This window comes from Electrophorus electricus, chromosome 17, assembly GCF_013358815.1.
Source record: "Electrophorus electricus isolate fEleEle1 chromosome 17, fEleEle1.pri, whole genome shotgun sequence".
In the NCBI taxonomy this organism is placed as follows: Eukaryota; Metazoa; Chordata; class Actinopteri; order Gymnotiformes; family Gymnotidae; genus Electrophorus; species Electrophorus electricus.
The window spans coordinates 13,869,797-13,926,265 of NC_049551.1; the positions used below are offsets into that span (position 1 = coordinate 13,869,797).

General features: G+C 37.0%; 7 protein-coding genes and 1 pseudogene across 7 annotated transcripts; all 8 read right to left on the minus strand.

Annotated features, from left to right (window-relative positions):
* Positions 1–1,812: 1,812 nt before the first annotated feature.
* On the minus strand, positions 1,813–5,224 carry LOC118242867 (trace amine-associated receptor 6-like). The gene is made up of 4 exons (XM_035535801.1): positions 5,168–5,224; positions 2,140–2,606; positions 1,925–2,108; positions 1,813–1,824 (listed from the first exon to the last, which is right to left on the minus strand). The coding sequence occupies exons 1-4, from the start codon at positions 5,222–5,224 to the stop codon at positions 1,813–1,815; spliced, it is 720 nt and encodes a 239-aa protein (XP_035391694.1).
* A 3,713-nt stretch (positions 5,225–8,937) lies between these two features.
* On the minus strand, positions 8,938–9,942 carry LOC113568772 (trace amine-associated receptor 6-like). The gene has a single exon (XM_026996935.2). The coding sequence runs from the start codon at positions 9,940–9,942 to the stop codon at positions 8,938–8,940; it is 1,005 nt and encodes a 334-aa protein (XP_026852736.2).
* A 6,542-nt stretch (positions 9,943–16,484) lies between these two features.
* LOC118242876 (trace amine-associated receptor 6-like) lies at positions 16,485–17,468 on the minus strand. Its single transcript, XM_035535874.1, has one exon. The coding sequence runs from the start codon at positions 17,466–17,468 to the stop codon at positions 16,485–16,487; it is 984 nt and encodes a 327-aa protein (XP_035391767.1).
* An 8,430-nt stretch (positions 17,469–25,898) lies between these two features.
* On the minus strand, positions 25,899–26,918 carry LOC118242874 (trace amine-associated receptor 6-like). Its single transcript, XM_035535872.1, has one exon. The coding sequence runs from the start codon at positions 26,916–26,918 to the stop codon at positions 25,899–25,901; it is 1,020 nt and encodes a 339-aa protein (XP_035391765.1).
* Positions 26,919–29,285: 2,367 nt separating this feature from the next.
* LOC118242868 (trace amine-associated receptor 6-like) lies at positions 29,286–30,290 on the minus strand. Its single transcript, XM_035535802.1, has one exon. It carries the CDS (start codon positions 30,288–30,290, stop codon positions 29,286–29,288), a length of 1,005 nt encoding a protein of 334 aa, XP_035391695.1.
* A 3,586-nt stretch (positions 30,291–33,876) lies between these two features.
* On the minus strand, positions 33,877–34,881 carry LOC113568684 (trace amine-associated receptor 13c-like). The gene has a single exon (XM_026996863.2). The coding sequence runs from the start codon at positions 34,879–34,881 to the stop codon at positions 33,877–33,879; it is 1,005 nt and encodes a 334-aa protein (XP_026852664.2).
* A 7,542-nt stretch (positions 34,882–42,423) lies between these two features.
* LOC118242869 lies at positions 42,424–43,446 on the minus strand (annotated as a pseudogene).
* A 4,970-nt stretch (positions 43,447–48,416) lies between these two features.
* Positions 48,417–49,400, minus strand: LOC113568682 (trace amine-associated receptor 13c-like). The gene has a single exon (XM_026996860.2). The coding sequence runs from the start codon at positions 49,398–49,400 to the stop codon at positions 48,417–48,419; it is 984 nt and encodes a 327-aa protein (XP_026852661.2).
* Positions 49,401–56,469: the final 7,069 nt, after the last annotated feature.

The window sequence follows — 56,469 nt, forward strand, 5'->3', positions numbered from 1 at the left end:
CATCTATAAGATGGGAGATTGAGGAAATCGATCAAGCAACAAAAGAAACAGTAATACCTGCTGAATATCCTGTGGGGAAACTACATACCAGTATCATGCCGAGATCGACAATTAACCTGGACTTATTCTTATCTCACTACAGGTCATACTAGTGAAACCTGTACTCGACAACTCCTTGTTAGTTGTTATTGGTGAGAAATGCTCACGAGCAATGTGCACACGTATGTCACCTCCTGCTCAATGTGCAGTCAAAGTAATACCCTCAAGACGCTAACTGCAGGTAAACTTATGCTGCTACCCATACCCGAAAGGCCTTGGTCACACCTAGCTGGGGATTTTATTACTGACCTACCCTGCTCTAATGGAAAAATTAAAATTCTGACTGTAGCAGATTGCTTTTCACATGGGGTGAGTTTCATTGCCTTCCCTGGACCTACCACCTTTCAAACCGCAGAGGCACTTATCAATCAGGTGTTCTACTTTTTTGGCATCCCTGAAGACATCCTGTCTGATCGAGGACCTTAGTTCGCTTCACGAGTCTGGTCAACCTTTTTTAAACACATTGGGGTAGCAATAAGTTTGATGTCAGGATATCATCCTCCATCCAAGGACAGATTGACACAGAGGAGAGACATCAGTATACCAGCCTGGGGATCATGTATGGCTCTCTTGATGGGATTTCCGTTCTGTTTTTGTTTGCCTTCTGGTTTATGTCCTGGACTGTTTATCTCCATGACTGTGATTATCCCTGGCTTCATCTTTCTGGCTCTGACTATTGCATGTTCACCGACTACTGATCTGGATTCTAATAAAACCCAAACCTCTTATCTGCCTCTAGCATCTGACTTTTTCTGCCTCGTCACAATAAGAGATTTTGTAGAGGAAGGATAGAGGTATCATGGAGTGGTCTCAGCTTTTCAGGTGTCAGGTTAAGTCTGAAATTAAAACTGTGCTGGAAACAAATTCAATTTTAAAGATAAGGACTCCTAAATTCTACAGTAACAATATACTTTGATAAAACATTTATAAAATAAAGCATGTTAAGGGATTTTGAGAGGAATTAATGTATATTATCTATCTAAATGACAGCCATACCAATTACTTAGTGTTCAAGTTCTGATCTGACAGAAAAAAAATGTGATCCAGCAAGTAAAAGACCTTTTACAAACTTGGCTTGAATGCATACATATAACAGTGTGTATACAGTCTTATAGCAGGACTTGTTTTTTAGGTTATATGTGAATAGGTTAGACAAAAATTATAAATATCTAGCTCCTTCTATCTGCTGATATTTGCTTTAGATACATTAATTCATGTACATAATTTTGATATACTAAGATAAAAAGAGATAATACACACTTACTGAAACCTGTCAATTCATCCTACTCATCTCTTCAGGTTTTTTTTTTTTAAACTTTGAAAACATAAATATCAAAAGTTTAATTGTATAAAATTGGTTTTGCAAGTTTGGAAAAACAATTAATTAATTTTATTTATACACAAGTTCACAGTTTTTTGCTATTTCTTTTTTTCTGGTTTACTTTGCCAGCTGAATCCTACTTGAGTTTAGAAATGTTCTCAGGCACATAGTTAATGTGATGCAGTCTCAGTCTTTTGAGGAGAATAAAGTTTGAAATTAAATATGCTCTAGAAACAAAATGACTGTTGATGAAAAATTAAACAGTCTACAGGTGACAAAGTATTGAGCTGAGGCTCTAAACCATGGATAAAATATAGCATATATTATGGGATTGACAGAAGAATTGATTAATATAAGCCAGGTAAGAACAGTCCACAAGAGTGAGAAAGATGTTATGTTTTCAACTGTCAGAGAACATAAATAAAAAGGTATCCAGAGAGCAAGATAAACACAAACAACAATGCCCAGTGTTTTTGCTGCTTTAGAATTAGAAGACTTAGAAACTTTGGCTCTGTGTCTGTTTGAGGTAGCATTCAACATAGATCTCACAGCTTTAGCTTGACGTCGTGCCAAAGTAAAAATGATTGAATACAAGATAAGTATAACAGAACATGGGCATATAAATGAAATCACAAGATCAGTGGTCACTAAGGAAGATTTTATAAATAAAATGCACTCTCCGTGGCATCTGTGATGGAAGCAGATGGTCATTAAAGTACAAATAGATGAGGATATACAAGAGAGAACAAGACCAGCCTAGAATTATGAATAAAGACATTTTACGAACTGTGACTTTAGTGGAATATAGCAGAGGATCACTGACTGCAATGTACCGATCAACTGCAATGAAAACCATATTGCACAGAGATGCTGACATTGAGATAAAATTGATTATTAGAACATTTGTACATGCCATTTTACCAAGATACCAACAGCTGTCTCTTAGTTGCATTGTATTCACAGGCATGAAAACAAGTCCCACGAGAAGATCGGCCACAGCCAGAGAGAGGATGAGTAGGTTGGTAGGGGTATGGAGCTGCTTGAAGTGAGAGATAGATAAGATCACAAGCAAGTTCAAAAACACAGTGCAAACAGATATACAAGACAGAAAACTAAACAAAAATATATTTCCAGGGCCTGTTCGGACCTCCTTTCTGCATGATGAGTTGTTGTCAGGAAAGCAGTACTCAACTGTCAAGTTTTGCTGATACTCTGTGATATTCATCTTGAGAATTTATAGATATGCCAGTTGGAGATGTTCATAATATGCTGTTCAACAGTGCTGATCTGCTGAATTTGACTTTGCAGATTGTGTATTTATATTGAAGTATGAATCCTCCTACTAACATATGAATGGCCACTTTTTACACAGCATCATTCACTTAATATTCAACAATGTCATTACAGGGGTGACCAGTAGCGGAGTGGAAATGTTTATAGTTAGAGTTCAAACATTTCACATCCATCACATTTTGTACACAAGGTTTTTTTTAGGTATTCCTTTGCCTTTAGCATACTACTAAATATTAAATAAATGCATACATATAATGCTCTTATTGTAACGAACCTGGTCATTTGTTCTACCACTGCTGGATTTTGAAAAAAAAATTTAATTTGATGAAGCTGAAAGTGGGAGCACTAATCTAGACTTTTATTTTGGGGAATAATAATAATAATAATACATTGTAATAATACATATTATTATTTACATCTTACATATACATATTATTTACATATTGCTTTTCACACAAAGGACATGAAGATGCTTACAATATTATCATTATTATTAGTTGCATTCATTTCGTACCTCTCTCAAACTCAAGGTCGCTTTACAAATATTGCTTTTTTTTCCTCTTTACACACACACACACCTGATGAGAAGCAGCAGCCACTTTGCACACAGTGTACTCTCTATCAGAAACTACAGCCCCCTGGAGGACTGCACTGGGTGCAGGGAAAGGGAAGGAGGTTAAGACCAGTACAGAGCACCAACCATCACTGGACAATAGTCTGTACAAAAAATGGAGGTTGTAGTCAGTCATGTTTCAACAGTTCAATTTCCCAATTAGAGTGAGTGGCATCCTTCACTCTCTGTGCTTGTGTGGTATCTTTTGCATAGTCAAGATAATTCCAACATGTAATCATCCTCTGAATCATTTTGTTGTCTATCATCTGCTTCTGATCACACTAATGACAAGTCCCCAAGTGAAGCAAGTGAATAATGATCACAATATATCTGTGCATGTAGACAATAGAAAAGCTCAATTTATAGCAAGTCAGCTACCTGGCTGGGAAACCTAACCAAACTAGATGTTATTAGAACAAAACCAATCTATACCAGCAATCTATTAAACTACCACAGTCATTTCTCAACCTCAGAATTCTTTTTATCTGTCACAAACCCCATGAATATACACTAGGTTAACAAGTTCCACCTAATACAAAATTATCACTCCACTTGCACTTGATAACAGAGTTATTGTAATGATTGCACACACAAACAAGGAAGAGGATCCGATCGCAAGAGGTTTTATTATTTAGATCAAACAGATCAGTGGGGTCAGGCAGGTAGTTAGCTTGTTTCAAGGTCGATAACATAGGACAGAGTCCAGGGGGTGTCCAGGGGTCAGAAAGAAAACAAGCTCTGAAACACAGGCAGGAGTCGAAAACCAGGAAGACAAAACCGTAACTGAACCGCTTGTTACGCAACATAAGGTTGGCAATACTTCACGACGTGAGTGTGAAGGAGGGGAGCTTAAGTAAGGGAGGAGTGATGAGGAGAAACAATGATCAGGTGTGTGCTAGCATTCAGGTGAACCAGATTAGAGGCATGTGTGGGAAGAGGTAGGCATGGCAGTGTGGGGTTGAGCATGATTCCTGGCGTTCATAACAGTTATTATGTACTGTATACACTTTGGTACTAAAGAAAAAAAAGTCACATTAAAATTCTCCCATTATTATGTATATACACTTCAATACTAAATAAAATAAGAATGTCATTAAAATATTCTTGTAATGGTAGAAAAGTGCAATTCTGAAGAGAAACACTAGAAGCATACTTGTTGTTTGCCATTATGCGAATGTGAAAAAGAAAGATAGACAAGGGAAAGATTATGAAGTGTTAATTGTTAGTAATAAAATGTTTAGAGAGCAAATGAAATTGAATTAGCAAAGGTGTAACATGGTCAGCCGATTTAGACCATGTAATGTCCATGGATTCGTGCTGCAGAAATGCCTACTAGGAATATTTTGACTAAGACTTCAGTAAAGTGTTGTGTTAAAACAGGTTGTAGTCTGGAAATATTTCATAAATAAAAAAAACACAATCAAGGAGACACAATTTATGACTAGAAAAACAAAGCGTACTGTCCAAAATAACACCAAGGCTGTAAACCTTTACGAAGACAGTTATAATAGCTCCAGCCATAGGGAATGTACAAATATAATTTTTTTTAAGTGTACATTTAGATCCCATAGGAAACAGCTCAGTTTTACTCCTATCGAATTTGAAATAATTGCTTGTTATCCATATATGTGTATCATGGAAATAAGATGTGTGAGTATTGAAAGAGAGAGTAGAAGTTGGCATATTGGACACACACAACTGCATATCATCAGCTTAGCAATGAAACCGATCGTCATAGATGCTGAAAAATATTGCCAAGAGGAAGAAGGTAAATGATGAATAATAGTGAGCCTAACACTGAACCCTGTGTAACACCACAATGAACCGTAGAGATTTCTGACCAATAATTCTGAATGTGTACAAACTGTGTCCTGTCTGCAAGATAGGAAGGAAACCATTGATGTACAGTGCCACAGACTCCAATACTAGCCAACTGCTCCATAAGAAGCTGATATGATATTGTATCAAAGGCTACACTGAGCACACGTAAAGATTAAAATAGAAAGCACACCTGAATCAGCTGAAAGCTCGTCTGTATTTCAAAGCCCTTGTTTGTTAGCCTGTTTTGTGATTCTAGCCATTTGTTTTTCCTTACCTCCCTGTGTTTTTCCCTAGCTTCTTTGTTATAGACTGCTTCCTGTGTTTGCCTCCGTGTATTTTTTTTTTGTTCATGATGTATCCCTTTATGCTACGTATTGACTCAATGACCCTGGACTGCTCTGATGACTCTGAATCTGGATTTGCCCCTAATCCCCTAATAAAGTTCGCTCTTCTTTGCACATGTGTCTGCCTCCTTACTGCTCACCATTGCATCAAGAGCCAACTGCACAGGAATTGTGTTAATTTTGGAGTTGAGAAACTTCAAAAAAGCAGAATATTGTTCATTATAGAGGTTTGTATTGATATTTATTTCAGATGGTTTGAGTAAACTTTTCACTGTATAGAAAAGTGTCTTAGTATTCCATTCACCATTAATGCTAATAATGTGTGCATAATAAGATGTTTTTGCACAGAAAGAATATTTTGTAGTAAAGGATATGTTCAAAATACATTTGTTTATGAATAGAAAATCTGGGCTTGGTGTATACCCTCTAATGCCTCGATGTAATTCAGGTACCAAGGAGCACCATGGACAAATAAAAGAACCTGGAGGTTTTTTTGGGTTTTTTTTGCAGGGGCTAGGATATCATGCACAGAAGATAAACTATTATTGTAATAGTCTACTAAACCTGAAAGTGAAGCAATAGGGATAGGAACAGAGTTTGGAATAATTAAACTGTTGAGATCCTCAGGATTAACATATCAAATATTGTGTGATAACATCGTACTGTGCACCTTTGATTTAGCATACAATCATTTGGCAATAATAGTTTTATGGTAGATCAAAACATTGTTTTAAAATCTTTAGTAATCATTGTCAGTTTTACCAAAATGAACATTAAAATATCGCATTAAAATAACATTGGAAGACATTGTATCATATAAATACAAAGAGTTTAACAGCCAGAAGTTTGAAGACAGACTGGCTAAGTAAAGAGAGTGGCATTAATTTTATACTCTCACAATAAATCAACACAAGGCCACCTCCCCTACCTCAAGCACAAGGCTTGAAAATGTAAACAATTCCAGGTGGAACTGCTGTATTTAACTCTAGACAGTCATTCTGTGCGTGCCAGGTTTCCATAGGACACGACTAATCCAGACTACATTAATCAGATAAGCTTTGTTAGTGTTGGAACGGTTGTTGTAAAGGGCAAACTTATGATAATCTGGGTGCATACTCATAGCTGATTTAGCTAATGGAGTCGAGAGCACATCCCTCATACATTTTAAAACCAAAGCAAATGTACAATTCCAACTAGTGCTCAATGCACACTGCTGGCACTGCTGGTTTAGAGGTACCAACCTGACATCCAACATAAATGTGGATCCAAGAATGTGCTGGCTGATATGCTTTCTCAAGTTTAGTTTAGTAAAGAAATTCATTCTCACCTTTTCTTTATGGGGGGAGGGTATTTCGTCCAATGCCTATTTGTGCCTTGTTTTCCCTTTACTCTTCACCACACTGCCATTTTTCTCAATAAAACTTTTGACATTTATTCCAGTATTCCAACCTGGCTGCCTCTGCCCCACTGAACGTGGACCCAGCAGCCCTTTTTTTGGGGGGGCTTTGCTTCCTTTTATCTGATTCCCTGCTTCTGGCACCAATTAGACCTGCACCTAAGAGGATGTGGCCACATGTTGCTCCCAGAATGGTGTCGGCATGCCCTGTTCCAAAGATGGTGAAGCTATACCTCTGGATCCACTGTCCACTCGACTTTGGTATGTGTAATTGCTGTCAATCATGAATTTTTGTCCAAAATAAATGTCGATCATCACTACGCTTGCATCGTTCTTCACCTCATTCAGTGTCACATAGATAAGCTGACAGCATAAGTTCATTGTATTGGTTAAACAACCATGTGATATTTAGTTATTTATCTATATATTTTCATAGGTTTATTTCATTTTTCATCAAAATAAGTGTCGCATGTTGATTTAGTGCCATGTTGTCAACTGGAAATGTGTCATAATTTCCAAAATGAACCACTTAAGTTCCAGAAAATCAATAAAATTAGAAAAAGGCGACATATGTAAAAAGAGACAATATGATGAATATTATTTAAAATATGGGTTCACTTACATCAAATTATTTGGGGAAGTAGATTCTCCAGTTCAACAGACAACCAGTGGCTGAGTTCTGGTTGAATATTCAGCAAGATTATCCAGCCTTTACAAAACATGCAATCAGAAGCCTTTGCCATGTGGTTCATTATATGTATACAAAGTTGGATCCTCTGCACTGGTTGTTCTGAATCCACAAAACACATCAAAACTAGAGGTGGAGAACAACTTAAGACTGGCTGTTTGAAATATTAAACCTGATATCAGCAGATTGTGTTTAAAAAGCAGCCACATCCTTCACACCAAAATGAAAAACATTGTGTGTGTATGTGTGTGTGTGTGCGCGCACGTTTTGATTGATGTGTGTGTGTGTGTGCATTTTCTCTGTTGTGTGTGTGTGTGTGTGTGTGCGCGCACACGTTTTGATTGATGTGTGTGTGTGTGTGTGTGTGTGTGTGTGTGTGTGTGTGTGTGTGTGTGTGTGTGTGTACTGAGGAAAAATGGGTTGATTTGACTTGATTTTCTTTATACATATGCTGCAGTATTTTGTGTATTGAAAGGTTTTAGTCAAGGGGCACCAACTTCTCAAAACACTGACAAGGAGACTTCAGGAAGAACAAGTTTGAATACTCTACACTTTGCCCTTCAAATCTGATTATAACTTTAATGCAAAGTGTGAACAGTATTATAATTAAAAACAACATGGAATCAACATCTAACACTGGCTTCAAAAGAGCCAAAATGTCACAAGAATCTTTTGTTTAGAAGGTAAATCACAAGTTTCAAAACAGACTACCAATTTCTAAACAAAAAGACCATAAATAGAATTTTCCAATGACATTGGGATTGTATTGTGATACAGGCAAATTCGTGTTCTTTCCAAGACACACAAACAACCCGCTAAATGAATAACAAAACAAGCAAAATAAATAATAAAACAAAAAATAATAAAAAATAATTCTACAAGTAGCAATATACTTATCTGATAATCTAGAACATTAATATAAAAAATGTTAAAGGATTCATAGAAGAATTAATGTATACAACCATCCAAATGCAGTCTACACCAATGTCTTAGAGGTCAAGTTGTTATCTGACAGATTAATAAAAATATGGGATCCAGCAATTAAAAGACCTTTTTCAAACTTAGCATACATATAACATCTATACTGTCTTATAGTGGGACCAGTTTTATATATTTGCGTAAGATAACTTTGACAAAAGGTATAAATATACTAGCTCCTGATATCTCCTTTATATATATATATATAATTCATGTGCATGACTATAATAGAATAAGATTTTAAAAATATACAAATTTAATACACAATTACAGAAGCCCATGCAATCATCATACTCATCTCTTCATCTTTTGTAATTTATATCATATGAAGCAGATTCAGTCTTTTGAGGAGAATAAAGTTTGAAATTAAATATGCTTTGAAAATTAATGGAATGTTGAAGGTGATAATTTAAACAGTCTGCAAGTCACAATGTACTTAGCTGATGATCTAAACCATGGATAAAATATAGCATATATTAGAGGATTGACAGAGGAATTGATGGATATAAGCCAGGTAAGAACAGTCCACACCACTGACAAAGATGTCATGTTTTCAACAAACAGAGAACATAGACTAAAAGGTATCCAGAGAGCAAGATAAACACAAACAACAATGCCCAGTGTTTTTGCTGCTTTAGAATTAGAAGACTTAGAAACTTTGGCTCTGTGTCTGTTTGAGGTAGCATTCAACACGGATCTCACAGCTTTAGCTTGATGCCTTGCTAAAGTAAAAATGATTGAATACAAGATGAGTATAACTGAACATGGACATATAAACGAAATCACAAGATCAATGATCACCAAGGAAGATTTTACGATTAAAATGCACTCTCCGTGACATCTGCTCAAGATCTGAGATGGAAGGAGATGGTCATTAAAGTACAAATAGACAAGGACATACAAAAGAGAAAAAGACCAGCCTAGAATTATGCATAAAGACATTTTAGAAACTGTGACTTTAGTGGAATATAGCAGAGGGTCACTGACTGCAATGTACCTATCAACTGCAATTAAAACCATATTACATACAGATGCTGAAGCTGAGATAGAATTGATTACTAGAAAAATGATACATGCCATTTTACCAAGATACCAACAGCTGTCTCTTAGTTGCATTGTATTTACAGGCATGAAAACAAGTCCCATGAGAAGATCAGCCACAGCCAGAGAGAGGATGAGTAGGTTAGTTGGAGTATGAAGCTGCTTGAAGTGAGAGATGGACAAGATCACAAGCAAGTTCAAAAATACATTGCATATAATGATACAAGACAGAAAAATAAACAAAATTATATTTCCAGGGCCTGTTCGGACCTCCTTTCTGCATGATGAGTTGTTGTCAGGAAAGCAGTACTCAACTGTCATGTTTTGTTGATCCTCTGTGATATTCATCTTAAGTATTTACAGATATGCAAGTTGGAGCTGTTTATAATATGCTGTTCAGCAGTACTGGACTGATGAATTTGTCTTTGCAGATTGTGTATTTATATTGAAGTATGAATCCTCCTACTAACATATGAATGGCCACTTTTTACACAGCATCATTCACTTAATATTCAACAATGTCATTACAGGGGTGACCAGTAGAGGAGTGAACGTGTTTCCAGTTAGTGTTAACAGCTGAATCTCTCACATTTTGCACACAATGTGTTTTTGAGGTATTCCTTTGCTTTTAACACATACTACTTATTAAATAAATAAGCTCCAGTTTTCTCAGCTTTGTGAACTTTTATTTGGATCGTAAAAGTAACTTTAGTAGTATAGCAGCTCCTCTTACTGCCCTCCTCAAAGGAGCTGTGACAAAGATACGCTGGAACCAAGAGGCAGATCAAGCATTCAATCAATTCAAATGATTAAAAGGGGCTTTCACCACTGCTCGTCTTCTTAAACAACCTGATCTTTCCATCCCATTTGTGGTAGAAGTAGAAACCTCCAACATAGGAGTAGGAGCCATTTTGTCACAAAGGAAGGACAAGTCCAACAGACCATTTTTAGCGTACTTTTTCCGTAAACTGGCCCCGGCCATGCAGAACTATGAGATAGGAAAATGTGAGCTATTAGCCATAAAATTGGCTTTGGCAGAATGGAGGCACTGGTTGGAAGGGGACAACTAGCCCTTCACATTTATTACCTACCATTATATTTGGAGTATATGCATTCTGCTAAACAATAAACCCTCGACAAGCCTGTTATTCATTATTCTTCTCACAATTTCAATTCAAGATCCTGTATTGCCCAGGTTCCCACAATACAAAAGCAGATGCCCTGTCCCACTTTCACCTAGGGTACACTGAGGAGGATCACAACACTCAGGAAACCATCCCTCCTACATGGGTGTATATAGCATCTATAAGATGGGAGATTGATGAGGAAATCGAGCAACCAACAAAAGAAACTTGATACTTGAAACTTGATAACAGAGTTATTGTAATGATTGCACACACAAACAAGGAAGAGGATCCAATCGCAGGAGGTTTTATTATTTAGATCAAACAGATCAGTGGGGTCAGGCAGGTAGTTAGGTTGTTTCAAGGTCGATAACATAGGACAGAGTCCAGGGGTCAGAAAGAAGACAAGCTCTGAAACACAGGCAGGAGTCGAAAACCAGGAAGACAAAACCGTAACTGAACCGCTTGTTACGCAACATAAGGTTGGCAATACTTCACGACGTGAGTGTGAAGGAGGGGAGCTTAAGTAAGGGAGGAGTGATGAGGAGAAACAATGATCAGGTGTGTGCTAGCATTCAGGTGAACCAGATTAGAGGAATGTGTGGGAAGAGGTAGGCATGGCAGTGTGGGGTTGAACATGATTCCTGGTGTTCATAACAGTTATTATGTACTGTGTATACTTTGGTACTAAAGAAAAAAAAGTCACATTAAAATTCTCCAATTATTATGTATATACTCTTCGATACTAAATAAAATAAGAATGTCATTAACATATTCTTGCAATGGTAGGAAAGTGCAATTCTGAAGAGAAACACTACAAGCATACTTGTTGTTTGCCATTATGCGAATGTGAGAAAGAAAGATAGACAAGGGAAATATTATGAAGTTTTAATTGTTAGTAATAAAATGTTTACATTAAGCCATTGTGATTACAGAGAGCCAATGAAATTGAATTAGCAAAGGTGTAACATGGTCAGCCGATTTAGACCATGTAATGTCCATGGATTCGTGCTGCAGAAATGCCTACTAGGATTATTTTGACTAACACTTCAGTAACGTGTTGTGTTAAAACAGGTCGTAGTCTGGAAATATTTCATAAATAAAAAAAACACAATCAAGAAGACACAATTTATGCCTAGAAAAACAGAGCGTACTGTCCAAAATAACACCAAGGCTGTAAACCTTTACGAAGACAGTTATAATAGCTCCAGCCATAGGGAATGTACAAATATAATTTTTTTTAAGTGTAGATTTAAATCCCATAGGAAACAGCTCAGTTTTACTCCTATCAAATTTGAAATAATTGCTTTTTATCCATATATGTGTATCATGGAAATAAGATGTGTGAGTATTGAAAGAGAGAGTAGAAGTTGGCATATTGGACACACCCAGCTGTATATCATCAGCATAACAATGAAACCGATCATCATAGATGCTGAAAAATATTGCCAAGAGGCAGAAGGTAAATGATGAATAATAGTGAGCCTAACACTGAACCCTGTGTAACAGCACAATGAACCATAGAGATTTCTGACCAATAATTCTGAATCTGTACCAACTGTGTCCTGTCTGCAAGATAGGAAGCAAACCACTGATGTTCAGTGCCACAGAGTCCAATACTAGCCAACTGCTCCATAAGAAGCTGATATGATATTGTATCAAAGGCTACACTGAGCACAAGTAAAAATTAAAATAGAAAGCACACCTGAATCAGCTGCACAGAGAAGATCAGTGGTGAGCTTAACCATAGCCATTTCTGTACTATGTTTGGGATTTAAAATTCTAATTTCAGAATTGGTCTGATTATAGCAACTTTAAGTGAAAAGTACTAATGATCTATACTAATGATCTTTATGAGAACTTTAATTACTGATTATTATCAAATAAATAATTGAAGGCAAACATGTTTTAACTACCGTTGTAGTAATACAATCTATATGACATACAAAGATATTGGATTTAGTTATAAATTAAAAATTTCTATTTTCAGTTAGAAGACAGAAGTCACATTAATCAGTGGCTGGGGAAAATTTGATAGTGCTTACTGGTGATAAATCTGTCTGTGAAATATTATCAAGTGTCACAGTTAGTCCCTCCCATCTTACATGTTCCATGGTTTCCTTGTCTTGTGTGTTTTTGTTTCCATTCCTTAGTTTTGTTTTCTCTGCCCCTCATTTGGTTTTCCGCACCCATCATTACATTCATCTGTTCCTCGTTCCTAGTCTTGTTAAGTTAATGTATTAAACCCTGTCTTGTTCCCGTTTTCTTGGCTGTTCATGGTTTGGCTGTTTGAATGTTTGGTTGTTTGTTTGAAAGTTTTTGAAAGCTCGTCTGTATTTCAAAGCCCGTGTTTGTTAGCCTGTTTTGTGATTCTAGCCATTTGTTTTTCCTTACCTCCCTGTGTTTTTCCCTAGCTTCTTTGTTATAGACTGCTTCCTGTGTTTGCCTCCGTGTATTTTTTTTTTGTTCATGATGTATCCCTTTATGCTACGTATTGACTCAATGACCCTGGACTGCTCTGATGACTCTGAATCTGGATTTGCCCCTAATCCCCTAATAAAGTTCGCTCTTCTTTGCACATGTGTCTGCCTCCTTACTGCTCACCCTTGCATCAAGAGCCAAATGCACAGGAATTGTGCTAATTTTGGAGTTGAGAAACTTCAAAAAAGCAGAATATTGTTCATTAGAGAGGTTAGTATTGATATTTATTTCAGATGGTTTGAGTAAACTTTTCACTGTATAGAAAAGTGTCTTAGTATTCCATTCACCATTAATGCTAATAATGTGTGCATAATAAGATGTTTTTGCACAGAAAGAATATTTTGTAGCAAAGGATATGATCAAAATACTTTTGTTTATGAATAGAAAATCTGGGCTTGGTGTATACCCTCTAATGCCTCGATGTAATTCAGGTACCAAGGAGCACCATGGACAAATAAAACAACCTGTTGTTTTGTTTTTTTTTGCAGGGGCTAGGATATCATGCACAGAAGATAAACTATTATTGTAATAGTCTACTAAACCTGAAAGTGAAGCAATAGGGATAGGAACAGAGTTTGGAATAATTCAACTGTTGAGATCCTCAGGATTAACATATCAAATATTGTGCGATAACATCGTACTGTGCACCGTTGATTTAGCATACAATCATTTGGCAATAATAGTTTTATGGTAGATCAAAACATTGTTTTAAAATCTTTAGTAATCATTGTCAGTTTTACCAAAATGAACATTAAAATATCACATTAAAATAACATTGGAAGACATTGTATCATATAAAGACAAAGAGTTTAACAGCCAGAAGTTTGAAGGCAGACTGGCTAAGTAAAGAAAGTGGCATTAATTTTATACTCTCACAATAAATCAACACAAGGCCACCTACCCTACCTCAAGCACAAGGCTTGAAAATGTAAACAATTCCACATGGAACTGCTGTATTTAACTCTAGACAGAGTTCCAGTATTCCTACCTGGCTGCCTCTGCCCCACTGAACGTGGACCCAGCAGCCCTTTTTTGTGGGGCCTTTGCTTCCTTTTATCTGATTCCCTGCTTCTGGCACCAATTAGACCTGCACCTAAGAGGATGTTGCCACACGTTGCTCCCAGGAGGGTGTCGGCGTGCCCTGTTCCAAAGATGGTGACGCTATACCTCTGGATCCACTGTCGATTCGACTTTGGTATGTGTAATTGCTGTCAATCATGAATTTTTGTCCAAAATAAATGTCGATCATCAATACGGTTGCATCGTTCTTCACCTCACTCAGTGTCACATAGATAAGCTGACAGCATAAGTTCATTGTATTGGTTAACCAACCATGTGATATTTAGTTCTTTATCTATATATTTTCATAGGTTTATTTCATTTTTCGTCAAAATAAGTGTCGCATGTTGATTTAGTGTCATGTTGTCAACTGGCAATGTGTCAAAATTTCCAAAATGAACCACTTAAGTTCCAGAAAATCAATAAAATTAGAAAAAGACAACACATATGAAAAAGAGACAATATGATGAATATTATTTAAAATATGGGTTCACTTACATCTAATTATTTGGGGAAGTAAAGCCGCAGTCTATAATCTGTGCTAATGACAGCTTGAAAGCAGCAAAACTAAAGCAACATTTAGACAATAAACAAGAAAAAGATTCATCAGTTCAACAGGCAACCAGTGGCTGAGTTCTGGTTGAACATTCAGCAAGATTATCCAGCCTTTACAAAACATGCAATCAGAGGCCTTTTGCCATGTGGTTCATTATATGTATACAAAGTTGGATCCTCTGCACTGGTTGTTCTGAAGCCAAAGAACACATCAAAACTAGATGTGGAGAACAACTTAAGACTGGCTGTTTGAAAGATTAAACCTGCTATCAGAAGATTGTGGTTAAAAAGCAGCCACATCCTTCACACCAAAATGAAAAACATTGTGTGTGTATGTGTGTGTGTGTGCACGCACGTTTTGATTGATGTGTGTGTGTGTGTGTGTGTGTGTGTGTGTGTGTGTATGTGTGCGCGCGCACGTTTTGATTGATGTGTGTGTGGGTGTGTGTGTGTGTGTGTGTGTGTGTGTGTGTGTGTGTGCGCGCACACGTTTTGATTGATGTGTGTGTGTGTGTGTGTGTGTGTGTGTGTGTGTGTGTGTGTGTGTTTTTGTGAGTGTGTGGGTGTACTGAGGAAAAATGGTATGATTTGACCTGATTTTCTTTATACATATGCTGCAGTATTTTGTGTATTGAAAGGTTTTAGTCAAGGGGGGCCAACTTCTCAAAACACTGACACGGAGACCTCAGGAAGAACAAGTTTGAATACTCTACACTTTGCCCTTCACATCTGATTATAACTTTACTGCAAAGTGTGAACAGTATTATAATTAAAAACAACATGGAATCAATATCTAACACTGGCTTCAAAAGAGCCAAAATGTCACAAGAATCTTTTATTTAGAAGGTAAATCACAAGATTCAAAACAGACTAACAATTTCTAAAAAAAAAAGACCATAAATAGAATTTTCCAATGATATTGGGATTGTATTGTGATGCAGGCAAATTCGTGTTCTTTACAAGACACACCAACAACCCGCTAAATGAATAACAAAACAAGCAAAATAAATAATAAAACAAAAAAATAATAAAAAGTGAAATTTTTTTTTTGAGCAAGGACAGAGATAACATGGAGTTGTCTTAGTGTTCCACCTCTGGCAGGATAAGTCTGAAATTAAAATGCCCTGGAAACAAATTTCATTTTACAGATAAAGACTACAAAATTCTACAAGTAGCAATATACTTAGCTGATAATCTAGAACATTAATTAAAAAAAAAATGACAAAGGATTCATAGAAGAATTAATGTATACAACCATCCAACTGCAGTTTACACCAATGTCTTAGAGTTCAAGTTGTTATCTGACAGATTAATAAAAATATGGGATCCAGCAATTAAAAGACCTTTTTCAAACAGCATACATGCACACATATAACATGTATACTCTCTTATAGTGGGACCAGTTTTATATATGTTCATAAGATAACTTTGACAAAAGGTATAAATATCCTAGCTCCTGATATCTGCTTTATATATATAATTCATGTGCATGACTATAATAGAATAAGATTTGAAAAATACAAATTTAAAACACAATTACAGAAGCCCATCCAGTCATCATACTCATCTCTTCAGTTTTTGTAATTTATATCATATGAAGCAGATTCAGTCATTTGAGGAGAATAAAGTTTTTTAAATATGCTTTGAAAATTAATGGAATGTTGAAGGTGATCATTTAAACAGTCTACAAGTCACAATGTACTTAGCTGTTGCTCTAAACCATGGATAAAATATAGCATATATTAGAGGATTGACAGAGGAATTGATGGATATAAGCCAGGTAAGAACAGTTGACACCAGTGAAAAAGATGTCATGTTTTCAGCAAACAGAGAACATAGACTAAAAGGTATCCAGAGAGCAAGATAAACACAAACAACGATGCCAAGTGTTTTTGCTGCTTTAGAATTAGAAGACTTAGAAACATTTGCTCTGTGTCTGTTTGAGGTAGCATTCAACATAGATCTCACAGCTTTAGCTTGACGTCTTGCCAAAGTAAAAATGATTGAATACAAGATGAGTATAACTGAACATGGGCATATAAATGAAATCACAAGATCAGTGGTCACTAAGGAAGATTTTATAAATAAAATGCACTCTCCGTGGCATCTGCTCAAGATCTGTGATGGAAGGAGATGGTCATTAAAGTACAAAAAGATGAGGATATACAAGAGACTAAAAGACCAGCCTAGAATTATGAATAAAGACATTTTATGAACTGTGACTTTAGTGGAATATAGCAGAGGATCACTGACTGCAATGTACCGATCAACTGCAATGAAAACCATATTGCACAGAGATGCTGACATTGAGATATAATTGATTATTAGAACAATTGTACATGCCATTTTACCAAGATACCAGCAGCTGTCTCTTAGTTGCATTGTATTCACAGGCATGAAAACAAGTCCCACGAGAAGATCGGCCACAGCCAGAGAGAGGATGAGTAGGTTGGTAGGGGTATGGAGCTGCTTGAAGTGAGAGATAGATAAGATCACAAGCAAGTTCAAAAACACAGTGCAAACAGATATACAAGACAGAAAACTAAACAAAAATATATTTCCAGGGCCTGTTCGGACCTCCTTTCTGCATGATGAGTTGTTGTCAGGAAAGCAGTACTCAACTGTCATGTTTTGCTGATACTCTGTGATATTCATCTTAAGTATTTACAGATAGGCCAGTTGGAGCTGATCATAATATGCTGTTCAGCAGTACTGAACTGATGAATTTGTCTTTGCAGATTGTGCATTTATATTGAAGTATGAATCCTCCTACTAACATATGAACGGCCACTTTTTACCCAGCATCATTCACTTAATATTCATCAATGTCATTACATGGGTGACCAGTAGAGGAGTGAAAGTGTTTACAGTTAGAGTTAACAGTTAGAGTTAACAGTCAGTGTTCAAGCACAATTTACATATATCAGGTTTTCTACAGAAGGTGTTTTTTGTAGTATACTTTGCCTTTAACACATACTAAATATTAAATAAATGCATAGATAATGTTTTAATGTAATGTAATGTTTTATTATTGTAACAAACCTGGTCATCTGTCCTGCGACTGCTGGATCTTTAAGAAAAAACTAAATTTGACAAATCTGAAAGAGGCAGAGCTAATCCATTCTGTTCCCCTGCCACATGTGCTTTATGATAGCGTTTCTATAAAGGGCTTCAGGGAAAATTATTCATTTTCAAGGTTTTTTGTCAATATCAGAGATGATGGAACAGAAACTATGACAATTCAGCATCATACACTACAATTTTCCCACTTAGACTGACTTCAAGTGAAGCAAGTGAATACTGCTCACATTATGTCTGTGCATCTAGGCATTATAAAGACATACTCACATAATTTACAGCATGACAGCTCACTGGGAAACCAGGTTTAATGTTAATCCAGATGTTATTATAACAAAACCAATATATATATCAGCAAGACAATAAAGTACAACAGCCATATTTCAACCTCAGTATTGTCTTTATCTGTCACATAAACCACATGAACATATGTTAACAAGTTCCTCCTTATACAAATCCTCCTTGCCACTTGAACTTGATAAAAGAGTTATTATGTACTGTATACACTTTGTACTAAAAAAAATAATAATGTCACATTAGTCACATTAAAATTCTCTTGTAAGGGTATGAAAGTGTAAGTGCAATTCTCCAGTAAACCACTAGAGTCATACTTGTAAGGAGCTGATAGTGCAGTCTCATACATAAAATATGTAGTTATTGATGATTCAGAAAACCTAATTTAAAAATGATGTTAACAAACATTTTCCTCCAGGGTGAGTGGCACCCTAGTGCCCTCTATTGGCCAGCTGTCACTACCTTTTGGTGTTGAGTGTCGGAAAAGCCGCAATTGCTGCCATATTGTCAGATTGGCGATATACCTGTCTGTGACCCAAGTGGAAGCCCAGATTCCATTACTCCTCCCACTCAATGGCGTGTTGGAGCAATTTCACAAAACACTTAAGTCAATGATTCATAAGTACTGTTTTGAGTCAGGTCATGATTGGACCAAAGCAATTCCAATGGTATTTTTTGCTGTTAGAGAGACATTTCAGGTGTCACTAGGTTTTAGTCCAGTACAACTTGTTTTCAGACACTCTGTAAGATGTCCTTTAAAATGATTGAAAAATAGATGGCTGTCATCACATTTTGCACACAATGTGTTTTTGAGTTTTATTCTGTTACACCCTCTTGTTAGTATCTTGACGGTTATTGCCTTCACCTGTATCTTGTTAGTACCCGTTAGTCTTTGTAAACCCTGTGTTTGTACATAGTCTTTAGGAAGTCTCGTCATCTTGTGGTACATTTCTGAATAGAAATGTTATCATGTTGTTTTTATCGTGTCTGTTTCTCTGGTTATTTAGATTTCTGCATATTCTTTTGGATTACGCTCTTTGCCTGTCTGTTCTGGTTTGCCTTACGACTGTGGATTACCCTTGTTCACACACATTCCTTTCCCCATAGGGCTACACCTGCTCCTGCTGCCCCATTGTTTCCTCCTTCTCCTTTGCCTGGTTTTGTTTTTGCCCCCGTTGTATTGACTGTCCCTGTGCCAGTTTCTGTGCCCATTCCAGTTCCTCTTTCTCCCTTGGTTTCTGTCCCTGTGCCCATCCGTGTGACCCTTCCGGGGCCCGTGTCTGTTCTTATTCCCGTCCCTTTGTACCTGGACTGGTCTATGTTGCATTTTTGTTTTCCTCTTCCTTTTGTGCCTATGGTCATCACTTATCGCTTGTCGTCTTTTGTTGTGTCTCCTCGTCCTCCCTCCTGGACTTTTGTCATCCTCAGTCTGTTTCTGTTGTGGGTTCTGTTCCAGCTTCCATGTCCATTCCTGGGTCTTGTTCTGTTGCATCTGCTCCTGTTCCCCTGGTTTCTGTGTCTGTTACCGCGTCAATCCCTGTTTTTTTTTCTGCTGTGTCTGCTCTTGTTGCCCCAGTTCCTGTGTCTGTTCCCACATCTGTTGCCCCAGTTCCTGTGTCTGTTCCCACATCTGTTGCCCCAGTTCCTGTGTCTGTTCCCACATCTGTTGCCCCAGTTCCTGTGTCTGTTCCCACATCTGTTGCCTCAGTTCCTGTGTCTGTTCCCACATCTGTTGCCTCAGTTCCTGTGTCTGATCCCACATCTGTTGCCCCAGTTCCTGTATCTGTTCCCACATCTGTTGCCCCAGTTCCTGTGTCTGTTCCCACATCTGTTGCCCCAGTTCCTGTGTCTGTTCTCACATCTGTTGCCCCAGTTCCTGTGTCTGTTCCCACATCTGTTGCCTCAGTTCCTGTGTCTGATCCCACATCTGTTGCCCCAGTTCCTGCGTCTGTTCCTTGTTTTTGTGGTGTTCCGTCTGTTCCTATTGTGTCTCTGCTTTCTGTGTCTTCTGTCTCTTCTGCTCCTGTGTCCAGTTCCTGTGTCTGCCTGTGTCCTTCCTGCTCCTGTTTTTGCCCCCCCCAAGTCTACTCCTGTTTCTGCTTCTTGTCTTGCCTGTTCTGTTCATGTCAGTGTCTTGTCCTATTCCTTTTTTTGTTTGTGGTTGTTCTTGTTTTTGTGTGCCACGGTGCTGTGCGCTTTGGAGGCGGGGTATTGTCACGATTGGTCACCCTCTAGTATCCATGTTTCCATGGTTTCCCTGTCTTGTGTCTTTGTTTGCATTACTTTCTTCCTTTGACCCTGGACTGTTACAACGATACTGACTCTGGACTTGCCCATAATAAATTTCGCTCTTCTCAGCACGTGTCTGTCTCCTTAGCGCTCACCATTTAGAAAGAACAATTACTGTTCATGAAGCAAGTTCAGAAAGATAGTGATCTACACAATCAATGAATCTGTGCAGTGAATATTGTCTATGCTGAATAAGCAACAAAGAAAAAAGATTCTAATTCTTTAAATTAATGCTCTTACTGGATCTTTTTGGAACAACATTAATTATTTCCTGTACTCACTGCAATATAATGTATTTAGTATACCCACATTATACAGAGGCAAGGTAAGTCCACACTATCCTAAATATTGCATATAATCATTAAAGAGCTCAGTATAGTGAGATAGTATTAATATATATAGGCCTATTAGTCAAATAATGATATTGGATTTTAAAACTAATTTGTATTTCCTGAAGGAAATACGTAGGTCTTGAAAGAGGTGAACGTGTGTGTGTGTGTGTGTGTGTGTGTGTGTGTGTGTGTGTGTGTGTGTGTGTGTGTGTGTGTGTGTGTGTGTGTTTTGAGCATGTGTGTGGTTGCTATGTTGTTGCACACACTTTTTTTTAAGGAAATCCAACCTGAGGTTATTGAACCCTTACTAAATTTAATAAACTCATCCACGAACATTGGCTACATAACTAATTCATTCAAATTAGCAGTAACCATGTCTCAAAAAAATCTAAACTCTACCCATGTCAGCTGTCAAACTACAAGCTGATCTAAAACCTTCCATTTATTTTCAAGATCCTAGAAAAAAAGCTGTAGCACAGCAGCTAAGCTCATACCTGAATTAGAACCAGATACCTGAAGTCTTTCAGTCAGGGTTAGACCTGACTGAATTGTATGTTATGACCCTGTCTAGGCGGTGAGGTTGCAACAGCAGTGTGAAAATACTGGTAGCAGGATGGTATGTGGAATGATTAAATCACTGGACTGAACTGGCAGACAAGGTGAAATGTTGTATATTTTAAAGGGTGAACACACACACACACACACACACACACACACAAATACACACGCAAACACTGAATAATGTCAGGGGTGGCTAATTGCCGACATAACAAACCAAACCCACACTACCAAAAGAAACACCACAACTAACTACATTTTGCAGGAAAAAAATGAAATACAATTCTACACTAACTCCCTGACAATAAACAGACAATAACCCAAACGCAAAAACAAACAGGCACCACTCCCTACAATCAGTAACTATACATATAAACATACAGAAAAACACTTCATCTTTCACAGGGATCACAATCATAAACAAAACAGGGAATGCTCACATTCACAAGCACAAGCACAAGCAAACTAGGGATGTGACAAGATAAGGTAAGGTAAGCACAGCAAAGATTACAAACTCACAAATCACTGCCAATACAAGAATGAGCTTTTGGCAAGCCACTGTCTTCTTCCTCCAGGGTCCTTATATAAGCCACAGCAATCACTCCAGGAAGGGCGAGGCAACGAGGTGCACAGACAGTCCCAAATCCCAAACTGGACCAGGAGCACACTGCAGTCCAGGAGTGTAATATGTACTACAGATACACCTCAGATTTACATAGTTAATGACCTGTTGTTGGCTTCTGGGTTATGTTTCTTTGCTTATATTGCTTAGTCTGAATGCAGCATTTGACACTATAGATCACAACATTTTACTAGATAGACTTAGAAATGTTGCAGGGATTAGGAGAATAGCCCTTTCCTGGTTTAAATCTCATCTAGCCGTTCGCTACCAGTTTGTTTACATACATTATTCAGCATACAACAAGGTTAGCTATAGTGGCCCACAAGGATCTGTCCTTGGGCCTCTGCTTTTTTCTATATATATGCTACCTCTAGGTTAAATTATACATAAACATTTTGCTAGTTTACACTGCTCCGCTGATGATATTCAGCTGTATGTCTCAGCCAAACCATAGGACATATATCAGTTTAGTATTACTGAGGAATGCATAAAGAATGTCAGACAATGTATATTAAGAAACTTTCTCTCACAACCTGTCCATGCAGTAACGCCCCCTAGCGGGCCCACCAGTGGGCCCAAGCTGGCATACTCAAATGAATCACATGATCGCATCAAATATTCTTAAAGTAGAGTAGATTTATCAACATAAACATTTCTTAGGCCTAATACAAATACCTGTTTACTGATTTTCAGCCATCTACATGCATCCGTTCAACAGAAATCCCACACTGAATACATCGTGTTTTTCTGGTAAATCTCCACAACAATCATGCCTGGCCTTTTAAAACATGCTTCTGATATAAGATAACTTCAGATTTTGTCATAGAAAATTCAAATACAATCAAAGCAACTGTGTGACATGCTTAAATGGTATACAGAGTGTTAGTAAAGTTCTTTAATTACGTGCTCACTTCTTTGCTCGGAAACGCGTTCGGTTCCTTTGTAAGATAACACAAAATACGCAAGCCTTTAGTTACCTCAAAATGCACGTTACTCACATAAAACTGATCCTGAATAGAGCATTAGAGCCCCCTTTTCTATTTTCTATTGATTTCTATTGGCCATTGCAGCACCATTGTCTTGGAGTGAGAGCAAAAAGAGGGGGATCTAGCAAGTAAAAGACCTTTTTCAAACTTGGCTTACATGCATACATATCATACATATAAGATAGTGTGTACACTGTCTTATAGCTGGACTTGTTTATATATGTGAATAAGCAAAGTTTGACAAAGTATAAAATATCTAGCTCCTGATATCTGGTGATATTTGCTTTAGATACCTTAATTCATGTACATAATTATGATACAATAGAATAAAAAAGATTACGACACAATTACAGAAACCTGTCCATTCATCCAACTCGTCTTTTCAGTTTTTTAAACCATTTGTTCTTTTCAGGTTCACTTTGCCAATTTTTACTTGAGTTTAAAAAAATTCTCAGAAACATAACTTATGTGATGCAGTATCAGTCATTTGAGGATAATGAAGTTTGGAATTTAATATAATCGATTGAAAATTATCAGTTAAATAGTTTTTAAACCATGGATAAAATATAGCATACATTAGGGGATTGACAGAAGAATTAATGAATATAAGCCAAGTAAGAACAGTCCACACCACTGACAAAGATGCAGTGTTTTCAGATGATGGAGAACATAGATAGAAAGGTATCCAGAGAGCAAGATAAACACAAACAACAATGCAAAGTGTTTTTGCTGCTTTAGAATTAGAAGACTTAGAAACATTTGCTCTGTGTCTGTTTGAGGTAGCATTCAACAAATGATTAAAAGGGGCTTTCACCACTGCTCCTCTTCTTAAACAACCTGATCTTTCCATCCCATTGGTGGTAGAGGTAGACACCTCCAACATAGGAATAGGAGCCGTTTTGTCACAAAGGAATGACAATTCCAACAGACCATTTTTAGCGTACTTTTTCCGTAAACTGGCCCCGGCCATGCAGAACTATGAGATAGGAAAATGTGAGCTAATTAGCCATAAAATTGGCTTTGGCAGAATGGAGGCACTGGTTGGAAGGGGACAACTAGCCCTTCACAGTTATTACCGACCATTGTAATTTGGAGTATATGCATTCTGCTAAACAATTAAACCCTCGACAAGCCTGTTGGTCATTATTCTTCTCACAATTTCAATTCAAGATCCTGTATTGCCCAGGTTCCCACAATACAAAAGCAGATGCCCTGTCCCACTTTCACCTAGGGTACACTGAGGAGGATCACAATACTCAGGAAACCATCCCTCCTACATGGGTGTATATAGCATCTATAAGATGGGAGATTGAGGAAATCGATCAAGCAACAAAAGAAACAGTAATACCTGCTGAATATCCTGTGGGGAAACTACATACCAGTATCATGCCGAGATCGACAATTAACCTGGACTTATTCTTATCTCACTACAGGTCATACTAGTGAAACCTGTACTCGACAACTCCTTGTTAGTTGTTATTGGTGAGAAATGCTCACGAGCAATGTGCACACGTATGTCACCTCCTGCTCAATGTGCAGTCAAAGTAATACCCTCAAGACGCTAACTGCAGGTAAACTTATGCTGCTACCCATACCTGAAAGGCCTTGGTCACACCTAGCTGGGGATTTTATTACTGACCTACCCTGCTCTAATGGAAATATTAAAATTCTGACTGTAGCAGATTGCTTTTCACATGGGGTGAGTTTCATTGCCTTCCCTGGACCTACCACCTTTCAAACCGCAGAGGCACTTATCAATCAGGTGTTCTACTTTTTTGGCATCCCTGAAGACATCCTGTCTGATCGAGGACCTCAGTTCACTTCACGAGTCTGGTCAACCTTTTTTAAACACATTGGGGTAGCAATAAGTTTGATGTCAGGATATCATCCTCCATCCAAGGACAGATTGACACAGAGGAGAGACATCAGTATACCAGCCTGGGGATCATGTATGGCTCTCTTGATGGGATTTCCGTTCTGTTTTTGTTTGCCTTCTGGTTTATGTCCTGGACTGTTTATCTCCATGACTGTGATTATCCCTGGCTTCATCTTTCTGGCTCTGACTATTGCATGTTCACCGACTACTGATCTGGATTCTAATAAAACCCAAACCTCTTATCTGCCTCTAGCATCTGACTTTTTCTGCCTCGTCACAGTAAGAGATTTTGTAGAGGAAGGATAGAGGTATCATGGAGTGGTCTCAGCTTTTCAGGTGTCAGGTTAAGTCTGAAATTAAAACTGTGCTGGAAACAAATTCAATTTTAAAGATAAGGACTCCTAAATTCTACAGTAACAATATACTTTGATAAAACATTTATAAAATAAAGCATGTTAAGGGATTTTGAGAGGAATTAATGTATATTATCTATCTAAATGACAGCCATACCAAATAATTAGTGTTCAAGTTCTGATCTGACAGAAAAAAAATGTGATCCAGCAAGTAAAAGACCTTTTACAAACTTGGCTTGAATGCATACATATAACAGTGTGTATACAGTCTTATAGCAGGACTTGTTTTATAGGTTATACGTGAATAGGTTAGACAAAAATTATAAATATCTAGCTCCTTCTATCTGCTGATATTTGCTTTAAATGCATTAATTCATATACATAATTTTGATATACTAAGATAAAAAGAGATAATACACACTTACTGAAACCTGTCAATTCATCCTGCTCATCTCTTCAGGTTTTTTTTTTTAAACTTTGAAAACATAAATATCAATAGTTTAATTGTATAAAATTGGTTTTGCAAGTTTGGAAAAACAATTAATTAATTTTATTTATACACAAGTTCACAGTTTTTTGCTATTTCTTTTTTTCTGGTTTACTTTGCCAGCTGAATCCTACTTGAGTTTAGAAATGTTCTCAGGCACATAGTTAATGTGATGCAGTCTCAGTCTTTTGAGGAGAATAAAGTTTGAAATTAAATATGCTCTAGAAACAAAATGACTGTTGATGAAAAATTAAACAGTCTACAGGTGACAAAGTATTGAGCTGAGGCTCTAAACCATGGATAAAATATAGCATATATTAGGGGATTGACAGAAGAATTGATGGATATAAGCCAGGTAAGAACAGTCCACAAGAGTGAGAAAGATGTTATGTTTTCAACTGTCAGAGAACATAAATAAAAAGGTATCCAGAGAGCAAGATAAACACAAACAACAATGCCCAGTGTTTTTGCTGCTTTAGAATTAGAAGACTTAGAAACTTTGGCTCTGTGTCTGTTTGAGGTAGCATTCAACATAGATCTCACAGCTTTAGCTTGACGTCGTGCCAAAGTAAAAATGATTGAATACAAGATAAGTATAACAGAACATGGGCATATAAATGAAATCACAAGATCAGTGGTCACTAAGGAAGATTTTATAAATAAAATGCACTCTCCGTGGCATCTGCTCAAGATCTGTGATGGAAGCAGATGGTCATTAAAGTACAAATAGATGAGGATATACAAGAGACTAAAAGACCAGCCTAGAATTATGAATAAAGACATTTTATGAACTGTGACTTTAGTGGAATATAGCAGAGGATCACTGACTGCAATGTACCGATCAACTGCAATGAAAACCATATTGCACAGAGATGCTGACATTGAGATAAAATTGATTATTAGAACAATTGTACATGCCATTTTACCAAGATACCAACAGCTGTCTCTTAGTTGCATTGTATTCACAGGCATGAAAACAAGTCCCACGAGGAGATCGGCCACAGCCAGAGAGAGGATGAGTAGGTTGGTAGGGGTATGGAGCTGCTTGAAGTGAGAGATAGATAAGATCACAAGCAAGTTCAAAAACACAGTGCAAACAGATATACAAGACAGAAAACTAAACAAAAATATATTTCCAGGGCCTGTTCGGACCTCCTTTCTGCATGATGAGTTGTTGTCAGGAAAGCAGTACTCAACTGTCATGTTTTGCTGATACTCTGTGATATTCATCTTGAGAATTTATAGATATGCCAGTTGGAGATGTTCATAATATGCTGTTCAACAGTGCTGATCTGCTGAATTTGACTTTGCAGATTGTGTATTTATATTGAAGTATGAATCCTCCTACTAACATATGAATGGCCACTTTTTACACAGCATCATTCACTTAATATTCAACAATGTCATTACAGGGGTGACCAGTAGGGGAGTGGAAATGTTTATAGTTAAGAGTTCAAACATTTCACATCCATCACATTTTGTACACAAGGTTTTTTTTTAGGTATTCCTTTGCCTTTAGCATACTACTAAATATTAAATAAATGCATACATATAATGCTCTTATTGTAACGAACCTGGTCATTTGTTCTATGACTGCTGGATTTTGAAAAAAAAAATTTATTTGATGAAGCTGAAAGTGGGAGCACTAATCTAGACTTTTATTTTGTGGAATAATAATAATAATAATACATTGTAATAATACATATTATTATTTACATCTTACATATACATATTATTTACATATTGCTTTTCACACAAAGGACATGAAGATGCTTGCAATATTATCATTATTATTAGTTGCATTCATTTCGTACCTCTCTCAAACTCAAGGTCGCTTTACAAATATTGCTTTTTTTTCCTCTTTACACACACACACCTGATGAGAAGCAGCAGCCACTTTGCACACAGTGTACTCTCTATCAGAAACTACAGCCCCCTGGAGGACTGCACTGGGTGCAGGGAAAGGGAAGGAGGTTAAGACCAGTACAGAGCACCAACCATCACTGGACAATAGTCTGTACAAAAAATGTTGTCAACTGGAAATGTGTCATAATTTCCAAAATGAACCACTTAAGTTCCAGAAAATCAATAAAATTAGAAAAAGGCGACATATGTAAAAAGAGACAATATGATGAATATTATTTAAAATATGGGTTCACTTACATCAAATTATTTGGGGAAGTAGATTCTCCAGTTCAACAGACAACCAGTGGCTGAGTTCTGGTTGAACATTCAGCAAGATTATCCAGCCTTTACAAAACATGCAATCAGAAGCCTTTGCCATGTGGTTCATTATATGTATACAAAGTTGGATCCTCTGCACTGGTTGTTCTGAAGCCACAGAACACATCAAAACTAGAGGAGGAGAACAACTTAAGACTGGCTGTTTGAAAGATTAAACCTGATATCAGCAGATTGTGTTTAAAAAGCAACCACATCCTTCACACCAAAATGAAAAACATTGTGTGTGTATGTGTGTGTGTGTGTGTGTGCGTGCACGTTTTGATTGATGTGTGTGTGTGTGTGTGTGTGCATTTTCACTGATGTGTGTGTGTGTGTGTGTGTGTGTGTGTGCGCGCACACGTTTTGATTAATGTGTGTGTGAGTGTGTGTGTGTGTGAGTGTGTGTGAGTGTGTGTGTGTACTGAGGAAAAATGGGATGATTTGACTTGATTTTCTTTATACATATGCTGCAGTATTTTGTGTATTGAAAGGTTTTAGTCAAGGGGCGCCAACTTCTCAAAACACTGACAAGGAGACCTCAGGAAGAACAAGTTTGAATACTCTACACTTTGCCCTTCAAATCTGATTATAACTTTAATGCAAAGTGTGAACAGTATTATAATTAAAAACAACATGGAATCAACATCTAACACTGGCTTCAAAAGAGCCAAAATGTCACAAGAATCTTTTGTTTAGAAGGTAAATCACAAGATTCAAAACAGACTACCAATTTCTAAAAAAAAAAGACCATAAATAGAATTTTCCAATGACATTGGGATTGTATTGTGATACAGGCAAATTCGTGTTCTTTCCAAGACACACAAACAACCCGCTAAATGAATAACAAAACAAGCAAAATAAATAATAAAACAAAAAATTAAAAAAAATAATTCTACAAGTAGCAATATACTTAGCTGATAATCTAGAACATTAATATAAAAAATGATAAAGGATTCATGGAAGAATTAATGTATACAACCATCCAAATGCAGTCTACACCAATGTCTTAGAGGTCAAGTTGTTATCTGACAGATTAATAAAAATATGGGAACCAGCAATTAAAAGACCTTTTTCAAACTTAGCATACATATAACATCTATACTGTCTTATAGTGGGACCAGTTTTATATATTTGCGTAAGATAACTTTGACAAAAGGTATAAATATACTAGCTCCTTATATCTGCTTTGTATATATATAATTCATGTGCATGACTATAATAGAATAAGATTTAAAAATATACAAATTTAATACACAATTACAGAAGCCCATGCAATCATCATACTCATCTCTTCATCTTTTGTAATTTATATCATATGAAGCAGATTCAGTCTTTTGAGGAGAATAAAGTTTGAAATTAAATATGCTTTGAAAATTAATGGAATGTTGAAGGTGATAACTTAAACAGTCTGCAAGTCACAATGTACTTAGCTGATGATCTAAACCATGGATAAAATATAGCATATATTAGAGGATTGACAGAGGAATTGATGGATATAAGCCAGGTAAGAACAGTCCACACCACTGACAAAGATGTCATGTTTTCAACAAACAGAGAACATAAATAAAAAGGTATCCAGAGAGCAAGATAAACACAAACAACAATGCCCAGTGTTTTTGCTGCTTTAGAATTAGAAGACTTAGAAACTTTGGCTCTGTGTCTGTTTGAGGTAGCATTCAACACGGATCTCACAGCTTTAGCTTGACGCCTTGCTAAAGTAAAAATGATTGAATACAAGATGAGTATAACTGAACATGGACATATAAATGAAATCACAAGATCAATGATCACCAAGGAAGATTTTACGATTAAAATGCACTCTCCGTGACATCTGCTCAAGATCTGAGATGGAAGGAGATGGTCATTAAAGTACAAATAGACAAGGACATACAAAAGAGAAAAAGACCAGCCTAGAATTATGCATGAAGACATTTTACAAACTGTGACTTTAGTGGAATATAGCAGAGGGTCACTGACTGCAATGTACCTATCAACTGCAATTAAAACCATATTACACACAGATGCTGAAGCTGAGATACAATTGATTACTAGAAAAATGATACATGCCATTTTACCAAGATACCAACAGCTGTCTCTTAGTTGCATTGTATTTACAGGCATGAAAACAAGTCCCATGAGAAGATCAGCCACAGCCAGAGAGAGGATGAGTAGGTTAGTTGGAGTTTGGAGCTGCTTGAAGTGAGAGATGGACAAGATCACAAGCAAGTTCAAAAATACATTGCATATAATGATACAAGACAGAAAAATAAACAAAATTATATTTCCAGGGCCTGTTCGGACCTCCTTTCTGCATGATGAGTTGTTGTCAGGAAAGCAGTACTCAACTGTCATGTTTTGTTGATCCTCTGTGATATTCATCTTAAGTATTTACAGATATGCAAGTTGGAGCTGTTTATAATATGCTGTTCAGCAGTACTGGACTGATGAATTTGTCTTTGCAGATTGTGTATTTATATTGAAGTATGAATCCTCCTACTAACATATGAATGGCCACTTTTTACACAGCATCATTCACTTAAAATTCAACAATGTCATTACAGGGGTGACCAGTAGAGGAGTGGAAATGTTTATAGTTAGAGTTCAAACATTTCACATCCATCACATTTTGTACACAAGTTAGCATACATATAATGCATACATATAATGTTCTCATTGTAACGAACCTGGTCATCTGTTCTACGACTGCTGGATTTTAAAGAAAAATAATTAATTTGATGAAGCTGAAAGTGGGAGCACTAATCTAGTCTGTTTCACCGCCAAATGTGTTATATGATATTTGTTCTAAAATGTGCTTCAGAGAAAATCATTCATTTATAACGTGTCAACATCAGAGATGATGGAACACAAATTGCGATAATTCAGCATCATACCGGCACAGCTCAGGTGTTTGTATTTAGAAGTATGCTTCATTTTCCAACAGACATTTGCTCTGACACTGATAGAGCAGTATGAGCTATAGGTATGGAGTATGTTAATATCTCTTTGCACTCAGGTTATTTATTGTCTGACGATTTCTGTGAAACTTGAGGTAGGATTATATTCACAATTTCCAGTCAAAAGCATAACTTTTATTTTGGGGAATAATAATAATAAATAATAATACATTGTAATAATACATGTACATATTGCTTTTCGCACAAAGGACATAAAGATGCTTACAATATTATCATTATTATTAGTTGCATTCATTTAGCACCTCTCTCAAACTCAAGGTCGCTTTACAAATATTGCTTTTTTTTTCCTCTTTTCACACTCAGGCCTGATGAGAAGCAGCGGCCACTTTGCACACAGTGTACTCTCTATCAGAAACTACAGCCCCCTGGAGGACTGCACTGGGTGCAGGGAAAGGGAAGGAGGTTAAGACCAGTGCAGAGCACCAACCATCACTGGACAATAGTCTGTACAAAAAATGGCTTAACAGGTAGAAAAGTTTTTCCTATCCCTGAGGTTGTAGTCAGTCATGTTTCAACAGTTCAATTTCCCAATTAGAGTGAGTGGCATCCTTCACTCTCTGTGCTTGTGTGGTATCTTTTGCACAGTCAAGATAATTCCAACATGTAATCATCCTCTGAATCATTTTGTTGTCTATCATCTGCTTCTGATCACACTAATGACAAGTCCCCAAGTGAAGCAAGTGAATACTGATCACAATATATCTGTGCATGTAGACAATAGAAAAGCTCAATTTATAGCAAGTCAGCTACCTGGCTGGGAAACCTAACCAAACTAGATGTTATTAGAACAAAACCAATCTATACCAGCAATCTATTAAACTACCACAGTCATTTCGCAACCTCAGAATTATTTTTATCTGTCACAAACCCCATGAATATACACTAATTTAACGAGTTCAACTCCACTTGCACTTGCACTTGCACTCCACTTGCACTTGATAACAGAGTTATTGTAATGATTGCACACACAAACAAGGAAGAGGATCCAATCGCAAGAGGTTTTGTTATTTAGATCAAACAGATCAGTGGGGTCAGGCAGGTAATTAGGTTGTTTCAAGGTCGATAACATGGGGCAAAGTCCGTGGGATGTCCAGGGGTCAGAAGGAAAACAAGCTCTGAAACACAGGCAGGAGTTGAAAACCAGGAAGACAAAACCGTAACTGAACCGCTTGTTACGCAACATAAGGTTGGCAATACTTCACGACGTGAGTTTGAAGGAGGGGATCTTAATTAAGGGAGGAGTGATGAGGGGAAACAATGATCAGGTGTGTACTAGCATTCCGGTGAACCAGATTAGAGGAATGTGTGGGAAGAGGTAGGCATGGCAGTGTGGGGTTGAGCATGATTCCTGGCGTTCATAACAGTTATTATGTACTGTATACACTTTGGTACTAAAGAAAAAAAAGTCACATTAAAATTCTCCCATTATTATGTATATACACTTCGATACTAAATAAAATAAGAATGTCATTAAAATATTCTTGTAATGGTAGGAAAGTGCAATTCTGAAGAGAAACACTAGAGGCATACTTGTTGTTTGCCATTATGCGAATGTGAGAAAGAAAGATAGACAAGGGAAAGATTATGAAGTTTTAATTGTTAGTAATAAAATGTTTACATTAATCCATTGTGATTACATAGAGCCAATGAAATTGAATTAGCAAAGGTGTAACATGGTCAGCCGATTTAGACCATGTAATGTCCATGGATTCGTGCTGCAGAAATGCCTACTAGGATTATTTTGACTAAGATTTCAGTAAAGTGTTGTGTTAAAACAGGTCGTAGTCTGGAAATATTTCATAAATAAAAAAAACACAATCAAGGAGACACAATTTATGACTAGAAAAACAGAGCATACTATCCAAAATAACACCAAGGCTGTAAAACTTTACGAAGACAGTTATAATAGCTCCAGCCATAGGGAATGTACAAATATATATATATATTTAAGTGTACATTTAGATCCCATAGGAAACAGCTCAGTTTTACTCCTATCGAATTTGAAATAATTGCTTGTTATCCATATATGTGTATAATGGAAATAAGATGTGTGAGTATTGAAAGAGAGAGTAGAAGTTGGCATATTGGACACACACAGCTGCATATCATCAGCATAACAATGAAACCGATCATCATAGATGCTGAAAAATATTGCCAAGAGGCAGAAGGTAAATGATGAATAATAGTGAGCCTAACACTGAACCCTGTGTAACAGCACAATGAACCGTAGAGATTTCTGACCAATAATTCTGAATCTGTACAAACTGTGTCCTGTCTGCAAGATAGGAAGCAAACCACTGATGTACAGTGCCACAGAGTCCAATACTAGCCAACTGCTCCATAAGAAGCTGATATGATATTGTAACAAAGGCTACACTGAGCACACGTAAAAATTAAAATAGAAAGCAAACCTGGAGTTGTCTTAGTGTTGCACCTCTGGCAGGATAAGTCTGAAATTAAAATGCCCTGGAAACAAATTTAATTTTCAGATAAAGACTACAAAATTCTAAAAGTAGCAATATACTTAGCTGATAATCTAGAACATTAATTAAAAAAATGACAAAGGATTCATAGAAGAATTAATGTATACAACCATCCAAATGCAGTCTACACCAATGTCTTAGAGGTCAAGTTGTTATCTGACAGAATAATAAAAATATGGGATCCAGCAATTAAAAGACCTTTTTCAAATTTAGTATACATTCATACATATAACGTGTATACTGTCTTATAGTGGGACCAGTTTTATATATGTGCATAAGATAACTTTGACAAAAGGTATAAATATCCTAGCTCCTGATATCTGCTTTATATATATAATTCATGTGCATGACTATAATAGAATAAGATTTGAAAAATACAAATTTAAAACACAATTACAGAAGCCCATCCAGTCATCATACTCATCTCTTCAGTTTTTGTAATTTATATCATATGAAGCAGATTCAGTCTTTAGAGGAGAATAAAGTTTTTTAAATATGCTTTGAAAATTAATGGAATGTTGAAGGTGATAATTTAAACAGTCTACAAGTCACAATGTACTTAGCTGTTGCTCTAAACCATGGATAAAATATAGCATATATTAGAGGATTGACAGAGGAATTGATGGATATAAGCCAGATAAGAACAGTTGACACCAGTGACAAAGATGTCATGTTTTCCGCAGACAGAGAACATAAATAGAAAGGTATCCAGAGAGCAAGATAAACACAAACAACAATGCCCAGTGTTTTTGCTGCTTTAGAATTAGAAGACTTAGAAACTTTGTCTCTGTGTCTGTTTGAGGTAGCATTCAACACAGATCTCACAGCTTTAGCTTGACGTCTTGCCAAAGTAAAAATGATTGAATACAAGATAAGTATAACTGAACATGGGCATATAAATGAAATCACAAGATCAGTGGTCATTAAGGAAGATTTTATAATTAAAATGCACTCTCCGTGGCATCTGCTCAAGATCTGAGATGGAAGGAGATGGTCATTAAAGTACAAATAGATGAGGATATACAAGAGACTAAAAGACCAGCCTAAAATTATGAATAAAGACATTTTACGAACTGTGACTTTAGTGGAATATAGCAGAGGATCACTGACTGCAATGTACCGATCAACCGCAATGAAAACCATATTACACACAGATGCTGACATTGAGATATAATTGATTATTAGAACAATTGTACATGCCATTTTACCAAGATACCAACAGCTGTCTCTTAGTTGCATCGTATTCACAGGCATGAAAACAAGTCCCACGAGAAGATCGGCCACAGCCAGAGAGAGGATGAGTAGGTTGGTAGGGGTATGGAGCTGCTTGAAGTGAGAGATAGATAAGATCACAAGCAAGTTCAAAAACACAGTGCAAACAGATATACAAGACAGAAAACTAAACAAAAATATATTTCCAGGGCCTGTTCGGACCTCCTTTCTGCATGATGAGTTGTTGTCAGGAAAGCAGTACTCAACTGTCATGTTTTGCTGATACTCTGTGATATTCATCTTAAGAATTTATAGATTTGCCAGTTGGAGGTGTTCAAAATATGCTGTTCTACACTGCTGATCTGCTGAATTTGTCTTTGCAGATTGTGTATTTATATTGAAGTATGAATCCTCCTACTAACATATGAATGGCCACTTTTAACACAGCATCATTCACTTAATATTCAACAATGTCATTACAGGGGTGACCAGTAGAGGAGTGGAAATGTTTATAGTTAGAGTTCAAAAATTTCACATTCATCACATTTTGTACACAAGGTTTTTTTTTAGGTATTCCTTTGCCTTTATCATACTACTAAATAAATAAATGCATACGTATAATGTTCTCATTGTAACGAATCTGGTCATCTGTTCTAAGACTGCTGGATTATAAAGAAAAAAAATTAATTTCATGAAGCTGAAAGTGGGAGCACTAATCTAGTCTGTTTCACCGCCAAATGTGTTTTATGATATTGGTTTTAAAATGGGCTTCAGAGAAAATCATTCATTTATAACGTGTCAACATCAGAGATGATGGAACACAAACTGTGATAATTCAGCATCATACCGGCACAGCCCAGGTGTTTGTATTTAGAAGTATGCTTCATTTTCCAACAGACTTTTGCTCTGACACTGATAGAGCAGTATGAGCTATAGGTATGGAGTATGTTAATATCTCTTTGCACTCAGGTTATTTATTGTCTGATGATTTCTGTGAAACTTGAGGTAGGATTATATTCACAATTTCCAGTCAAAAGCATAACTTTTATTTTGGGGAATAATAATAATAAATAATAATACATTGTAATAATACATGTACATATTGCTTTTCGCACAAAGGACATAAAGATGCTTACAATATTATCATTATTATTAGTTGCATTCATTTAGCACCTCTCTCAAACTCAAGGTCGCTTTACAAATATTGCTTTTTTTTTCCACTTTTCACACTCAGGCCTGACGAGAAGCAGCGGCCACTTTGCACACAGTGTACTGTCTATCAGACACTACAGCCCCCTGGAGGACTGCACTGGGTGCAGGGAAAGGGAAGGAGGTTAAGACCAGTACAGAGCACCAACCATCACTGGACAATAGTCTGTACAAAAAATGGCTTAACAGGTAGAAAAGTTTTTCCTATCCCTGAGGTTGTAGTCAGTCATGTTTCAACAGTACAATTTCCCAATTAGAGTGAGTGGCAACCTTCACTCTCTGTGCTTGTGTGGTATCTTTTGCACAGTCAAGATAATTCCAACATGTAATCATCCTCTGAATCATTTTGTTGTCTATCATCCGCTTCTGATCACACTAATGACAAGTCCCCAAGTGAAGCAAGTGAATACTGATCACAATATATGTGTGCATGTAGACAATAGAAAAGCTCAATTTATAGCAAGTCAGCTCCCTGGGAAACCTAACCAAACTAGATGTTATTAGAACAAAACCAATCTATACCAGCAATGTATTAAACTACCACAGCCATTTCTCAACCTCAGCATTCTATTTATCTATCACAAACCCCATGAATATACACTAGGTTAACGAGTTCAACCTAATACAAAATTATCACTCCACTTGCACTTGATAACAGAGTTATTGTAATGATTGCACACACAAACAAGGAAGAGGATCCAATCGCAAGAGGTTTTGTTATTTAGATCAAACAGATCAGTGGGGTCAGGCAGGTAATTAGGTTGTTTCAGGGTCGATAACATGGGGCAAAGTCCGTGGGATGTCCAGGGGTCAGGCAGAAGACAAGCTGTGAAACACAGGCAGAAGTCGAAAACCAGGAAGACAAAACCGTAACTGAACCGCTTGTTACGCAACATAAGGTTGGCAATACTTCACGACGTGAATTTGAAGGAGGGGATCTTAATTAAGGGAGGAGTGATGAGGGGAAACAATGATCAGGTGTGTACTAGCATTCTGGTGAACCAGATTAGAGGAATGTGTGGGAAGAGGAAGGCATGGCAGTGCGGGGTTGAGCATGATTCCTGGCGTTCATAACAGTTATTATGTACTGTATACACTTTGGTACTAAAGAAAAAAAAGTCACATTAAAATTCTCCCATTATTATGTATATACACTTCGATACTAAATAAAATAAGAATGTCATTAAAATATTCTTGTAATGGTAGGAAAGTGCAATTCTGAAGAGAAACACTAGAGGCATACTTGTTGTTTGCCATTATGCGAATGTGAGAAAGAAAGATAGACAAGGGAAAGATTATGAAGTTTTAATTGTTAGTAATAAAATGTTTACATTAATCCATTGTGATTACATAGAGCCAATGAAATTGAATTAGCAAAGGTGTAACATGGTCAGCCGATTTAGACCATGTAATATCCATGGATTCGTGCTGCAGAAATGCCTACTAGGATTATTTTGACTAAGATTTCAGTAAAGTGTTGTGTTAAAACAAGTCGTAGTCTGGAAATATTTCATAAATAAAAAAAACACAATCAAGGAGACACAATTTATGACTAGAAAAACAGAGCATACTGTCCAAAATAACACCAAGGCTGTAAAACTTTACGAAGACAGTTATAATAGCTCCAGCCATAGGGAATGTACAAATATATATATATATTTTTAAGTGTACATTTAGATCCCATAGGAAACAGCTCAGTTTTACTCCTATCGAATTTGAAATAATTGCTTGTTATCCATATATGTGTATAATGGAAATAAGATGTGTGAGTATTGAAAGAGAGAGTAGAAGTTGGCATATTGGACACACACAGCTGCATATCATCAGCATAACAATGAAACCGATCATCATAGATGCTGAAAAATATTGCCAAGAGGCAGAAGGTAAATGATGAATAATAGTGAGCCTAACACTGAACCCTGTGTAACAGCACAATGAACCGTAGAGATTTCTGACCAATAATTCTGAATCTGTACAAACTGTGTCCTGTCTGCAAGATAGGAAGCAAACCACTGATGTACAGTGCCACAGAGTCCAATACTAGCCAACTGCTCCATAAGAAGCTGATATGATATTGTATCAAAGGCTACACTGAGCACACGTAAAGATTAAAATAGGAAGCACACCTGAATCAGCTGCACAGAGAAGATCATTGGTGATCTTAACCATAGCCGTTTCTGTACTATGTTTGGGATTTAAAAATTCTAATTTCAGAATTGGTCTGATTATAGCAACTTTCAGTGAAAAGTACTAATGATCTATACTAATGATCTTTATGAGAACTTTAATTACTGATTATTATCAAATAAATAATTGAAGGCAAATGGTAGTTAACCGTTGTAGTAATACAATCTATATGACATACAAAGATATTGGATTTAGTAATAAATTAAAAATTTCTATTTTCAGTTAGAAGACAGAAGTCACATTAGTCAATGGCTGGGGACAATTTGATAGTGCTTACTGGTGATAAATCTGTCTGTGAAATATCAAGTGTCACAGTTAGTCCCTCCCAGCTTACATGTTCCATGGTTTCCTTGTCTTGTGTGTTTTTGTTTCCATTCCTTAGTTTTGTTGTTATCTCTACCCCTCATTTGGTTTTCCGCACCCATCATTACATCCATCTGTTCCTCGTTTCTAGTCCTGTTAAGTTAATGTATTAAACCCTGTCTTGTTCCCGTTGTTTTGGCTGTTCATGGTTTGGCTGTTTGAATGTTTGGTTGTTTGTTTGAAAGTTTTTGAAAGCTCATCGGTATTTAAAAGCCCTTGTTTGTTAGCCTGTTTTGTGATTCTAGCCATTTGTTTTTCCTTACCTCCCTGTGTTTTTCCCTAGCTTCTTTGTTATAGCCTGCTTCCTGTGTTTGCCTCCATGTGGTTTTTTTTTGTTCATGATGTATCCATTTATGCTACGTATTGACTCAATGACCCTGGACTGCTCTGATGACTCTGAATCTGGATTTGCCCCTAATCCCCTAATAAAGTTCGCTCTTCTTTGCACATGTGTCTGCCTCCTTACTGCTCACCATTGCATCAAGAGCCAAATGCACAGGAATTGTGTTAATTTTGGAGTTGAGAAACTTCAAAAAAGCAGAATATTGTTCATTAGAGAGGTTAGTATTGATATTTATTTCAGATGGTTTGAGTAAACTTTTCACTGTATAGAAAAGTGTCTTAGTATTCCATTCACCATTAATGCTAATAATGTGTGCATAATAAGATGTTTTTGCACAGAAAGAATATTTTGTAGTAAAGGATATGTTCAAAATACATGTGTTTATGAATAGAAAATCTGGGCTTGGTGTATACCCTCTAATGCCTCGATGTAATTCAGGTACCAAGGAGCACCATGGACAAATAAAAGAACCTGGAGGTTTTTTTGGTTTTTTTTTGCAGGGGCTAGGATATCATGCGCAGAAGATAAACTATTATTGTAATAGTCTACTAAACCTGAAAGTGAAGCAATAGGGATAGGAACAGAGTTTGGAATAATTAAACTGTTGAGATCCTCAGGATTAACATATCAAATATTGTGCGATAACATCGTACTGTGCACCTTTGATTTAGCATACAACCATTTGGCAATAATAGTTTTATGGTAGATCAAAACATTGTTTTAAAATCTTTAGTAATCATTGTCAGTTTTACCAAAATGAACATTAAAATATCGCATTAAAATAACATTGGAAGACATTGTATCATATAAAGACAAAGAGTTTAACAGCCAGAAGTTTGAAGGCAGACTGGCTAAGTAAAGAGAGTGGCATTAATTTTATACTCTCACAATAAATCAACACAAGGCCACCTCCCCTACCTCAAGCACAAGGCTTGAAAATGTAAACAATTACAGATGGTACTGCTGTATTTAACTCTCGACAGTCATTCTGTGCATGCCAGGTTTCCATAGGACACGACTAATCCAGACTACATTAATCAGATAAGCTTTGTTAGTGTTAGAACAGTTGTTGTAAAGAGCAAACTTATGATAACCTGGGTGCATACTCATAGCTGATTTAGCTAATGGAGTCGAGAGCACATCCCTCATACATTTTAAAGCCAAAGCAAATGTACAATTCCAACTAGTGCTCAATGCACACTGCTGGCACTGCTGGTTTAGAGGTACCAACCTGACATCCAACATAAATGTGGATCCAAGAATGTGCTGGCTGATATGCTTTCTCAAGTTTAGTTTAGTAAAGAAATTCATTCTCACCTTTTCTTTATGGGGGGAGGGTATTTCGTCCAATGCCTATTTGTGCCTTGTTTTCCCTTTACTCTTCACCACACTGCCATTTTTCTCAATGAAACTTTTGACATTTATTCCAGTATTCCAACCTGGCTGCCTCTGCCCCACTGAACGTGGACCCAGCAGCCCTTTTTTGGGGGGGGCTTTGCTTCCTTTTATCTGATTCCCTGCTTCTGGCACCAATTAGACCTGCACCTAAGAGGATGTGGCCACACGTTGCTCCCAGGAGGGTGTCAGCGTGCCCTGTTCCAAAGATGGTGACGCTATACCTCTGGATCCACTGTCGACTCGACTTTGGTTTGTGCAATTGCTGTCAATAATGAATTTTTGTCCAAAATAAATGTCGATCATCACTACGCTTGCATCGTTCTTCACCTCACTCAGTGTCACATAGATAAGCTGACAGCATAAGTTAATTGTATTGGTTAACCAACCATGTGATATTTAGTTCTTTATCTATATATTTTCATAGGTTTATTTCATTTTTCGTCAAAATAAGTGTCGCATGTTGATTTAGTGTCATGTTGTCAACTGGCAATGTGTCAAAATTTCCAAAATGAACCACTTAAGTTCCAGAAAATCAATAAAATTTGAAAAAGATGACACATATGTAAAAAGAGACAATATGATGAATATTATTTAAAATATGGGTTCACTTACATCAAATTATTTGGGGAAGTAAAGCTGCAGTCTATAATCTGTGCAGGAACTCTTACTAATGATATCTTGAAAGCAGCAAAACTAAAGCAACATTTAGACAATAAACAAGAAAAAGATTCACCAGTTCAACAGGCAACCAGTGGCTGAGTTCTGGTTGAACATTCAGCAAGATTATCCAGCCTTTACAAAACATGCAATCAGAGGCCTTTTGCCATGTGGTTCATTATATGTATACAAAGTTGGATCCTCTGCACTGGTTGTTCTGATGCCACAGAACACATCAAAACTAGAGGTGGAGAACAACTTGAGACTGGCTGTTTCAAAGATTAAACCTGATATCAGCAGATTGTGTTTAAAAAGCAGCCACATCCTTCACACCAAAATGAAAAACATTGTGTGTGTATGTGTGTGTGTGTGCGCGCACGTTTTGATTGATGTATGTGTGTGTGTGTGTGTGTGTGTGTGTGTGTGTGTGTGTGTGTGCATGCGTTTTGAATGATGTGTGTGTGTGTTTGTGTGTGTGTGTGTGTGTGTGTGTGTGTGTGTGTGTGTGTGTGTGTGTGTGTGTGTGTGTGTGTGTGAGTGTGTGTGAGTGTGTGTGTGTGTACTGAGGAAAAATGGGATGATTTGACATTATTTTCTTTATACATATGCTGCAGTATTTTCTGTATTGAAACGTATTAGTCAAGGGGGGCAACTTCTCAAAACACTGACAAGGAGACCTCAGGAAGAACAAGTTTGAATACTCTACACTTTGTCCTTCAAATCTGATTATAACTTTACTGCAAAGTGTGAACAGTATTATAATTAAAAACAACATGGAATCAACATCTAACACTGGCTTCAAAAGAGCCAAAATGTCACAAGAATCTTTTGTTTAGAAGGTAAATAACAAAATTCAAAACAGACTACCAATTTCTAAAAAAAAAGACCATAAATAAAATTTTCCAATGACATCAGGATTGTATTGTGATATAGGCAAATTCTTGTTCTTTACAAGACACACCAACAACCCGCTAAATGAATAACAAAACAAGCAAAATAAATAATAAAACAAAAAATAATAAAAAGTGAGAGATTTTTTTTGAGCAAGGACAGAGACAACATGGAGTTGTCTTAGTGTTGCACCTCTGGCAGGATAAGTCTGAAATTAAAATGCCCTGGAAACAAATGTAATTTTCATATAAAGACTACAAAATTCTAAAAGTAGCAATATACTTAGCTGATAATCTAGAACATTAATAAAAAAAATGATAAAGGATTCATAGAAGAATTAATGTATACAACCATCCAATTGCAGTTTACACCAATGTCTTAGAGGTCAAGTTGTTATCTGACAGAATAATAAAAATATGGGATCCAGCAATTAAAAGACCTTTTTCAAATTTAGTATACATTCATACATATAACGTGTATACTGTCTTATAGTGGGACCAGTTTTATATATGTGCATAAGATAACTGTGACAAAAGGTATAAATATCCTAGCTCCTGATATTTGCTTTATATATATATATATATATATATATATATATATATATATATATATATATATATATATATATATATATATATAATTCATGTGCATGACTATAATAGAATAAGATTTGAAAAAAATACAAATTTAAAACACAATTACAGAAGCCCATCCAGTCATCATACTCATCTCTTCAGTTTTTGTAATTTATATCATATGAAGCAGATTCAGTCTTTTGAGGAGAACAAAGTTTTTTATATATGCTTTGAAAATTAATGGAATGTTGAAGGTGATAATTTAAACAGTCTACAAGTCACAATGTACTTAGCTGTTGCTCTAAACCATGGATAAAATATAGCATATATTAGAGGATTGACAGAGGAATTGATAGATATAAGCCAGATAAGAACAGTTGACACCAGAGACAAAGATGTCATGTTTTCAGCAGACAGAGAACATAGACTAAAAGGTATCCAGAGAGCAAGATAAACACAAACAACAATGCCCAGTGTTTTTGCTGCTTTAGAATTAGAAGACTTAGAAACTTTGGCTCTGTGTCTGTTTGAGGTAGCATTCAACATAGATCTCACAGCTTTAGCTTGACGTCGTGCCAAAGTAAAAATGATTGAATACAAGATAAGTATAACTGAACATGGGCATATAAATGAAATCACAAGATCAGTGGTCACTAAGGAAGATTTTATAAATAAAATGCATTCTCCGTGGCATCTGCTCAAGATTTGAGATGGAAGGAGATGGTCATTAAAGTACAAATAGATGAGGATATACAAGAGAGAACAAGACCAGCCTAGAATTATGAATAAAGACATTTTACGAACTGTGACTTTAGTGGAATATAGCAGAGGATCACTGACTGCAATGTACCGATCAACTGCAATGAAAACCATATTGCACAGAGATGCTGACATTGAGATAAAATTGATTATTAGAACAATTGTACATGCCATTTTACCAAGATACCAACAGCTGTCTCTTAGTTGCATTGTATTCACAGGCATGAAAACAAGTCCCACGAGAAGATCGGCCACAGCCAGAGAGAGGATGAGTAGGTTGGTAGGGGTATGGAGCTGCTTGAAGTGAGAGATAGATAAGATCACAAGCAAGTTCAAAAACACAGTGCAAACAGATATACAAGACAGAAAACTAAACAAAAATATATTTCCAGGGCCTGTTCGGACCTCCTTTCTGCATGATGAGTTGTTGTCAGGAAAGCAGTACTCAGCTGTCAAGTTTTGCTGATACTCTGTGATATTCATCTTAAGTATTTACAGATAGGCCAGTTGGAGCTGTTCATAATATGCTCTTCAACAGTGCTGATCTGCTGAATTTGTCTTTGCAGATTGTGTATTTATATTGAAGTATGAATCCTCCTACTAACATATGAATGGCCACTTTTTACACAGCATCATTCACTTAATATTCAACAATGTCATTACAGGGGTGACCAGTAGAGGAGTGGAAATGTTTATAGTTAGAGTTCAAACATTTCACATCCATCACAAGTTTGCATACATATAATGCATACATATAATGTTCTCATTGTAACGAACCTGGTCATCTGTTCTACGACTGCTGGATTTTAAAGAAAAAAATTAATTTGATGAAGCTGAAAGTGGGAGCACTAATCTAGTCTGTTTCACCGCCAAATGCGTTTTATGATATTGGTTCTAAAATGTGCTTCAGAGAAAATCATTCATTTATAACGTGTCAACATCAGAGATTATGGAACACAAATTGCGATAATTCAGCATCATACCGGCACAGCTCAGGTGTTTGTATTTAGAAGTATGCTTCATTTTCCAACAGACTTTTGCTCTGACACTGATAGTGCAGTATGAGGTATAGGTATGGTGTATGTTAATATCCCTTTGCACTCAGGTTATTTATTGTCTGACGATTTCTGTGAAACTTGAGGTAGGATTATATTCACAATTTCCAGTCAAAAGCATAACTTTTATTTTGGGAAATAATAATAATAAATAATAATACATTGTAATAATACATCTACATATTGCTTTTCGCACAAAGGACATAAAGATGCTTACAATATTATCATTATTATTAGTTGCATTCATTTAGTACCTCTCTCAAACTCAAGGTTGCTTTACAAATATTGCTTTTTTTTCCTCTTTTCACACTCAGGCCTGATGAGAAGCACCGGCCACTTTGCACACAGTGTACTCTCTATCAGAAACTACAGCCCCCTGGAGGACTGCTCTGGATGCAGGGAAACGGAAGGAGGTGAAGACCAGTACAGAGCATCAACCATCACTAGACAATAGTCTGTTTTGAATTTCCCAATTAGAGTGAGTGGCATCCTTCACTCTCTGTGCTTGTGTAGTATCTTTTGCACAGTCAAGATAATTCCAAGATGTAATCATCCAATGAATCATTTTGTTGTCTATCATCTGCTTCTGATCACACTAATGACAAGTCCCCAAGTGAAGCAAGTGAATATTGATCACAATATATCTGTGCATGTAGACAATAGAAAAGCTCAATTTATAGCAAGTCAGCTCCCTGGGAAACCTAACCAAACTAGATTTTATTAGAACAAAACCAATCTATACCAGCAATCTATTAAACTACCACAGTCATTTCTCAACCTCAGAATTTTTTTTATCTGTCACAAACCCCATGAATATACACTAGGTTAACGAGTTCCACCTAATACAAAATTATCACTCCACTTGCACTTGATAACAGAGTTATTGTAATGATTGCACACACAAATAAGGAAGAGGATCCAATCGCAAGAGGTTTTATTATTTAGATCAAACAGATCAGTGGGGCCAGGCAGGTAGTTAGGTTGTTTCAAGGTCGATAACATGGGGCAAAGTCCGTGGGTGTCCAGGGGTCAGGCAGAAGACAAGCTCTGAAACACAGGCAGAAGTCAAAAACCAGGAAGACAAAACCGTAACTGAACCGCTTGTTACGCAACATAAGGTTAGCAATACTTCACGATGTGAGTGTGAAGGAGGGGATCTTAATTAAGGGAGGAGTGATGAGGGGAAACAATGATCAGGTGTGTACTAGCATTCCAGTGAACCAGATTCGAGGCATGTGTGGGAAAAGGTAGGCATGGCAGTGTGGGGTTGAGCATGATTCCTGGTGTTCATAACAGGTATTATGTACTGTATACACTTTGGCACTAAAGAAAAAAAGTCATATTAAAATTCTTCCATTATTATGTATATACACTTCGAAGCTAAATAAAATAAGAATGTCATTAAAATATTCTTGTAATGGTAGGAAAGTGCAATTCTGAAGAGAAACACTAGAAGCATACTTGTAAGGAGGAGCTAGTGCAGCTCTGAAAAGGGTCTGAAAAGTGCATTACTCCAGCTCTGCAGATCAACCCTTCTCATTGACGGTGGTGCTGCTCTGTTTATATGTCTAACACCCCAGAAGAGCGAGGGAATGAAGGATAAAGTTGTGTGCCTGACTCAACACCTCCCTTTGGTGGCCGGAGGGGGCCTCCACCTGGCACTGACCTTTACAACATGGATCAAACTTTTCTGGACCTTATCAAATAGACACAAGAATAATTGACCTTGATTACATCAATAAAAAATGATAAAAAATGAAAGCCTAGATTTTGTCAGGTCAAAATGAGACTATGTCACAAGAAATTATTTGATTTTGCCGAGGATATCACAAAATTTACACTGTGACCCATTCAGTTTATTTTCTACCGTATCACATAGATGACTCTATTGACAATGTTGGCTCTGTTTGCTATGTGATCTCAATGACATAGTTTTCCACAGCACTGTCAGAACATTCAGATATTTTAGTTTCTATACATTTCACAATGGCTTCTCTTTTCAAACTCACACTTATATTTCCCTTTACTCAAAATTACTCAATTCATCTTGTCAAGTTCTTTGGGCCACAGAAAGTCTGCCATATTTCAAGCACACTTTTACATTGCAAGCAAGAGGATAACATGGGGACTGACCATCAAGCTTGCTATTTATCCAGAAAATTTCCAAAATACTAAATGAACTTTTCAAGCACAGAGAAAGAAACCTTAGCTTTGCTGTTGGCCTTACAGTATTTTAAAGAACATGTTAGTTCCAGACTCAAAACTATAACCCTCTTACATTTTTAAACTGTATGCATGACTCAAACCAGTGGTCAATGTGATGGGCACTGCCATTTCAGAGATACCAACCTGGAATCTGAAATAAATACAGATTCGAGGATTCACTGGCTGATATGCTTTCCTCCTTTTGTTAGCTTAGTAAAGTTGTTCATTCTCTACTTGTTTTCTTTCTTTGGGGGATGTTACATCTGAGATATATGTGCACCTTGTTTACGATTTAGTCTTCACCACATTGCCATTTTTATCAACACTTTCTTTTACATTTATTCCACTCAGTGGTTGAGTCTTCCTTTATGTTATGTCCTCTAATGTTTAAACCAGTAGCCATGACATAGCTGGGGTTGGAAAACTGGCTTCCTCTTATGCTTGATAAGTAACATCAAAGAAAAAAGATTCAAACTAATGCTCTTACTGGATCTTTTTGGAACGATATTAATTCTTTCCTGTACTAACTGTGACATTATGTGTTTAGTATACCCATGTTATACAGTGGCAAGGTTAGTCCTTATTGTATATAATCGTTAAAGAGTTCAGTAAAGTGAGATAGTATGAATATATATAGGCCTATTAATCAAATAAGTCATATTTGATCTTAAAACGAATTTGTATTTCCTGACATTGTATTACTAGATGGATTCTAGGGCAGTCGTAGCTCAGTGGTTAAGGTACTTGACTTGTAATTGGAAGGTTGCTGCCTTCTTGCCACTGCCAAGATGCCACTGCTGGGCCCCTGAGCAAGGGGCCTTAACCCTCAATTGCTCAAGTTGTACTCAGTCATAATTGTAAGTCACTTTGGATAAAAGTGTCAGCTATATGCCATAAATGTAAATGTTAGGGTGTTCCCATGTAGTTGCTATGGTCTTGCTATGTGGTTGCTATGAAATCCCCAGAGTGTGTGCATCTGTGTCTGTTGTGTCTGTGAGATTGAGTGGCAGTTAGACATTGAAGTTCTGAACTTCCACCATTAATTTCCATGGGAGGTTTTTAATTTTTACACATACATTTATTAGAAAACTACAAAACGAATCGACTCCAAGAGTTCATAGCACACCTCTCATTACCGAGACCTTCAAAACCCAGTCTGAACAGAGTCTGTATGTTAAGTGGTTCTGGCTGTAGTTGCAGAAAATTGGAGCATAAAAAGAAGATGCATGAAGAATAACAATATGGTGCTTTTCAAGCACTATAAATTTCATTGAAACAAATGGAAACAAAAAATGTATTGTGATACAGGCAAATTCTAGTTCTTTACAAGACACATCCAGTATAAGAATAAACTAAATGAAACAAAAAAGAATAAAAGATTTTGTAGATTGAGGATAGAGATGTCATGGGGTGGTATCAGCTTTTCAGCTTTGTCAGGTGAAGTCTGAAATAAAAAATGGCCTGGAAACAAATTCAGTTTTATAGATTTAGACTTTTTTAAGGTCTTCAAAAATCTACAGTAACAATATACGTATCTGATGTTATTGAACAATAAAGCATGTTAAGGGATTCACAGAGGAATTAATGCACATTTTCTTTCCAAATGCGGCCATATGACTCAGAGTTCAACTTGTTTTCTGACAGAAAAATAAGGAGATCCAGCAAGTAAAAGACCATTTTCAAACTTAGCTTACATGCATACATCCAGACAGTGTGGACAGTGCGAGGGAGCAACTTCCAAGTGGTTGCTATAGAAAAAGAGGGGGATCTAGCAAGTAAAAGACCTTTTTCAAACTTGGCTTACATGCATACATATCATACATATAAGATAGTGTGTACACTGTCTTATAGCTGGACTTGTTTATATATGTGAATAAGATAGGTTTGACAAAAAGTAAACATATCCAGTTTCTGATATCTGATGATATTTGTGTTACATAAATTACATACATTAATTCATGTACATAATTATGATACAATAAGATTTTTTTTATAAGATTAAAACACATTTACAGATACCCATCCATTCAAGCGACTCCTCTCTTCAGTTTTTGAAACTAATTTTTCTGGTTCACTGCTAATTTTTACTTGTTTAAAATTTTTCTCAGGCACATAGATGCAGTCTCAGTCTTTTGAGGAGAATAAAGTTTGAAATTAAATATGCTATGGAAATAAAAGGATTGTTGAAAATGATCAATTAAATAGTCTACAAGTTACAATGTACTTAGCTGATGCTCTAAACCATGGATAAAATATAGCATATATTAGGGGATTGAGAGAAGAATTGATGAATATAAGCCAGGCAAGAACAGTCCAAACAAGTGATAAATATGGAATGTTTTCAACTGACAGAGAACATAAATAGAAAGGTATCCAGAGAGCAAGATAAACACAAACAACGATGCCCAGTGTTTTTCCTGCTTTAGAATTAGGAGACTTAGACACTTTGGCTCCGTGTCTATTTGAGGTAGCATTCAACACAGATCTCACAGCTTTAGCTTGACGCCTTGCCAAAGTAAAAATGACTGAATACAAGGTGATTATGACTGAACATGGACATAGAAATGAAATCACTAGATCAATGGTGACCCAGGAAGATTTTATGATTAAAATGCACTCTCCATGGCATCTGCTCAAGATCTGAGATGGAAGGAGATGGTCATTAAAGTACAAATAGATGAGTACATACAACAGAGAACAAGACCAGCCTAGAATTATGAATAAAGACATTTTGCAAACTGTGACTTTAATGGAATATAGCAGAGGATCACTGATTGCAATGTACCGATCAACTGCAATGAAAACCATATTGCACAGAGATGCTGACATTGAGATACAATTGATTACTAGAAAAGCTGTACATGCCATTTTACCAAGATACCAACAGCTGTGTCTTAATTGCATCGTATTCACAGGCATAACAACAAGTCCCATGAGAAGGTCAGCCACAGCCAGAGAGAGGATGAGCAAATTGGTAGGAGTGTGGAGCTGCTTGAAGTGAGAGATAGATAAGATAACAAGCAAGTTCAAAAATACAGTGCATATAATGATACAACATAGAAAACTAAACAAAAATATATTTCCAGGGCCTGTTCGGACCTCCTTTCTGCATGATGAGTTGTTGTCAGGAAAGCAGTACTCAACTGTCATGTTTTGCTGATACTCTGTGATATTCATCTTATGTATTTACAGATAGGCCAGTTGGAGCTGATCATAATATGCTGTTCAGCAGTACTGAACTGATGAATTTGTCTTTGCAGATTGCGCATTTATATTGAAGTATGAATCCTCCTACTAACATATGAACGGCCACTTTTTACCCAGCATCATTCACTTAATATTCATCAATGTCATTACAGGGGTGACCAGTAGAGGAGTGAAAGTGTTTACAGTTAGAGTTAACAGTTAGAGTTAACAGGCAGTGTTCAAGCACAATTTACATCTATCAGGTTTTCTACAGAAGGTGTTTTTTGAAGTATACTTTGCCTTTAACACATACTAAATATTAAATAAATGCATAGATAATGTTTTAATGTAATGTAATGTTTTTTTATTGTAACAAACCTGGTCATCTGTCCTGCGACTGCTGGATCTTTAAGAAAAAAACTAAATTTGACAAATCTGAAAGAGGCAGAGCTAATCCATTCTGTTCCCCTGCCAAATGTGTTTTATGATAGCGGTTCTATAAAGGGCTTCAGAGAAAACTATTCATTTTCAAGGTTTTTTGTCAATATCAGAGATGATGGAACACAAACTATGACAATTCAGCATCATACACTACAATTTCCCACTTAGAGTGACTTCAAGTGAAGCAAGTGAATACTGCTCACATTATGTCTGTGCATCTAGGCATTATAAAGACATACTCACATAATTTACAGCATGACAGCTCACTGGGAAACCAGGTTTAATGTTAATCCAGATGTTATTATAACAAAACCTATATATATATATATATATATATATATATATATATATATATATATATATATATATATATATATATATATATATATATATATATCAGCAAGACAATAAAGTACAACAGCCATATTTCAACCTCAGTATTGTCTTTATCTGTCACATAAACCACATGAACATATGTTAACAAGTTCCTCCTTATACAAATCCTCCTTGCCACTTGAACTTCATAAAAGAGTTATTATGTACTGTATACACTTTGTACTAAAAAAAATAATAATGTCACATTAAAATTCTCTTGTAAGGGTATGAAAGTGTAAGTGCAATTCTCCAGTAAACCACTAGAGTCATACTTGTAAGGAGCTGATAGTGCAGTCTCATACATAAAATATGTAGTTATTGATGATTCAGAAAACCTAATTTAAAAATGATGTTAACAAACATTTTCCTCCAGGGTGAGTGGCACCCTAGCGCCCTCTATTGGCCAGCTGTCACTACCTTTTGGTGTTGAGTGTCGGAAAAGCCGCAATTGCTGCCATATTGTCAGATTGGCGATATACCTGTCTGTGACCCAAGTGGAAGCCCAGATTCCATTACTCCTCCCACTCAATGGCGTGTTGGAGCAATTTCACAAAACACTTAAGTCAATGATTCATAAGTACTGTTTTGAGTCAGGTCATGATTGGACCAAAGCAATTCCAATGGTATTTTTTGCTGTTAGAGAGACATTTCAGGTGTCACTAGGTTTTAGTCCAGTACAACTTGTTTTCAGACACTCTGTAAGATGTCCTTTAAAATGATTGAAAAATAGATGGCTGTCATCACATTTTGCACACAATGTGTTTTTGAGTTTTATTCTGTTACACCCTCTTGTTAGTATCTTGACTGTTATTGCCTTCACCTGTATCTTGTTAGTACCCGTTAGTCTTTGTAAACCCTGTGTTTGTACATAGTCTTTAGGAAGTCTCGTCATCTTGTGGTACATTTCTGAATAGAAATGTTATCATGTTGTTTTTATCGTGTCTGTTTCTCTGGTTATTTAGATTTCTGCATATTCTTTTGGATTACGCTCTTTGCCTGTCTGTTCTGGTTTGCCTTACGACTGTGGATTACCCTTGTTCACACACATTCCTTTCCCCATAGGGCTACACCTGCTCCTGCTGCCCCATTGTTTCCTCCTTCTCCTTTGCCTGGTTTTGTTTTTGCCCCCGTTGTATTGACTGTCCCTGTGCCAGTTTCTGTGCCCATTCCAGTTCCTCTTTCTCCCTTGGTTTCTGTCCCTGTGCCCATCCGTGTGACCCTTCCGGGGCCCGTGTCTGTTCTTATTCCCGTCCCTTTGTACCTGGACTGGTCTATGTTGCATTTTTGTTTTCCTCTTCCTTTTGTGCCTATGGTCATCACTTATCGCTTGTCGTCTTTTGTTGTGTCTCCTCGTCCTCCCTCCTGGACTTTTGTCATCCTCAGTCTGTTTCTGTTGTGGGTTCTGTTCCAGCTTCCATGTCCATTCCTGGGTCTTGTTCTGTTGCATCTGCTCCTGTTCCCCTGGTTTCTGTGTCTGTTACCGCGTCAATCCCTGTTTTTTTTTCTGCTGTGTCTGCTCTTGTTGCCCCAGTTCCTGTGTCTGTTCCCACATCTGTTGCCCCAGTTCCTCTGTCTGTTCCCACATCTGTTGCCCCAGTTCCTGTGTCTGTTCCCACATCTGTTGCCTCAGTTCCTGTGTCTGATCCCACATCTGTTGCCCCAGTTCCTGTGTCTGTTCCCACATCTGTTGCCTCAGTTCCTGTGTCTGTTCCCACATCTGTTGCCCCAGTTCCTGTGTCTGTTCTCACATCTGTTGCCCCAGTTCCTGTGTCTGTTCTCACATCTGTTGCCCCAGTTCCTGTGTCTGTTCCCACATCTGTTGCCTCAGTTCCTGTGTCTGATCCCACATCTGTTGCCCCAGTTCCTGCGTCTGTTCCTTGTTTTTGCGGTGTTCCGTCTGTTCCTATTGTGTCTCTGCTTTCTGTGTCTTCTGTCTCTTCTGCTCCTGTGTCCAGTTCCTGTGTCTGCCTGTGTCCTTCCTGCTCCTGTTTTTGCCCCCCCCCAAGTCTACTCCTGTTTCTGCTTCTTGTCTTGCCTGTTCTGTTCATGTCAGTGTCTTGTCCTATTCCTTTTTTTGTTTTTGGTTGTTCTTGTTTTTGTGCGCCACGGTGCTGTGCGCTTTGGAGGCGGGGTATTGTCACGATTGGTCACCCTCTAGTATCCATGTTTCCATGGTTTCCATGTCTTGTGTCTTTGTTTGCATTACTTTCTTCCTTTGACCCTGGACTGTTACAACGATACTGACTCTGGACTTGCCCATAATAAATTTCGCTCTTCTCAGCACGTGTCTGTCTCCTTAGCGCTCACCATTTAGAAAGAACAATTACTGTTCATGAAGCAAGTTCAGAAAGATAGTGATCTACATAATCACTGAATCTGTGCAGTGAATATTGTCTATGCTGAATAAGCAACAAAGAAAAAAGATTCTAATTCTTTAAATTAATGCTCTTACTGGATCTTTTTGGAACAACATTAATTATTTCCTGTACTCACTGCAACATAATGTATTTAGTATACCCACATTATACAGAGGCAAGGTAAGTCCATACTATCCTAAATATTGCATATAATCATTAAAGAGCTCAGTATAGTGAGATAGTATTAATATATATAGGCCTATTAGTCAAATAATCATATTGGATTTTAAAACTAATTTGTATTTCCTGAAGGAAATACGTAGGTCTTGAAAGAGGTGAACGTGTGTGTGTGTGTGTGTGTGTGTGTGTGTGTGTGTGTGTTTTGAGCATGTGTGTGGTTGCTATGTTGTTGCACACACTTTTTTTTAAGGAAATCCAACCTGAGGTTATTGAACCCTTACTAAATTTAATAAACTCATCCACGAACATTGGCTACATAACTAATTCATTCAAATTAGCAGTAACCATGTCTCAAAAAAATCTAAACTCTACCCATGTCAGCTGTCAAACTACAAGCTGATCTAAAACCTTCCATTTATTTTCAAGATCCTAGAAAAAAAAGCTGTAGCACAGCAGCTAAGCTCATACCTGAATTAGAACCAGATACCTGAAGTCTTTCAGTCAGGGTTTAGACCTGACTGAATTGTATGTTATGACCCTGTCTAGGCGGTGAGGTTGCAACAGCAGTGTGAAAATACTGGTAGCAGGATGGTATGTGGAATGATTAAATCACTGGACTGAACTGGCAGACAAGGTGAAATGTTGTATATTTTAAATGGTGAACACACACACACACACACACACACACACACACACAAATACACACGCAAACACTGAATAATGTCAGGGGTGGCTAATTGCCGACATAACAAACCAAACCCACACTACCAAAAGAAACACCACAACTAACTACATTTTGCAGCAAAAAAATGAAATACAATTCTACACTAACTCCCTGACAATAAACAGACAATAACCAAAACGCAAAAACAAACAGGCACCACTCCCTACAATCAGTAACTATACATATAAACATACAGAAAAACACTTTCATTCTTTCACAGGGATCACAATCATAAACAAAACAGGGAAATGCTCACATTCACAAGCACAAGCACAAGCAAACTAGGGATGTGACAAGATAAGGTAAGGTAAGCACAGCAAAGATTACAAACTCACAAATCACTGCCAATACAAGAATGAGCTTTGGCAAGCCACTGTCTTCTTCCTCCAGGGTCCTTATATAAGCCACAGCAATCACTCCAGGAAGGGCGAGGCAACGAGGTGCACAGACAGTCCCAAATCCCAAACTGGACCAGGAGCACACTGCAGTCCAGGAGTGTAATATGTACTACAGATACACCTCTGATTTACATAGTTAATGACCTGTTGTTGGCTTCTGGGTTATGTTTCTTTGCTTATATTGCTTAGTCTGAATGCAGCATTTGACAATATAGATCACAACATTTTACTAGATAGACTCAGAAATGTTGCAGGGATTAGGAGAATAGCCCTTTCCTGGTTTAAATCTCATCTAGCCGTTCGCTACCAGTTTGTTTACATACATTATTCAGCATACAACAAGGTTAGCTATAGTGGCCCACAAGGATCTGTCCTTGGGCCTCTGCTTTTTTCTATATATATGCTACCTCTAGGTTAAATTATACATAAACATTTTGCTAGTTTACACTGCTCCGCTGATGATATTCAGCTGTATGTCTCAGCCAAACCATAGGACATATATCAGTTTAGTATTACTGAGGAATGCATAAAGAATGTCAGACAATGTATATTAAGAAACTTTCTCTCACAACCTGTCCATGCAGTAACGCCCCCTAGCGGGCCCACCAGTGGGCCCAAGCTGGCATACTCAAATGAATCACATGATCGCATCAAATATTCTTAAAGTAGAGTAGATTTATCAACATAAACATTTCTTAGGCCTAATACAAATACCTGTTTACTGATTTTCAGCCATCTACATGCATCCGTTCAACAGAAATCCCACACTGAATACATTGTGTTTTTCTGGTAAATCTCCACAACAATCATGCCTGGCCTTTTAAAACATGCTTCTGATATAAGATAACTTCAGATTTTGTCATAGAAAATTCAAATACAATCAAAGCAACTGTGTGACATGCTTAAATGGTATACAGAGTGTTAGTAAAGTTCTTTAATTACGTGCTCACTTCTTTGCTCGGAAACGCTGTTCGGTTCCTTTGTAAGATAACACAAAATACGCAAGCCTTTAGTTACCTCAAAATGCACGTTACTCACATAAAACTGATCCTGAATAGAGCATTAGAGCCCCCTTTTCTATTTTCTATTGATTTCTATTGGCCATTGCAGCACCATTGTCTTGGAGTGAGAGCAAAAAGAGGGGGATCTAGCAAGTAAAAGACCTTTTTCAAACTTGGCTTACATGCATACATATCATACATATAAGATAGTGTGTACACTGTCTTATAGCTGGACTTGTTTATATATGTGAATAAGCAAAGTTTGACAAAGTATAAAATATCTAGCTCCTGATATCTGGTGATATTTGCTTTAGATACCTTAATTCATGTACATAATTATGATACAATAGAATAAAAAAGATTACGACACAATTACAGAAACCTGTCCATTCATCCAACTCGTCTTTTCAGTTTTTTAAACCATTTGTTCTTTTCAGGTTCACTTTGCCAATTTTTACTTGAGTTTAAAAAAATTCTCAGAAACATAACTTATGTGATGCAGTATCAGTCATTTGAGGAGAATGAAGTTTGGAATTTAATATAATCGATTGAAAATTATCAGTTAAATAGTTTTTAAACCATGGATAAAATATAGCATACATTAGGGGATTGACAGAAGAATTAATGAATATAAGCCAAGTAAGAACAGTCCACACCACTGACAAAGATGCAGTGTTTTCAGATGATGGAGAACATAGATAGAAAGGTATCCAGAGAGCAAGATAAACACAAACAACAATGCCAAGTGTTTTTGCTGCTTTAGAATTAGAAGACTTAGAAACATTTGCTCTGTGTCTGTTTGAGGTAGCATTCAACAAATGATTAAAAGGGGCTTTCACCACTGCTCCTCTTCTTAAACAACCTGATCTTTCCATCCCATTTGTGGTAGAGGTAGAAACCTCCAACATAGGAGTAGGAGCCGTTTTGTCACAAAGGAATGACAATTCCAACAGACCATATTTAGCGTACTTTTTCCGTAAACTGGCCTCGGCCATGCAGAACTATGAGATAGGAAAATGTGAGCTATTAGCCATAAATTGGCTTTGGCAGAATGGAGGCACTGGTTGGAAGGGGACAACTAGCCCTTCACAGTTATTACCGACCATTGTAATTTGGAGTATATGCATTCTGCTAAACAATTAAACCCTCGACAAGCCTGTTGGTCATTATTCTTCTCACGATTTCAATTCAAGATCCTGTATTGCCCAGGTTCCCACAATACAAAAGCAGATGCCCTGTCCCACTTTCACCTAGGGTACACTGAGGAGGATCACAACACTCAGGAAACCATCCCTCCTACATGGGTGTATATAGCATCTATAAGATGGGAGATTGAGGAAATCGATCAAGCAACAAAAGAAACAGTAATACCTGCTGAATATCCTGTGGTGAAACTACATACCAGTATCATGCCGAGATCGACAATTAACCTGGACTTATTCTTATCTCACTACAGGTCATACTAGTGAAACCTGTACTCGACAACTCCTTGTTAGTTGTTATTGGTGAGAAATGCTCACGAGCAATGTGCACACGTATGTCACCTCCTGCTCAATGTGCAGTCAAAGTAATACCCTCAAGACG

Excerpts from the sequence above, each read along its gene's own strand:
- LOC118242867 (XM_035535801.1), bottom strand. The coding sequence starts at position 5,224 with ATGGTTTCCTTCCTATCTTGCAGACAGGACACAGTTTGTACACATTCA. Across the intron at positions 2,607-5,167 it reads GTACACATTCAGAATTATTG|TACTGCTTTCCTGACAACAA; the intron begins GTCAGAAATCTC and ends TTGACAGTTGAG. Across the intron at positions 2,109-2,139 it reads TTGTATATCCTCATCTATTT|ATGCCACGGAGAGTGCATTT; the intron begins GTACTTTAATGA and ends CTTCCATCACAG.
- LOC113568772 (XM_026996935.2), bottom strand. The coding sequence starts at position 9,942 with ATGAATATCACAGAGGATCAACAAAACATGACAGTTGAGTACTGCTTT.
- LOC118242876 (XM_035535874.1), bottom strand. The coding sequence starts at position 17,468 with ATGAATATCACAGAGTATCAGCAAAACATGACAGTTGAGTACTGCTTT.
- LOC118242874 (XM_035535872.1), bottom strand. The coding sequence starts at position 26,918 with ATGAATATCACAGAGTATCAGCAAAACATGACAGTTGAGTACTGCTTT.
- LOC118242868 (XM_035535802.1), bottom strand. The coding sequence starts at position 30,290 with ATGAATATCACAGAGGATCAACAAAACATGACAGTTGAGTACTGCTTT.
- LOC113568684 (XM_026996863.2), bottom strand. The coding sequence starts at position 34,881 with ATGAATATCACAGAGTATCAGCAAAACATGACAGTTGAGTACTGCTTT.
- LOC113568682 (XM_026996860.2), bottom strand. The coding sequence starts at position 49,400 with ATGAATATCACAGAGTATCAGCAAAACATGACAGTTGAGTACTGCTTT.